Here is a 72,089-nt window from a genome sequence, read left to right as displayed (position 1 = left end):
GTAGGTGGCTGATAATCTTCGTCATTGCCATGTAAATTATGAGAATATTCTTCATTTTTTAGCAATGTAACACACCTGGAACATAACTTTTGTCCTGGTTTCCAAGCACTGATTCACATTCAATACTGATTTTATATCAATTTCTCTGAGGCTACACTTCATTGTCTTCTTATGAAGCCGAAATGGATCAAAACAACTTCTTTGTAGGAAAGAATACTTATCCAGAAACACTTTCATATGATGATAACAAACACTTAAGTTCCCTGGAACTGTACTTCTTGTGCCCACGGGGTGTATCCTGGATCTCCATAGCAACAAATCTTGGTCCGATTCATCCAGATCATACAGTACAAAGCGAATGCCACATTTTGTTCCATATGTTGTTTTATGACATTCAGAGGCTTGTGCTCTACCAATACTGCAACTTGTTTGAACAAAAGCACCACTAGTACACTCTTCTGCCTCCATACTGACTTTCCACAACAGTACTGATCAGTCTGAACTATAATCTTAAAAGCATGAGTAACCTGTAATTGTTGTTTGTTTCCTTTGTTGTTCCTGCCTAACAATGACTCATTCTGTCCCTGAAAGCTACCATTGTTTAACTTTCTGTTGCCTAATGGTTCCCAACAATTGCTGCAGCTTTATCTGAAACAAGCTGTCTGCATCATCACTATTACTTGCTGAATCGTGTTAAAAGAAATGTAACCAAATACATCTCTGTCAACTTTTATTGTACACAAATGCCTTGCAATAAGAAGTTGAAATTTTGCCACATGTTATATTATGGTCTACTTATGCAGTGTTTGAAATTTGGCTTGGATATCAATTGTCCCTTTTGTGTTACCACACTTAGAAAATCCATGTTTTTCAGGTAATTTTTCAAATTTTTGTATTTTCGGTGCATGTAACTCAGTTTGTGTGATTGATATGGGCAAGATGAGTTCTGTGTGTGTTAGGCCACATTAAGCTTACCACAAAAAAAATTTATACCCTTTTTGAGTGAATTATATTTGGCATAGAGGGCACCTACAATATGTACCTTTTAACGTATTACATTTTTTAATCACATTTTGGAATTTTTTTATTTTCCCTCAGAAATATGTTGTTGGTGTTTTGATTCATGGAGTGTGTTCTCTAAATGGATGTTACTGGGTTGTAAATATTTCACTGGACTGTGTGGAATAGTTCCAAAGTTATTAAGACCTGAAGTTGGGTCTGAAGATAGATTGCCAGATGTGGGTTGCAATTCCCGGGTCACACCACCTTCTTTCACAAGCCATAATTCTGGAACTAATTGGCAGGGGAACTTAAAATTTTGTACATGAGTGTTCCACACTGGGTAGCATTGGTGTGCTAAATTTCAGCCAAATCCGAGACTATCAGCTGGAACATTTTCTCAAATTGGTTGAATTGATATGGAATGACCCAGTTAGATTAAGTAGTGTGTGAGCCTAGGGACCGATGAAAACAGCAGTTTGGTCCTATAGTGAAAAAAAATCATAAGTTGATTTTTGAAAGTGTGCATAGTGTACGTGATGTCTGTCAGGGGAACCCTCATCGCATCTAGAAATAACCTTTCCTGCAGGCAAAAGGGGACTGGGCTATACAAGCTGAGCGGAGCAAAGATGAACGAGTGAACGCCAATTGCTGTCTGATTATGCTGTTGTTTGTGTTTGTGAATTATCTGTGTTGCTATAATTTCTAAGGAAATCCATAGATTCAGACTACCAGAGTGGAAATACAACGACTAAAAGGAATAACAGGTAAGAAAGATTACGTATTATCTTCTCGGTGTATCCCGGAAAATGAAATTTTGTCAGAAAATTTTTGGCTAGATTGGTATACTAGTAAGGGCAAGTTGTACAGTCCCCGTCTAGCAGCCGCTTAAGTTCTATTCTGGAAGTAGTGCGGAAAATGGTTTGTACGAACATAAGGCCTAACTGGAGAATAATCAGGGATAACTAAACCGGTGATTCTGGCAGGGTTAGTTAAGTTAACCAGCGACTAAGTTTTGACAAAGGCAGGAGTAGTTACAGAATTAGTCATGACAAGATTGTTTGTTAGAACGAGGAAGGAGAAGAAACAGGGACACCACACAAATTAGGGAAGAATATGACGATTCCAGATTTATATAAAAAATCTTGAACTACTACGTTTCGATCTCATGCTCGAGAAACTTGAGCGTATGAATGAAATGTGAAACTATTTTCTACATAAAGCTTTTTGCTTGTAGTAGGCCTAATACGCATTATATTCTGTCGTATTATAAAAATGGCCATTTGTGCCAAAACAGTCTTATTTGTTTGGTGTGTGTTACAATTTCTGCTGTGTTAAAAAGCCCTATTTTGTTTTATCTAGCAGACAGTGACAAAATAGACGTAATCAGATCGAGAAACCACACTAGCCTTGGGTACTATTAGTATTAACAGCTTATGCAGTATTAGACAGTGATATTTTGATTTTTCATGTAGCAAAATGTTTGATGAACTTTGATGAGGTCATAGATTCTTTTGCAGAAAGGAAAGCACGCCATGTAAAGCTGCAGCAAGATAGAGAGAAATCAATGCTAGGAGCTAAGGATTGAAGAAATGTGTACTATATTGCTTGTCTCTTGTCTTTACTCATTTTATGTATCCTGTACTTAATTTCGTCACCCAAAACAAAGTTATTAGCTAACAGGCAATATAATACTATCCAGTATTAATTGCGAGGGTTTTTTTTAAAAAAAAGAGGGAGCAGGATGTCAAACCAGGAGACTGGCAGCAGGAGAGGAACCACAGTACATCTTAATTTCCACTGTCCTGAATACAGTTTGATGGCATCCAGTACAAAATATACACGTTTCAGTTCCACAGAGCGAAATACAGTGACGTGCGATAGGATAACGCTGTGTGAAGCGGGATGGCACTGCACTCCGGCACACTTAAGACCAAATAACATGTCTTACATTTCCTCGAACATATATGTTTTATGTATGAGACTCTTCAGAAAGATGTGCTCTACAAGAGGACCATATTTTTGAAAATTCGATTTTTCAAATTTCTAATGCCGTATCTCAAACGCTTGATGGAGGGGAGCTGGGAGAGGGGGGGGGGGGGACTATCTTAGTATTGCCCGATTGGGAAATATTGTAGGTCCGGGTTTGATGAGCAGAGCAGTCTGAGTTATAGTGGGGAAGTGTGTCGTATCCACATGACCCGTGTTTACATTTAGTGATATTGCTGTTTCCTTTTCATTTACTGCTCCCACATCAAATGAAAACAAAATGGATTTCTGTGGCCGGGAGCTATCAAGTGAATTATAATACATTCACATAATTACCGAAGGCTAATATATGTTGTTAGTTTCAGATTGTATTTTATTTCCACTTTTCTGACAGCCATGCATTAATCGCCTTGTAGAACAATGAAGTTATTTTTGTCGGTTTGCTAAATAAATTTGGTTTTTATTAATCTTTTATGCTGAGGCAGTCAATGTGTTTGAAACAAAGTGTTTAGTTCCACACTATTTGCTAATTTCAACTGTAAGTTTTCATCTTCTAGCATGTATGGCATTATGCCATAATAAAGAAATAAAAAATGAGTTAATGGAGTACTGGTACTCCAAGAAAAGTTCCATCCTGAAACCCAACTGAAAAGCTTAATACCAGGTCGAGGCCTACTTGATAGGAAATCTGGACATACGAATGTGTTCTTTAAGTGTGCACTTTAAATGTGCTATTTTAGTATGCTTCACGAAATTCCGATGCTCTTGGAGTATCCTCTGGTGTCTTTTTTCTTTTATGACATAGGGTAAGAACTTCCGATGTTTTACACATACGAACCTACGGGCGTCCTGCATCATAGCCGCTGCGTAAGTGTGGTGGCGCCTGTTATCTGGCACTTTCTGACGACTACTGAAATGAGCCTATTTCTAACAGGTCGCGGGAAATATTGCGAATGGTGGTTTGAAAAGCGTTACTTTCAAAGTAATTTTCCTTTTACACAAGTTGAACTATGTGCGAGAATGTACAATGAATTTCTTAAATCACAGAACATTTGATGACGAGCCATTTAGAAGTATTTCGAGCCCAGATGAGACATTCATGTCGTCATTATGAACAAATTGATGTAGTGCTACGGGAAGCTCTCTCTCCTCTGTGGTAGCTAATTTATTTGTGGAAAACTTTGAGGACAAGTCACTGGACTCGGCTAAAAATTTTACTGGCACGTTTGTGTGATATATGTGAAAGCGTAGCTTCTGTTGCAGCTTACTGACCTTAGAGACAAATGTTGTGAAACCTTTGCTTTTCTTGTAGCAACACTATGTATATTAATTTAAAACATTAGCTTTTCCTCTTTGTTTATCTATGCTACTTAACAGTAGTGTTTCTATTAGCTGATTACATCAAGTGTCCTGTGGTCTGAATATCTACTGTCATCAGCTGGCGGGATCACGTGACATGAACTATGACTGGCTTACAAAAGCGCATCGCGATCTAGAGTACAGTGGTTTGGAAAGTAACATGCGGTGTTTGGTGGAATTCGAATTACACTTTCGTAATACGAAAATATGCAGCGTACATGTTGCTACACATCAAAAATCTTTCCAAAAGGAGTTTTCTTCCCTAGTTTCGTTTCCTAAAGTGGCGGGAAATTCTGCGCCTGTGTATAAAACCATAACCATTCGAAGGATTGATAAGTTATACAGTTCCAAGGTAAAATATACCGTCACTTAATAACCGGGAGAAAGTGTACTTTTAACTGGGAAAAATGAGGGAATTTTTTTACCTTGTCCACATACACACCCTGTTTCTGTAAATTTTTGTTTTAAATTTTGAAGATTTTGTGTACTCGTTTTTTGGACGAATATTTGTTTTGCAGTGATGTCATTCTTACTCTCATATATTTAGTTTGTCCCCACCCGAAACCATCTTCTTCATTCGGTTCTCCTGTTTTTTTCATTCTGTTGCTGCAGTTAAATATTGCACATGTTATTTGTTTGTTTGCAGGTTGTAATGAGTGATGTCATGGTCACCATATTGTATGTTCTCGAAATAGTATACACCATGTTGATGGCATTACTGGTCAAAACAGGTGGATGGAGTCATGACGTTGTTACGCCAATCTACCTTTTATAATAGTCACAGCAGTAGATCCCTGTATATAGACCGATTATGTTCTTTGGATATAATTTGTGTGTTTTTTGACAATTAAAAATAATGCTATGTTCCAAGTATTGTTGCTCTGTTTCTATCAAAATAGTGCAGATTGCATTAGTTTTACTCTCTGTCTCATCTTTGTGTTTATGGTTACATACTAGCTGCTTCAGACTTCCAGCTACCTCACTGGCTGAAAAGTAGTAGTAATGAACAGATTGGCCTCTGTCACTGCTCATGTTACTGTTAAGGAATATTCACATCTCCTAAATAGCACAAGCAGTTATTGTAGTCTTTTATGCCACAAGGTTTTTGTTAAATATCCATCTTCAGACAGAAGAAGCAATTTCAGTTCAGATTTAAAATTGTGTATGGGTTTCCAGCAGCCAGTCACATTTGGTTTTATTCCTCAGATTCCATTATCCACTACCTGTTTTAAACTGACAAGCTATTTATCATCAGATGGTACATGTTTATAGCATAGACTCTGCGGCAATAAAATAACAAAGTAAAGTGGATTACCTGTGGCATAAAAACTTCCAGTGTAAGGAAAAGGCAGCTGCACAGAGAACTAAAATGTAATAAAGATATTGATTTCATTAAATGTGTTAGACTCTATAACACCATTCTTAAGAGTTGGGAGGGCAGCAAAACTCCTGGTAAAAGGCTAATTTTAAATCATAAAAATAAGACAAAGGCTGTGTGGTCAGTCATTAAATCTGAGTTAGGAGTTAAAGCCTGTAACCAATAAATTTCAAAAATTGACTTTGAAGGAAATACTATTGTAAATCCAACACAAATACCAGAGTACTTTAATGAATTCTTTATAAATGTAGCAAAGTCCGGTGTAGATGTAACATACTATCACAACAAAGTAAATCCCTTTGGCCTAGGTGAAAATTCTGGGAACTTCACAAAATTCTTAAAAGTTTCTGCAGGGGGATGTAGAAAATGCTATTTTAACATTAAGGAAAAAAAAATCTGCAGGTTGGGATGGAATACCTGCCAAAGTTATTAATGTGGTATACAGTAGAATTGCAAACTCACTAGCTCAAATAGTAAATCAGTGTTTTGAAGAGGGCTGTTTCCCAGAGGTACTGAAATATACTGAAGTCAAACCACTCTTCAAGAAGAAATCAAAGAGATCTTAGGAAATTATCGTCCTATCTTGATTCACCCAGTCCTATCTAAAATGTTTGAAAAACGTGCTGTTGCACAAATCCAAAACTTCATTGCAAGATATTCTGTTGTTCTAAAAAATAAATTTAGTTTTCAGCAGGGGAAAAACACCATAGATGCAGTAAACAGTTTCATTGAGAAAATAAGTACATCACTAGAGAAGAGAAATAAGGTAGCAGGAATTTTCTGCGACCTCACAAAGGCGTCTTATTCTGAAAATAATGCATTGCTTGTTTGGAAAGTTGAAAAGTATGGCATTAGTGGCAGTGCCCTATATTGCATACTTTTTTTTGAATGAATTAAATTGAATACTGTTTCATACAACGATAACTGTTCCATTGTTCCTATTGTATGAAATGGTTTTGAAAGTACTCTTTTATGTTTGTTAAAAGCCACGGCTAATTTTTCTCAGGGCACTATCGCCAGAAATATCATACGTATCTCAATGTGAAGACATCCATCTTATCACGACGGATTAAAAATCTTTCTCTAATATTATGCGATAATCCATTTAAACAATGCTTAATTATTTTTTCTGTGAGGCTCGATTCTTCAGGATAGCTGCCTATGTGCAGTGATAGTGTAACCATTTATAGATATTACTATTAATAAAAAACTGTGCCTCTGGCCTAATGTGAATTGGAAAATATTACAAGATGCCGATTTCAGTTTGTTGAGATTATTCTTTTTAATACTTTTAGCTTTAAATGACTGTTAAAAACTTGAATAGTTTGTCATCAACAGTGTTGCTATAATACTGAGCCACAAGATGGCCAAGGCAACATGTAATAATTACTTACTCAACAATATACAGGATAGGTACGCACTACTGACTAAAACTCATACAACAATTATTAATTTCGTATATAGTCTACAAAATTCTAGTACTACTACAGATAATTGTATTAGTTACAGACCATGAACAATTAGCATCTGTCAGCTAGAACATCAGAATCGATTAGATAATAAAACAAAAAAAAAAATACACTTATTCTTCTTGTATAAAGGGACAAAGATGATGATAACTGCAATTCTAAGAGCGCAGATAGCGCTTCTCCATTTTGAGTACCGATGACTTATTTATATTCTTTTCTTTTTTTTTTTTTTTCTTTTTTTTTTTTTTTTTTTTTTTTTTTTTCCGGAGGCTATGCTATATCTACAATCCTGCTTGTTGTTGTTGTTGTTGTTGTTGTGGTCTTCAGTCCTGAGACTGGTTTGATGCAGCTCTCCATGCTACTCTATCCTGTGCAAGCTTCTTCATCTCCCAGTACCTACTGCAACCTACATCCTTCTGAATCTGCTTAGTGTATTCATCTCTTGGTCTCCCCCTACGATTTTTACCCTCCACGCTGCCCTCCAATACTAAATTGGTGATCTCTTGATGCCTCAGAACATGTCCTACCAACCGATCCCTTCTTCTGGTCAAGTTGTGCCACAAACTCCTCTTCTCCCCAATCCTATTCAGTACCTCCTCATTAGTTATGTGATCTACCCATCTAATCTTCAGCATTCTTCTGTAGCACCACATTTCGAAAGCTTCTATTCTCTTCTTGTCCAAACTATTTACCGTCCATGTTTCACTTCCATACATGGCTACACTCCATACAAATACTTTCAGAAATGACTTCCTGACACTTAAATCTATACTCGATGTTAACAAATTTCTCTTCTTCAGAAACGCTTTCCTTGCCATTGCCAGTCTACATTTTATATCCTCTCTACTTCGACCATCATCAGTTATTTTGCTCCCCAAATAGCAAAACTCCTTTACTACTTTGTCTCATTTCCTAATCTAATTCCCTCAGCATCACCCGACTTAATTCGACTACATTCAATTATCCTCATTTTGCTTTTGTTGATGTTCATCTTATATCCTCCCTTCAAGACACCATCCATTCCGTTCAACTGCTCTTCCAAGTCCTTTGCTGTCTCTGACAGAATTACAATGTCATCGGCGAACCTCAAAGTTTTTACTTCTTCTCCATGGATTTTAATACCTACTCCAAATTTTTCTTTTGTTTCCTTTATTGCTTGCTCAATATACAGATTGAATAACATCGGGGAGAGGCTACAACCCTGTCTTACTCCCTTCCCAACCACTGCTTCCCTTTCATGTCCCTCGACTCTTATAACTGCCATCTGGTTTCTGTACAAATTGTAAATAGCCTTTCGCTCCCTGTATTTTACCCCTGCCAACTTTAGAATTTGAAAGAGAGTATTCCAGTCAACATTGTCAAAAGCTTTCTCTAAGTCAACAAATGCTAGAAACGTAGGTTTGCCTTTCCTTAATCTTTCTTCTAAGATAAGTCATAAGGTCAGTATTGCCTCACCTGTTCCAGTATTTCAACGGAATCCAAACTGATCTTCCCTGAGGTCGGCTTCTACTAGTTTTTCCATTCGTCTGTAAAGAATTCGTGTTAGTATTTTGCAGCTGTGGCTTATTAAACTGATTGTTCGGTAATTCTCACATCTGTCAACACCTGCTTTCTTTGAGATTGGAATTATTATATTCTTCTTGAAGTCTGAGGGTATTTCGCCTGTTTCATACATCTTGCTCACCAGATGGTAGAGTTTGGTCAGGACTGGCTCTCCCAAGGCCGTCAGTAGTTCCAATGGAATGTTGTCTACTCCGGGGGCCTTGTTTCGACTCAGGTCTTTCAGTGCTCTGTCAAACTCTTCACGCAGTATCGTATCTCCCATTTCATCTTCATCTACATCCTCTTCCATTTCCATAATATTGTCCTCAAGTACATCGCCCTTGTATAGACCCTCTATATATTCCTTCCACCTTTCTGCTTTCCCTTCTTTGCTTAGAACTGGGTTTCCATCTGAGCTCTTGATGTTCATACAAGTGGTTCTCTTATCTCCAAAGGTCTCTTTAATTTTCCTGTAGGCAGTATCTATCTTACCTCTAGTGAGATAAGCCTCTACATCCTTACATTTGTCCTCTAGCCATCCCTGCTTAGCCATTTTGCACTTCCTGTCGATCTCATTTTTGAGACGTTTGTATTCCTTTTTGCCTGCTTCATTTACCGCATTTTTATATTTTCTCCTTTCATCAATTAAATTCAATATTTCTTCTGTTACCCAAGGACTTCTACCAGCCTTCGTCTTTTTACCTACTTGATCCTCTGCTGCCCTCACTGCTTCATCCCTCAAAGCCACCCATTCTTCTTCTACTGTATTTCTTTCCCCCATTTCTGTCAATTGTTCCCTTATGCTCTCCCTGAAACTCTGTACAACCTCTGGTTCTTTCAGTTTATCCAGGTCCCATCTCCTTGAATTCCCACCTTTTTGCAGTTTCTTCAGTTTTAATCTACAGGTCATAACAAATAGATTGTGGTCAGAGTCCACATCTGCCCCTGGAAATGTCTTACAATTTAAAACCTGGTTCCTAAATTTCTATCTTACCATTATATAATCTATCTGATACCTTTTAGTATCTCCATGGTTCTTCCATGTATACAACCTTCTATCATGATTCTTAAACCAAGTATTATAATCCTACTTATCCAAAAGAAAGCAAAGAGTTAGCATCTCTTCAAATGGCGCATATTATTTTTCTGCCTGGAAAAAAAAAAATATCTCAGGATGTTCCAGAAGGCCCCATATTAGGCCCAGTCCAATTTCTCTTCTATGTTGATGATTTACCATTAAATATCAGCTCCCTATCAGTTCTGCTCGCAGATGATACTTCCGTCTTAGTTGAAGATCAGGATTCGGAAAAAATTCCCAAATCTGTGATCAGTACCTTAGAAATTTGGCTCCAGCGAAATGGGTTGAATCTAAACTGAATTAAGACTCACATGTTGCAGTTCAAAACCAAACAGTCAAAATGTGAGCAGATTAAGATTGTACATGATGACCAAGATATAAAAGAAGTTGACTCTGTCAAATTCTTAGGTTTAAATGTAGATAATAATTTGAGATGGCAGGCACATATTGAATACCTGGCAAACTAACGGAGCAGCTTTGCATTTGCAATGAAAATATTGACAACTGCAGTTGACATGGACATACGGAAAGTAGCGTATACAAGCTACTTCAAATCCATTATTAGGTATGGTATCCATTATTAGCTACAATATAGCAGGTCAGCAACTGGAAGCAGTTAATTCCATAAATTATCTGGGAGTACGCATTAGGAGTGATTTAAAATGGAATGATCATATAAAGTTGATTGTCGGTAAAGCAGATGCCAGACTGAGATTCATTGGAAGAAACCTAAGGAAATGCAATCCAAAAACAAAGGAAGTAGGTTACAGTACGCTTGTTCACTCACTGCTTGAATACTGCTCAGCAGTGTGGGATCCATACCAGATAGGGTTCATAGAAGAGATACAGAAGATCCAACGGAGAGCAGCGCGCTTCGTTACCGGATCATTTAGTAATCGCAGAAGCGTTATGGAGATGATAGATAAACTCCAGTGGAAGACTGCAGGAGAGACGCTCAGTAGCTCGGTACGGCCTTTTGTTGAAGTTTCGAGAACATACCTTCACCGAGGAGTCAAGCAGTATATTGCTCCCTCCTACGTATATCTCGTGAAGAGACCATGAGGATAAAATCATAGAGATTAGAGCCCACACAGAGGCATACCAACAATCCTTCTTTCCATGAACAATACGAGCCTGGAATAGAAGGGAGAACCGATAGAGGTACTCAAGGTACCCTCTGCCACACACTGTCAGGTGGCTTGTGGAGTATGGATGTAGATGTAGATGTAGAAGGACCTATTGTCAGGAAATGATACAAGAAAACATAAAAAAGATTTTTACTTTCACAGTTACTTTTTATTTTCTGTATACCATTAAGACTAATCAAATATGTGTAGTGAGATACATGATCACAATACCATTACTTCAGACAAACTAAAATTTATGAATAGAGAAGTAGGGAAGGGAAAGGAGTGCCAGTGCACCGATGGGATAGAAGGTTGTGTAGGGCTGGAGTGGGACCAGGAAAGGTTGAGGTCAGCGGGGTGTTGTGGGTGGAAAGAATACGAACAGTGAAGCTGTCTCTTGGTGAGTTTGGTGCTGGCCATTCATGCGTACACACATCTTGTTAGTCATCAAGACCATGTAGAATGCCAGAAAGTGGTTGCAGATAATGTGGTAGAGCACATGAGTGCTTTCACATTTGTCCCTACCTTTGATGGGATGGGAGATGCCTGGGACAGGACTGGAGTGTGTTACAGTATGGGTCAGGTTTTGAATCTGTTTCAGGATAAGCCCCATGGGGCAATTGGTTCGGAATGAGGCGGACAAGGATATCGCATTAGTTGGGTAAGGAGTGGAATACCTTTGTGGGTGAGGGAGGGGTGAGATATTTTTCGTTTCAGGACACAATTATAGGTAGTCAATACCTTGCCATTCTCTGAAGTACCATTAATGAACACTGATGATGGCAGAAAAATTGTTCTGAATTATCATTAATGCAATACAATACATCCAATCTTAGCATTTTAAGGAAAGTAAATTATATGGTTGCCTTAGTCTTAAATCAGTATTTATGTATCCAAAAATATATATCCTGTCCTAAGACCATTTTGCAAAAAAGAAGTAAGTTTTCTCCAAGGACTGTGCAAATGCTTCAATATTAGTTTCTGGCATACAGTAAAAAAAAAAAAAAATAGTTAAGATTTTTAATGTGGGCTGTAACAGTGCAGCTGCTTCCATTGCATTTTCTATGCTTGTATCGCCCACACTATGGACTCTGTATTGTACAAGTACTGTAAGCCCACCAATCTGATTAATGTAAGTCTCTTCTATGGTGTTTCGTTGACAGCACATTAGTCTGAAGTCATAAAGCTGAAAATCTTAATGAGTACAGGATAGTGTTTCATGCACCACCACAATTTTGGTCTCACTTTTTCACGTATTGTCTTAAAGTTCCTATTGTTGGATGATGATCAATTTCTCAACTTCATAGGAAAAAAAATTATGCCATTCAGGATAGACTATAATTTGGTTTGTAAAAAGTTTAGTGATCTATGACTTTTGGAAAAGTATATGGAATCATATAATGTATCTGTATTGGCACTAATCCGTTTATGGGTACAAGTGCAATGTTGAACATGACGGTACAAAATTCATAACTAATGGCTCAATCAGTTAATGAAGTAAGCCACCTTACGTATAAAAATTAGAGTAACAGAAGTATAGCAGTCAAAGGTGAAATGTGATAAGCACAGAGTCAAAATCTGCAATGTAAAATGTGGCTACTTCTGAATTTTAACAATGTTAGTGAAAAGTTGGAATGCTAGTCTTTACAATGAGTGGTATCATCCTCACCAAATCTGTCAATTAGCTCAAAATATCTTCACTGCTACATAAAATTTTTAATCGGACATAACTTGTAATTAACATGGTTTTAAACAAAACTAATTGTATTTTTGCTGTCAGATTCTGAGACTGCAACTGTAACAATGAAATCTGACTTAATAACAAATGGCCAGATTTATGCCTACATCACATATGAATATTACTGAAAATCAGAACCAAAATATGCCCAGAGACAGAAAAGAGTGAAAAAGAAATATTGGTAGTAGTTGGTGTGTAATTAGAGTAGGTGGAGGATCTGCCACAGTATGCCAGGACTGATATATATCAAAGGCCCATCCTCTGTGATACATACAGTTTCAGCTTATCTTCACTGAGCCAGTGTTCATTAACACATGTTCATTAACACATAATGTAGTCTTCTTGTTTACACCTAACAGAAAACTAAGATTACCAATTTTATATTGTAGTGACCTGACATTTACATATAAGAATAATCATGAGTCATCACCACAGAGAGGTAAAAGTGGATTCTTAGGCAGCTGCACGTCATTGTCATCTGTTATAAGTAGATTGTGTACATACAACAGCAGCTAGCCACTTGATTGTATAGAATGGAGATGCTCTCAGCTAAGTGATTTGCTCAGAACCAGCCATAAAAAGTCACTGTTCCTTTCTTGTTTTGGCAGGCTTTCACACAATGACTTCTTTGTTTTCATCCAAATTCTGTGTATTTGTTTTCTGCAATTTCTTGCTAATATAACTGAACATTTGTAATACTGTCCTATGAAAGAAATGTAATTGTTGCCTTTTTCATGGATTTGTCTTTGGATTTATAGCAGTAACAGTAAATACGAAAAGATGACCAAATAATGTAATACTTAAATTTCAGTTATTGCAATGAATGTAAGCAAACAGCGGTATGAAACTTCCTGGCAGATTAAAACTATGTCGGTCCGAGACTCGAACTTGGGACCTTTGCCTTTCATGGGCAAGTGCTCTATCAACTGAGCTACGCAAGCACGACTCACGACCCATCCTCACAGCTATACTTCACCAGTATCTCGTTCCGACCTTCCAAACTTCACAGAAGCTCTCATGCACTCCTTACAAGATTAGCACCTCTGGAAGAAAGGATTTTGTGGAGACATGGCTTAGCCACAGCCTGGGGGATGTTTCCAGAATGAAATTTTCACTCTGCAGCAGAGTGTGCACTGATATGAATCGTACTTGGGTAACTCAGTTGGTAGAGCACTTGCCCACGAAAGACAAAGTTCCCGAATTTGAGTCTTGGTACTACACACAGTTTTAATCTGCCAGAAATTTCATATCAGTCCACACTCTGCTGCAGAGTGAAAATTTCATTCTGGAAACATCCCCCACGCTGTGGCTAAGCCATGTCTCTGCATATCCTTTTTTCCAGAGGTGCTAGTCTTGCAAGGTTCACAGGAGAGCTTCTGTGGAGTTTGGAAGGTAGGAGACAAGGTACTGGTGGAAGTAGAGCTGTAAGGACAGAGCGTGAGTCGTGCTTTGGTAGCTCAGTTGGTAGAGCACTTGCCTATGATAGGCAAAGGTCCCGAGTTCGAGTCTCAGTCCGGCACGTTTGTAATGTGCCAGGAATTTTCGTATCAGTGTACACTCTGCTGCAGAGTGAAAATTTCACTCTGGAAAAATCCCCCAGGTTGCGGCTAAGCCATGTCTCCACAACATCCTTTCTTCCAGTCTTGCAAGGAGAGCTTCTGTGAAGTTTGGAGGGTAGGAGATGAGGTGCTGTTGGAAGTAGAACTGTGAGGATGGGGTGCGAGTCGTGTTTGGGTAGCTAGGATGGTAGGGTACTTGCTCGCAAATGGCAAAGGTCCTGAGTTCGAGCCTTGGTCCAGCACATAGTTTTAATCTGCCAGGAAGTTTCATATCAGCGCGCACACTGCCGAAGAGTGAAAATTTCATTCTGGAAACTTTGGTCTACTGAAGTCATTTAATAATACCAGTTAGTTGTTCTCAACTATTTATCATGAAATAAACTAGAACTATTTATTGTATGTGGTTAAAAGACAGTGTGTGATTTCCCCCCACTGCATTTTTTTTGTTGTTTACGTACAATATATGTTATGCACTCATGAGGTACTTGTTTATTATCCTGTTTGTGCTTTCTGAATTTACCTTGCAGTTCGTTTTTATAATTAAAAGTGCTCTAAATATGGTGTGAACCCACACTTCATGCTACTCTACAAACCAATATGTTGCATCTAGCTCAAAATAACTTGGCACCCGCACACAGTCAGCCTTGTTCTCAGCCCCAGGTGTGTCTACCTCTTTTTTCCATAGGAGTGACTATCTTAGACTGCAGCAATCTGCTGAGGAGTGTGCTTCATCCACAATCTGCAGTTCCATTAATTGTTAATGCGGTGATTTTCTTATTATGTACTCCAGTCAATTATATTATTAGTCACACTGGGATGAGCTCTCCATATGGTCTTTTGCAAACTCGCTAACTGTAGCTTAGAACTTCTGCTTTTGAGTAGGCTTCATCTGTTCAACTGCATCCCCCCTACCAGGTAATGCTTGCACCTCCACTACTTCCACTGTACCCACCCATACAATATTATCTTTACAGGTATGGGACAATTATTATACGCTTAACACGCTGCTTCACCGTTCAGCTTGGCCACACGCAAGCGAACTGTCACCTTCCGGCCTAACCTAGTCCTCAGGCTACACTACAGATCAGTCATCACAACTAAACATCTATTCTATTTTGTTATGTCAGTGTTCATTTAGGGAGATAAAGTAGGTGTTTACACAACCTGAAAATTAATTTGTGTAACAAAATAGCTTCTGAAATGTAGTGTTAGAGAAGACTACTGAAGGTTATGTGAGTATACCGGATAACTAAATAGGTGGTACTGAATCAAGTTGGTAAGAAGAGAAATTAATGGCACAATTTTACTGAACGATGCGACTGATTGATGGACACATCTCGAGACATCAAGGAATCATCATGTCAATTTGGTACTGAATGGAAGGGAGTGGGGTAAAAATTAGAGGCGCACCTAGGTTTGACTACTGTAAGCAGGTTCAGTTGATGGAAGTTGTGCCTTATAACAATATGTAATGGAAGCTGTCCCTTATAACAAAATGTACCTAAGCTTCCTGAGTAAATTAATTGCAGTAACATCCAATGCTTTTAACAGTGGGATATCCGCATGGGCTTGTGCATCAGTACAAATTGTCAGGATTGTTTCTAAAGGGTATCAAATATATGTCCATGTCTTTATTATATTCAGTTATGTGTTCTCAGTTCCAATATTTACTATCAACAAACATTTGATATAATAGTATGTGGATGTAGAACCATTTATAACATGATTCTAGCATGTTCAAGAAAATATAAAAAAAAGCACCATCTGAACAGGGCTTGAAGGCCCAATGGTACTGACCGGCTGCCGTATCGTCCTCCAGCACACCACTCTCCCAGCCATCGTCAGCTTTTGTGACCAGTGTCGCTACTTCTCAGTCAAGCAGTCAGTTGGCTTTACATGGGCTGGGTGCAACTCGCTTGCCAACAGCACTCAGACCCAGACAGTGACCCATCCAAGTACTAGCTAAGCCCAACTGCTCTTAACTAAGGTGATCAGATGGGAACGGGTGTTACCACTGCGGCAAGGTCATTGTCCAAGAAAATATTGGTTTTATTTGTATTGTGTTCTGACCAAAGGAAACTAGGGTGCAACTGTCTTGTACATGCTCCTTGGTGTATTACATAACTTGCAGACTTCAGCATGTTTATGCAGAAAACATTAAATACAAAATCATTTTTAATCATGAAGGGCTCCTAATATTTAGGTTCTCTATGTAATATTATCACTCCTAGCAGATTTGTATGTTTGCGACATTTTTTATTTCAGTGTTACAAAATCACTGATTAAAAAACAGGTTATTTGGAAATTGCTTTCCTACAAACAAAGAGTATTAGATACATATTTCATCACATGAAGCAAGCTGTACAGGATAATCCCTCAAGCCAAAATTCACATCCTTTGGCAGAACTTTGTCAATGGTGTTACTAATGCAATACACCTTAAGCCCTTGGTCCCTGCAGACCAAGTTGAACCTGGAATATTAGACAATGAATGCCAGTGTGATAAAATCTCAGTCAACACTGTAATGTTTAATACAGTTACAATTCCACAGTTTGCTCATCTTTACTCTCGGTGCATTTCCTATGGAACAACTGAATAACAAATGTGTAAAAATGAAATTGTAAAGATTGCAGTACAGTGTGTAGATATACTGTAAATACTGTAAAAATTACAGTGAGTACTGTTACTAGCTAACAAGAATAGACACTACATTAACCATTATTGATTAATATCTTTATGACTTCAATGTAGAATAGAAGCGAATTCTTCAGAGAGTAGGGCATTAATACAAAGAAAAATCTGTATGTACACATTAAAATAAGAGTTTAAAACTGCATCACACACATGGCCAGACCTGTTCTTCACCTGTTGATAGAAAAAATACAACTATCTTAAATGCGCACATCGTAACCTATTTATTTTACAACAATAATCATCATCCCATGATTGGAATACAGTTAAGTTTTTGAGCACTGCCATAACATACTCTTCCTGTGTATGTAGTCTCAAATAAGCCAAAAATCTGTAGTCATTCTTGAAACACTTTATGATGTCTTCTGCTGCAATCTGTGCACGTTCCTCAAGCATGCATACAAATTCTCAGTATGAACTCATCACTCCAGAAAATTCTCACAGTGAAATTCACAATTACAAATGCTGGATGCAGGCCTCGCAAAAACAATCAGCAGTCCAAATTGGCTGGATAACCATATAATGTCATGAACATTAGCCAATCAGCATCAATATTTGAGAATAGTGTGACAGTGTTAAGACAATACACAGTAAAGTTTAACTGGATGTGGTAACTTCTGTGAACTATGTTACTTCCCATGTTTTGGTGCGGGAACAGTCTTGTGTAGATTTTATTAAGTTCGGTCAAATAATAATTAAAATAAGACGTGTTTTGGCTTCCCGACCAGTGTTCGGTTTATACTGCGGAGCTTTACGCTGTTCTCCAGGCTGTCCAATACATTCGTCGCCATCAGCGGATACAGTATGTTTCTGCTCCGACTCTCTCAGCTCTCTCCTCAGTCTCCAAGCTCTCTACCCTGTCCACCCTCTGGTCCACCAGATTCAGGACTGCCTCCACTTGCTCCACTTGGGGGGCGTCTCTGTGGTGTTCCTCTGGATCCCAGGACACGTTGGTATCTATGGAAATGAGGCGGCCGATACAGCGGCCAAGGCTGCAGTCTCTCTTCTTCAGCCAGCTATTCGCACGCTTCCCTTCGCTGATCTACGGAGTGTTTTATGTCATCGTGTTGCTCTTTTATGGCACGCACATTGGTCGACACTTCCCAATAATAAATTGCGGGACGTGAAAGCTCTTCCCTGTGCTTGGACCTCGTCCTTCCGAACGCGTCGTCTTCCCTGTGCTTGGACCTCTTCCTCCCGAACGCGTCGTCGAGAGGAGGTAATTTTAACTAGACTCCGGATAGGGCACTGTCTTCTTAGCCATCGACATCTTTTAAGTGGTGATCCTCCCCCACTCTGTCCCCAATGCTCTCAGCTGTGGACGGTAAGACACCTTTTACTTGAGTGCCCCTATTTTACTCCGTTACGCGCCCGTCTACAGCTGTCACTCAATATACCTTCCATTTTAGCAGATAACACTTACTCAGCCGATCACGTTCTCGAGTTTATTAGTGCCAGTGAGATCATGTCAGTCATTTGAAGCTCTTTTTGGGGACAACCAATCCCCTTCTATAGTGATTTTTTAAGCTTTCCTTCTGTTTTTAGTTTCTGCCATTTTTTTAGTTTCTCCCATTTTTTTTAGTTTCGTTCCCATTGCTGCTGGTTTCCACTTATGTTTTTTTTTTTACCTTTTCCTAAGTCACAGACCGGGCGCTAATGACCGTAGCAGTTTTGCGCCCTAAAACCATAACAAAAAAAAAAAAAAAAAAAAAAAAAAAAAGACACATCTTGAAACTACATATTTGTAGTTCATTGATGAAGTTGTTATATGTGAACATGGATTTGGCCTATTTACAATGAGAATTGTCACATTCGTTGACATACTTAATTGGGAGTGCTATATAATTTCATTGCGAGAAGCATATGGTCTGCTGAGTTGGAAGCAGCCTGTCCACTGCTGAAGAGGCCTACCACCGGCAACCACAAGTGATTTGTGGTAGATGCAGGTGAGTGCACAAATGGGTGTCATGACGGCCTCCCAAATTAAAGATCACTCTCAACAACAAGAGAGGCACAGACACCCCAGGTGGACGACCACAACGGTCACCCTGAGATGAAAAGCAAAAAAAAGGTGATGTTGGCCAACTGCACAACACAAATGACATATGGTACCTTAGAGGATAGTCAAATCAACTCGAACAGTGAAGATTGACCAAATAGTGGTAACTGATGAAGTGGAGGGATGTCGTGTGATTAGGGCCTCCAGTCGGGTAGACAGTTCACCTGGTGCAAGTCTTTCGATTTGACGCCACTTCAGCGACTTGTGCATTGATAGGGATGAAATAATGATGATTAGAACAACACAACACCAAGTCCCTGAGTGGAGAAAATCTCCAACCCAGCTGGGAATCGAACCCGGGCCCTTAGGATTGACAATCTGTCATGCTGACCACTCAGCTACCGGAGGTGGACAACTGATGAAGTAATCCACTACAAAGGGTGATTTGCACAGCAGGAAGAACTGAATCATATTATTAGCAACCTCAAAAAAGATAAGACAGCAATGACTTGAGTCGTCTGTAAGACACCATGTCAGACCATTTTGGCTACCATACTGGAAAGGAAAACATTAGTCCCAGCTAAGGCAGGAACCTGAGAAAATATATCATACATGTACCACGTATAAATTCAATGTTCTTGTCTTTTCTTTAGCTATATGTATTATGTATGCATACAATTTTGTAACAACAGTCTAAAGAAATAACTTAAAATTATGAGATTGAACTAAACAAATTACCTACTTTCTGCAAGAAAAGGGATATAAATGCAATAAAAATTAAATTTGTTAAAGCTTATGTTTGGAAAGGGTGGTTAGCTTCCTCCTCCCTCCAAATAGGATGATGATGTCCTTACCTTGAATTTTTTTTTTTTTTGTGTGTGTTGGGGGGTGGGGGGGGGTGCGCTTGGATAGCATCTGGTAATATTATTAAAAATTAGATACAATGTTAGGCCATGTTGTTAAAGACATGCCATAGCTTTCAGATATATCCCTTCACGGCAACTTAATTTGGGCAGGGTGACAGGCTGGAGGGGACAGAAATTGTGTTGAGGGTGTGGGGACAGCAGGTTGCTGTAGGTCGAGGCCAGGATGATTATAACTCTCGTCTGTGTGGTTCTGAAAGGTTAGTGGTGGAGAGGAGGATCTATATGGCATGGATGGTGAGGCAACCATTCACATTAAGCATTTTATATTCAGCTGTATGGTGTGCCACAAGTATGGTCTAATTTGCTTTTGGCCACAGTCTGGGGGTGACCATTCAGCCTTGTGGACAGTTGGTTGGTAGTCATACAATACAGGAGGCTGTGCAGTGATTGCACCAGAGCAGGTATATGACATGGCTGCTTTCACAGGTGGCCCAGCCTCTGATGGGGTAGGATAAGCCAGTGACACGAGTACTGTAGCAGGTGCAGGAGCTGTACTTCCGTCTGCCACATGTATATGCTCCAGTGGCCAGCAGTTGAGAGTGGGAGTGGCATAGAGATAGACTAGAATGGTGTAGGTTGTGTGGGGAATGAAACACCAATTTAGGAGGGGCGCGAAGGATATTGGGTAGGAGGTCCTTCTTTCAGGGCAGGAAGAGAGATAAAGTCCTGTTGAACGATATGGTTCACTTGTTCCAATCAAGATTGATATTGGCTCCTTTTAGCTGATTCTTGGGCATGGTGGGAGGAATTGGGGATATGTGAAGATACAGAATTGGAAATTTGTATGTGGACTAGATTTGGGGAATGTTGCTGTCTGCGAAAGCCTTTGTGAGCCCTTCAGCATACAGGGCAAGGGAGTTCTCCTCAGTGCAGATATGTCATCCACATGTGGCTAGGCTGTATGTGTGGGGATTTTTTCATGTGAAAGGGATGGCAGCTGTCGAAATGCAGGTAGTGTTGGTGGTTAGTGAGTTTGATGTTACTGAGGTGTGGATGGAGCCATCAGAGGGATGGAGGTCAACATCCAAGAATATGGCACATTGTGTAGAGGAGGACCAGGTGAAACAGATGGGAGAAAGGGTGTTGAGGTTCTGAAGGAAAGTGGATAGCGTGTCTTGGCCCAGAGTCCAGAACATGAAGATATATCACCAATGAACCTTAACCAGATGAAGGGTTGGGAGTTGGATCATTGAATACCTGGGGAATGACACCATAAGTGTAGTGTTCCATCAATTTGTATTCTAAGTGTCTTTATAGTCTTTGTATTTCAGTCTGGGAGTCACTCATTGAGTTTCTGCAGTAAATCATTGGGTGAAAATTGGGATTTCTCGGAAGAATCTAGAAAACTGCATACTTCTTGCAAGGCAGCATCAAACTTGGTACCAAGAGGGTGGCCTACTTTTCAAACAGAGGAGGGGTTTGGCACTAATTTAGCATAGCAGTTTTGATGATAAGTCTTCTGCAGCCACTGAACACAAAACATTGTTGATATGTTCAGCAATGTTTCTACAAAAATCATAATTACCTTTCTCTGCTTTCTCAGGCAGTGTGTGTTTCAGAGTTAATTGTATAACTGCCATCAATATCTTGGTGAAACTCTTGTGAGTGGGGTTCAGTGATCAGGAAAAGTGCCTAACACCAGCCAGATGTGTGTCAAAAAGTGTTGCTGAGGTCTGCCGTCACAGCACTGCATTGCAGGAGAAACCTCAGATAGACATTGAAACCCTGTGGCAGTATCATATTTACTGCAACAAATAAACAACAGTGGTGCTGTATTTTTGTTTGGTCATCAGCCTATTCAGTTATAGGTATGAGATGACAGTGTAAACTTTAACCTGAGGACCCTCCCCCCACACACCCCCCGCCGCCAGCCCCTCCCAGAAGTCTTAGACAAGGCACTCACAGCCATACACCATGAAGTGAACTGTCGGTAACCAACACTCAGCCATGTCATTTACATTTACAATAGCTGTAGCTTAAGCTACACACATCAAGTCAGTGCCCCCAAGTAGACATTTCCATTTCAATCATAGAAATTTTTTGTGTTGTTAAATACACCGAAGCAGTGTCTCCATTAAGAAGTTATTTTTCCCAAACATGTTTGCAGAAATAAGTAAATTATTGCCCAGATCATTCTAATATTATGGATTTATTGCATCAGAAGACCTGCAATTCTCACAACCTTTGCTCATGAAGCATAAACCAAACAAGTAACAAAGCTGTATGGTTTGTTTTTTAAACTATATTCATCCAAGAGAAAAGAAGTGACTTCATTATTGTAGGTGTATGTCCAAATCATTTGATGACCTCTGATAAATAATTTACATCATCATACTATGCACCTGATAAATAGATTCACAGTCTTAGCCCAAACCCATTTCTTCTTCTGTATCTCTCTCATTGTAACATTACTGGAAACTTATTACCTATAGTCATATTGTCACAGAAGAAACAAATACAACATAATTCAAATGGCTCTGTGCACTATGGGACTTAACATCTTAGGTCATCAGTCCCCTAGAACTTAGAACTACTTAAACCTAACTAACCTAAAGACATCATACACATCCATGCCCGAGGCAGGATTCGAACCTGCAACCGTAGCAGTCCCGCGGTTCCGGACTGCAGCGCCTAGAACCGCACGACCAGCGCGGCCGGCTAAATACAACATAATTGACTGTGTTTTTTTGTAAATGTAAAAATGTGCATAGGCACAGGTCATTGTTGTGTGGAGAGCAGTTCTTATACCAAGACTTCAGGCGACGGACTTTGGAATGATCTCTTCAGTGACAAACTGCTGCTCATTTGAAAGTGGTGCATCAACATCGAGATCTGTCTTGACAGTGATTCAAAGTGCCTGATGTTCCACCAATTGTTGATCCTCTGCAAGTCTTCCTACACTTAGCTGCAGTCTTCCAGCTTCTTAGCTTCCATTCAGGCAACAGCCTCATGTAGGTACCGAAGCTCCAGTTACACAGTATTTCAGTTACATGGAATTTCCATAATTTTTTTTTCCTTATTTGACTTGTGCAGTATTTTTTTCCACCTTCATTTGCATTATAAGGAATTGAAAATTCATTCTGACAGAAGTCGCTGTGTCAAGTATGCCAGCTGAAGAAAATCAGGAAAGGAAAGCAGATAAATGGAAACAAATAATAGCCACGAAATCAAACTTACTATACTTCAGTTGCCACTAAAATAAGTTTTTTTTGTATATGAATTTTTAGTCGGGGAAAAATTCTAAAACATACTGATTAACAGAAACTGTCATGAATTTCAGTTAAAGAAGAAAACTTGTGCTGTGAGAAAACTCTGTGTAGTGTAAGCCAACTTTTGGTCAAAGAATCTGTCAATTTAATGTCAGTTTCTGGTTTATGCCCTGAACAAATTTCTTCACTGTTTACTTTCTTTATTAATCACTCGTTCTGTTTGAGGCAACATTCAGTTGGCTGCTACTCAGCCACAGATCTGATGTGAAAAGCCTTGAGCAAGACTGTGTCCATCTCGATGGAGCTCACGTAGTAAGAAATACGCTACATTCTTGGCAAGATATTCATTGCATGTGCTGTCTGTTGGTAGAAACCTGATAGTCTGTCCTTACTACTGTGGTCAGCGGGACATTAAACACTAATGTTCACACAGTGGAAGATACACAATGTAATGACAATATTATGAAAAGGACAGTTACTACCCACCACAAAGTGGACATGCTGAATGTATGTTCTCTAATTGTTATGAAGGTCTGTTTGGCTGAAAACTTTGTTTGACAGTCTTTTTGTTGAGCCTAACTGTGAATCAGCATCTCCACTATATGGTGAGTTACTATCCTTTTCATAATATTGTCAAACATTAATCTTCCTTTTTTTATTGCTGTGAGATGGCAAAGCAATCCAGGCACTGTTACTGGTGTCACTATTCTAAACCAAGGAACTACTTTTATTGTCATCACCAGTGCTTGATTTGTGATGGCATGCCATAACAATATCTCAGATAAAAAAAAGCATTGAAATAATGTTTTCAAACAATAATTGAAAAAAAAAAGAAAACAAACACTCCCTGAGCGGTCAAAGTACTGATACCTCACCTCTCTCTCTCTCTCTCTCTCTCTCTCTCTCTCTCTCTCTCTCTCTCTCTCTCTCTCTTTTTTCTAAAGATCATGTCACATACAAAAGGTCAAACCAAACTGAACATATCTAGAAGAAACTGTTATAAATAAGTGTTCGTTTGCTTAGCCCATAATATTCTCCCACAGACAAATCAAACTGAAGTTACAAGCAGAGGAGAGGTGACATGTGGAAAGAATCCAGGATAAAGAACTGAACACATGACACATAAGAAGCTATGTAACTTTGGTTGAATGTGTTACAATTGGCTCATTATACCTTACTCTAAACATATACACAGTGAATCTTTGGTGTGGTTTCTAAGACATATGAATATTCAGTATTTCTTCATCCAATTCATGTTTGGATTGCTAGAAGTTATGCAGTCAAAAGATTGGTTCAGTAACATCTGATTGCAACCCCAAAACTTCATGGAATATTTCCTCGTAATCAGAGAGAAGTGCAGGTTCAAGTCGCAATACAGCAGAAATTTTCACATGTCGGTAATAGATACTACATATATACCTAATACAGCTGATGTCTAACAGTTCACAGTAAGTAAATAATTTTTGAATAATTGAATATATTATAACAAAACATTCAGCATTCCATACAGAGCCAAATATTTTAATTCCATGCTTTTCACAGCTTTACTTTTGAATAAATGTAAGCAAAATAGCCAAAAAATATTATCCTTGGACTTACAATCATTAGTGGATGGACCAATGAACTCTTCTCAAAAGTGCATACATCCCCCTCCCCACCCTCCCACCCATCCAAGAAACACACATGTTGTTGTTGTTGTTGTTGTTGTGGTCTTCAGTCCTGAGACTGGTTTGATGCAGCTCTCCATGCTACTCTATCCTGTGCAAGCTTCTTCATCTCCCAGTACCTACTGCAACCTACATCCTTCTGAATCTGCTTAGTGTATTCATCTCTTGGTCTCCACCTACGATTTTTACCCTCCACGCTGCCCTCCAATGCTAAATTGGTGATCCCTTGATACCTCAGAACATGTCCTACCAACCGATCCCTTCTTCTGGTCAAGTTGTGCCACAAACTCCTCCTCTCCCCAATCCTATTCAGTACCTCCTCATTAGTTATGTGATCTACCCATCTAAACTTCAACATTCTTCTGTAGCACCACATTTCGAAAGCTTCTATTCTCTTCTTGTCCAAACTATTTACCGTCCATGTTTCACTTCCATACATGGCTACACTCCATACAAATACTTTCAGAAATGACTTCCTGACACTTAAATCTATACTCGATGTTAACAAATTTCTCTTCTTCAGAAACGCTTTCCTTGCCATTGCCAGTCTACATTTTATATCCTCTCTACTTCGACCATCATCAGTTATTTTGCTCCCCAAATAGCAAAACTCCTTTACTACTTTGTCTCATTTCCTAATCTAATACCCTCAACATCACCCGACTTAATTAGACTACATTTCATTATCCTCGTTTTGCTTTTGTTGATGTTCATCTTATATCCTCCCTTCAAGACACCATCCATTCCGTTCAACTGCTCTTCCAAGTCCTTTGCTGTCTCTGACAGAATTACAATGTCATCGGCGAACCTTAAGGTTTTTATTTCTTCTCCATGGATTTTAATACCTACTCCGAATTTTTCTTTTATTTCCTTTACTGCTTGCTCAATATACAGATTGAATAACATCGGGGAGAGGCTACAGCCCTGTCTCACTCCCTTCCCAACCACTGCTTCCCTTTCATGTCCCTCGACTCTTATAACTGCCATCTGGTTTCTGTACAAATTGTAAATAGCCTTTCGCACCCTGTATTTTACCCCTGCCACCTTTAGAATTTAAAAGAGAGTATTCCAGTCAACATTGTCAAAAGCTTTCTCTAAGTCTACAAATGCTAGAAACGTGGGTTTGCCTTTCCTTAATCTTTCTTCTAAGATAAGTCGTAAGTTCAGTATTGCCTCATATGTTCCAGTATTTTAACGGAATCCAAACTGATCTTCCCCGAGGTCGGCTTCTACTAGTTTTTCCATTCGTCTGTAAAGAATTCGTGTTAGTATTTTGCAGCTGTGGCTTATTAAACTGATTGTTCGGTAATTCTTACATCTGTCAACACCTGCTTTCTTTGGGATTGGAATTATTATATTCTTCTTGAAGTCTGAGGGTATTTCGCCTGTTTCATACATCCTGCTCACCAGATGGTAGAGTTTTGTCAGGACTGGCTCTCCCAAGGCCGTCAGTAGTTCCAATGGAATGTTGTCTACTCCGGGAGCCTTGTTTAGACTCGGGTCTTTCAGTGCTCTGGCAAACTCTTCACGCAGTATCGTATCTCCCATTTCATCTTCATCTACATCCTCTTCCATTTCCATAATATTGTCCTCAAGTACATCGCCCTTGTAATAGACCCTCTATATACTCCTTCCACCTTTCTGCTTTCCCTTCTTTGCTTAGAACTGGGTTTCCATCAATGTTCTTGATATTCATGCAAGTGGTTCTCCAAAGGTCTCTTTAATTTTCCTGTAGGCAGTATCTATCTTACCCCTAGTGAGATAAGCTTCTACATCCTTACATTTGTCCTCTAGCCATCCCTGCTTAGCCACTTTGCACTTCCTGTCGATCTCATTTTTGAGACGTTTGTATTCCTTTTTGCCTGCTTCATTTACCGCATTTTTATATTTTCTCCTTTCATCAATTAAATTCAGTATTTCTTCAGTTACCCAAGGATTTCTACTAGCCCTCGTCTTTTTACCTACTTGATCCTCTGCTGCCTTCACTACTTCATCCCTCAAAGCTACCCATTCTTCTTCTACTGTATTTCTTTCCCCCATTCCTGTCAATTGTTCCCTTATGCTCTCCCTGAAACTCTGTATAACCTCTGGTTCTTTCAGTTTATCCAGGTCCCATCTCCTTAAATTCCCACCTTTTTGCAGTTTCTTCAGTTTTAATCCAGAGGTCATAACCAATAGATTGTGGTCAGAGTCCACATCTGCCCCTTGTAACATTATGCAATGATTCTCTAATTACTTTCTTCGAGTGGGGATGGGAGCAGGGATTATGAACAACACACTTATAAAATTGGACACTTTAAAATATGTAAGAGACATAACTCGTTCTGCAATAAACAAATTTATTTTACTGCAGTTGTTTTTAACATGTCACACACGAAATCACAATCATTAAAACCGTAGCTCCAAGTGTCATCCACTTCAATAAACATTTTATGAAAGTGGGTTTTCACAGTGGAATGTAAACCATTTCATTTTCTTAAAGTGTGTCTATGATACTGCTATTGAGATTAATATATTACCAGACACATTAATTTGTAACAGATGATAAAATATAAAATAATATTCTTGAGTATTAGCTATGGCCAATAAACATCCCAGAAAAAATAGGGTGGTGGCAGAGAATGTTTGTTGTGCAACACTTTTGTTCTGATGTGGTACTGGATTTGTATGTGTTTCTGAAAATAAATCAAAGGTATACTGAATGAATTATAGAATATTTTTTGACAGAAAAGTGGCAGTATTGGAATGAACAAATGTAAGTAGAATAACACCAGTACATGTCAAATTAGAAAACAATTATATACATCCTGATTAGTAACATGAATTTTGTATGCAGAGTCCACCACTCTGTCACCAATGAGGTACAAATAAATCTCAAATGAAGCACCTAAGAGTAAAAAAATCTTGGATTTGAGCAAATATTAAGCTGTCAAATGGTGAAGCATATAATCAGCTTATCTGATCACGTATTGCATTCACATTGTTAGTGGGCAGCTGGAGATAGTTATGACAGTGTTTACGAAAAGTAATTTTGTAGGTGCATCTTCAAGGCATGAAGCATTTTAACAGCACCTTCACAATATACGCATTTACTAATGAGGCTTGACAGAAATAAACGATCACAATTTCTAAAGAATACTGAGATCTTCCACTCATTGGCAATAATGACAACACTGCAAAACAAATATTCACACGAAAATAAAGCACATGAAATCCTCAAAATTAATTGGTGTTGTGAATTTCGTGTGACCCATATATCTCAAATGAAGACCACAATACCAGAACCCATACACAACTCAAAAACTCAACACAGCACCATGATTTTCTCTTGACCTACATACCTCCAACAAAGCCCTCCATACCAGGAACCAACATACAGCTCTAAAACATTGTGTTGCAAATTTCTCTTCACCCACATAGCTCAGGGAAAGCCCTAGATACCATGAACTCGCACACAACTTCAAAACCCAATGACACAAATTTCATGTGACCTACATGGCAGCAAAAAAGAAGCCCAAAGTACAAAAAACCAATGCATTCAAATTCTAAAATCCATTATCCAAACTTTCACTTACTGTCTAAAGCAAAGTCCACAGTACAAGAAACCAAACCATGCTCACATGACTAATATCTGATATGTTTTCTAACCAATGATGGTACATCAATGCCCATGATATTTACCAATAACAATCCAGCACAATTACCAAACACTAACAAGGAAATCCGAAAATTCATGAAAACTTGCATCACCACCCATGTCAATGTACCGGGTGATCAAAAAGTTGGTATACATTTGAAAACTTAATAAACCACGGAATAATGTAGATAGAGAGATAAAAATTGACACACATGCTTGGAATGACATGGGGTTTCATTAGAACAAAAAAAAGTTCACAAAATGTCCGACCGATGGCGCTGGACAGCAAAATGTCAGTGACTGCGCATGACAATGGTGTATAAAAGGAGCTGTAATGAGAGAGAGAATCAGATGCGCCAGCAGTTGCAGCATGTTGACGTTACCTGGAAAGGAGCTTTTAGTGAAGCTGTATTATCAGAATGGGGAATGTGCTAGTTCAGCATTATGATCCTATTGCCATAGGAAGGGGATTCGAATGGGTAAAGGTCCATTGACAAATGCAGCTGTGGCGAGAATGATTTCGAAGTTCGAGCCACGGGTTGTTTAGACGATTGACCCCGTAGTGGCCGACTGAGCACAATGCGTAATGCTGCTGAGACAGTTCAGGAAGAAATGGTGACTGTAGCGGTTTCGTCTATGCACGGGGAAGTCAGTGCTCTTGCAGTCGCACGTCGCACCGGCATTCCACACACCACTGTTTTGTTGGCACTTATGCGTAACCTCCGATGCTATCCATACAAAATCCATCAGCATCATGAACTGTTACCTGGCGATTTAGTGAAGCGGAGGGCATTTGCAGTGTGGGCCGTTCAAAAGACGGCAGAAGATGACGATTGGTGTAGTAACATGTTGTGGACTGACGAAGCTCATTTCACGCTCCGAGGGTCTGTCAACGCCCACAACTGCAAAATTTGGGCTACTGAAAATGCTGGAACTGTCGTGGAAACTCCATTGCATGACGAGGAAGTCACGGTATGGGTTGGATTTACCACATCTACTGTTATCGGGCCTTTTTTCTTCAAGGAAATGCGTGATTTTGGTTTTGTAACTGCTACCGTGACGGGTGAGAGGTACGCCTATATGTTACAGAATCGCATCATCCCCAGCCTGGTTGATAAACACCTGTTGGAATGTACGATGTTTTTGCAGGTTGGCACTCCACCCCATATTGCTAGACGCGTGAAAGATGTTTTGTGCACGTCGTTAGGTGATGATTGTGTGCTCAGCCGCCACTTTCATCGTACTTGGCCTCCCAGGTCCCCAGACCTCAGTCCGTGCGATTATTGGCTTTGGTGTTACCTGAAGTCACAAGTGTATCGTGATCGACCGACATCTCTAGGGATGCTGAAAGACAACATCCGACGCCAATGCCTCACCATAACCCCGGACATGCTTTACAGTGCTGATCACAACGTTATTCCTTGACTACAGCTATTGCTGAGGAATGATGGTGGACATATTGAGCATTTCCTGTAAAGAACATCATCTATGCTTTGTCTTACTTTGTTATGCTAATTATTGCTATTCTGATCAGACGAAGCACCATCTGTCGGCCATTTTTTGAACTTTTGTATTTTTTGGTTCTAATAAAACCCCATGTCATTCCAAGCATGTGTGTCAATTTGTACCTCTCTATCTACATTATTCAGTGATTTATTCAGTTTTCAAATTTATACTGACTTTTTGATCACCTGGTACATAAACAAATTATAATCAAAAAACTCATGCCATAAATATAATATGAAACAAAAATCACAGAAGTACTTAACACCCTCCTCCCAAAACACACACACACACACACACACACACACACACACACACCATCTATCCAGGTAACTTTACCAACTTTATCACAGCAATTATATCATCTCGCACTACAACAAGCAATGACCTACTCATATATATATATATATATATATATATATATATATATATATATATATATATATATATATATAAATCAATATCTTATTCACAACTGAAGAACAAAGAAAAATTAATATTAAATCTCCAGCCATAAGAAACACATGGCACTGATATTGCCAAACATAAAAATGAATCCATCAGCCACAATATGCAAATTCAAAGAATCTCACCAGAAAACCAGCACAGATGCTTCCAATAACAACCTGAAACATTCAGTTCATGTCAAACAACTCACTAACAAACATCCAGTACAATAGAGCACCACAAAATACTACAACACACTATCTGCAAACACAGAGAGACTCAAAAACAGTCGGCCGAAGTGGCCGTGCGGTTAAAGGCGCTGCAGTCTGGAACCGCAAGACCGCTACGGTCGCAGGTTCGAATCCTGCCTCGGGCATGGATGTTTGTGATGTCCTTAGGTTAGTTAGGTTTAACTAGTTCTAAGTTCTAGGGGACTAATGACCTCAGCAGTTGAGTCCCATAGTGCTCAGAGCCATTTGAACTCAAAAACATCAAACCTCATCTTTGCCAAATGGCAATAAAACAGGACAGAATGATCTACAATGAAGTGTAATTACTGTTGGAACATTTGTTCAGGGAGTGCTTCTTTTTGGCACAACCCAAAAAGGTCAGTAATGCCTGCAACAGGACTGACAGGATAATTTTATTCAATATGTCCTATAGCATTTTATTTTTAAGCTGCGCAGCTAAGATCTAGAAATTGTCCATCCTAACACTGAAATTCTTATACTTACATCTAAACCATTTACTCCCTAATGGTACCTATGATTAATAATAAAGAGTGAATTTAGTACTCTGGTTTCATTTACGAATTATAAATGTCAGCTGAGAATTTGTATAAACCATTACTTTCTATTTCAGCATATCGTTTTGCAAATGCAAATTTCCCACAGTAGCTCCAGTTCTGCTGCTGGTCTCCTCCCACTTTTAGTGAGTTTCATCTTTATCTACTTCAATGACTAAAAATAAAGTTCAAGAACTCCATTATTTAACAACTCAAAATATTTAAACCAGAGTTAACTTTGAAGAAGCCTTCCAACAGCCATTTTGCATTCCGATTTTCGTCTCTCAGAAATCAGAATAGCTGAGTTACTACTACAGTTCAGTGCTGCATCTAGAATTTTGACAAAAACAATAACACACACAGACCTTACTGACCGCAAAAAATTTCATGTTCGAAGACTATACTCTCAACTTCCCGTGTTTTGCTGTCGCTAAAGTCTTGTGTATCGTTTGCGCGGCCCTATGGCCATGATCCTGGAAGCCACTTTGTTCCACGTCAGTGTGACTTGAAAAAAATACAGTTTCATGTTGAATATGACAAGACCCACCAAGGTAGCCAAGAGTGCTGACGCGCTGCTTCCTGGACTCGGGTAGGCGCGCCAGCCCCAGATCGAATCCGCCCGGCGGATTAACGACGAGGGCTGATGTGCTGGCCAGCCTGGATATGGTTTTTAGGTAGTTTTCCACATCCTGCTAGGTGAATACCAGGCTGGTCCCCATGTTCCGCCTCAGTGCCACGGCTTGCAAACATCTGAACACTTCGCACTATTCCATGGATTACACTCAATGCAGACATTTGGGGTACACTAATTCCGTCCTAGGGGGGACGGCGTGGTGGCAGAAAGGGCATCCGGCCACCCCTTAAACATTAACATGCCAAATCCGATTAACAATGGCTGACCCTGTGTAGCTGCGGGACAAGGCTCAAGCGATAGATAGAATTGAATATGACAACAGTCATAGGTACAGTGTATATTTTAATGTAATTTGTAGTAAATAAATATGTAAATGTCATATTTATTCATTCCCTCCCTATTTTTCTTTTTGAAGAATATTTAACTAGGAAGTTTGAAAAATCTTGTGAACAAAAAAGAAAATTCCAGTGTGTGAATGAGTGGTATAGACTTTGGATATATTCATTCAAATGTTCTCTCTCTCTCTCTCTCTCTCTCTCTGTGTGTGTGTGTGTGTGTGTGTGTGTGTGTGTGTGTGTGTGTGTGTGTGTGTGTGTGTGTGTGTGTGTCAGCCATAGAACTACTATGGTTATGTCATAAATGTCCTTAAACGTCTTTGTCAGGGTCAGAGCATTGTAAATAGTTAGAAGAGGTCTGTTCCAAGAGAATATGTATGCAGGTTTTAAAAATAACAGGTCTTATTATTACAAATGTGATTACTAGTTCTACTAACCGAAACACTATTTATATATATATTTGAAGCTCCAAAGGGCTTTATAACTTGTCTAAAATTTCTGCTTCTAGTTAGGTATCCTGAGAAATAATTTCTGAAAGTAATGCAACAAAGCATTGTAATGTCGTATATAATCAAAATACCTCTGAAAAACTGTACAAATACCTTATCTTTGGGGGTCACTATGAATTGTGGCTAAATGATAAAAGAAATGCTTGTTTTGTAAATAAATCTGCCTTTTCTTGCTGTGAAAAGAATTTTTTATGTATTGTAGTGTTAGAAGTTTATTATAGTGATGGTTCAGCCAGTCAGTCTAAGCAGTGTTTCCCCTTTGCCGACCTGACATTTTTTCAGAGAATGCTTTGGAATAAATAGTTCCTGGCACTTCACTGCCACATCACACGGCATATATGTTATGGTCTGGACTGGTCGAACTGTAAAGCGTGCAGTCTGGAGTTTTTGCAAAGCTGGCACACACATACTATCTGGTGCTAAGGATTTTGCAAAAATTATATATGAAAGATGTCATAATATAAACAATTTTTGCTCTGCAAACTGTAAATCAGAAGAATAATTTATCACTTTTCCCACTCAATACCAATGCAGAATGATACTGGTAATTTTCAAGTGAAATTGTGATTCCGTTACTGGAGTTTCTAAATTTCATTAGATAATTATTTTTGAAATTCATTTATCACCTACACCATCTCATTCCTCATTTATTAATAGTTAGCCATGAAAGTATTTTTGTGAACGGATGAGCTGAATTATTGTTTTAGGCTATTATAAATGGGAATATACATGTCTAATTTTGTAATTCTGTTCCCAGAAAGGTTTTTACAGAATCTCATTATATGAATAAAACAAAATTTTACAGTAAGAAAATTATATTCCTTTGCTTAAGTAGAAAACACAGTAAAAATGTTTGTCTTTTGTAATGTTCCTCTGCTTTAAGGATAAAGAAGTGCAAAAATAAGCCTCTGTCTGTCATTCCATTACTCATGAAACTTCTCAAGACCTAACAGGACTCAGTGGAGTGCTGTTTATAACTGAAGTACACTGAAGAGCCAAAGAAATTGGTACACCTTCCTAATATCGTGTAGCGTGCCCGGGAGCACACAGAAGTGCCGCAGCACAATATGGCATGGACTCAATTAATGTCTGAAGTAGTGCTGGAGGGAATTGACACCATGTATCCTATAGGGCTGTCCATAAGTCTGTAAGAACATGAGGGGGGTGGAGATCTCTTCTGAACAGCACGTTGCAAGGCATCCCAGATATGCTCAATAATGTTCATGTCTGGGGAGCTTGGTAGCCAGCGGAAATGTTTAAATTCAGAAGTTTGTTCCTGAAGCCACTCTGTAGCAATTCTGGTTGTCTAGGATGTTGCATTGTCCTGCTAGAATTGCCCACATCCGTTGGAATGCACAATGGACATGAATGGATGCAGGTGATCAGACAGGATGCTTACCGCTACATACGTGTCACCTGTCAAGTTGTATCTAGACTTATCAGGGATCCCATATCACTCCAACTGCACACACCCCACACCTTTACAGGGCCTCTACCAACTTCAACTGTCTCCTGCTGACATGCAGGGTCCATGGATTCATGAGGTTGTCTCCATACCCATACAAGTTCGTCCTCTCGACACAATTTGAAATGTGACTCGTCTGACCAGGCAACAAGTTTTCAGTCATCAACAGTCAAATGCCTGTATTGAATTGGTGCAGGCGAGGTGTAAAGCTTTGTTTCATGCAGTCATCAAGGTTACCTGAATGTGCTTTTGGCTCCAAAAGCCCATATCGATTATATTTCATTGAATGGTTCACTTGCTGACTCTTGTTGATGGTCCAGAATTCAAATCTGCAGCAATTTGTGGAAGGGTTGCACTTCTGTCACATTGAATGATTCTCTTGTCACCATTGGTACTGATCTTGTAGGAACTTTTTCCGGCCGTAGCGATGTTGATGATTTAATGTTTTACCAGATCCCTGATAGTCACGTTACACTCATGAAATGGTCGTACAGGAAAATCCCCATTTCATTACTACCTTGGAGATGCTGAGTCCCATTGCTCGTCGCACAAGTCGACTATTACAGCATGTTCAAACTCTTTTTAATCCTGATAACCTGCCATTGTAGCAGTAGTAACTGAGTGAACAACTGCGCCAGTTACCTGTTGTCTTATAAAGGCGTTGCTCACCGCAGCGCCGTATTCTGCCTGTTATACATCTCTGTATTTGAATACGCATGCCAATACCAGTATCTTTGGTGCTTCAGAAACCAGGTTTGAGTGTTGTAGGAAAGTTAGTATTGAATCTAAATACTTTGAGATTAAGGGAAACCACTTACCAAAAGGCACAAGCATTGAGTCATTGATAGGCAAACACAAAACAAGGAAAACTTGCTAGTTTTTGGAGTTATACTTTGACGAGCTAGAGTAAAATACTCAAATCCACACACACACACACACACACACACACACACACACACACACACACACGCCTCTACATGGTGCTGGTTAGACTAACATTGCCAGTGTTATGTTGTGGCAGGTGGATTGGTTGTGGTGGGGTCATGTCAGGTGGGGTGTGTAGAGGGAGAGGGACTGGGAGGGTTGGGGGGGGGGGGGGTTAGTGACAAGCAGCTCAAAGGGAGGTAGCCAGTTTGCTGACTACAAATGCAGGAGGGAAGGGTGGCAGGTATATGGTCTGCACGATTGTAGCAGCTGGTGGGAAGCGGCACAAGCTGAAGACAGTGTGAATTAGGAGGGGGTTACAGGATGGAGGTTAGAGAAACTGTTGGGTGGAGGATGCAGGGATAGTGGGTTAGCTGAGATTGAGGTTAGGATGACAATGAGAGTGGAGGGTGTGTTGTAAAGATAACTCCCATCAACACAGTTCAGATCACCTGCTGGTAGAGGGGAGTATCCGCGTGGCCTGGGTTGTGAAGGAGCCATTGAAATCAAGAATGTTATGTTTAGCTGCATGTTGCATCACAGTGCGATCCACTTTGCTCTTGGCGGAAGTCATTCATTCTGCTGGATAGCGGGTTGATAGCCATACCAATATAAAAATCTGTGCATTGATTACAGCAGAACTGGTGTGCGTAAGAGTCCTTTTGTTGTGCCTGTCTGCAGCTCAACATGTCATTTCTACAATGATTAGCACCCTGTCCTTTTCGTAATATTGTTAAATGTAGTTTTTTTTCATTTGCAGTTTTATTATTCAAATAATGAGCATTAATGAAAAAACTATTGAAAGCAGCTGTTATGGCACAAACTTCATAAGGATTATTTCTCCTAGTCTTTGTTCTACCCATTTCATTCAGCTTTACATTGTTTTGAGAGCTATTGGTGGACTCATCGTTCACCTTGCATTTGATGAATCTGATCTCTGTTCTGTATTTATTTTTTAGCCCTACGTAGTTTACTTTCTTTACATCATTGTTTTTATATTTTTCATGAGAAATTATGACTAGAATTCTAAACCTTTGTAGATTAGGTGTGAAACATTCATGCACAGATGTGAAATCGTGCTTCCTGGATGCTAGTTTATTCTTTTTTACTTGCTTAGGGCAACAGGTTTTTAACGTTTCTTAGTGCACTGATAAAAAATGTAAATGTATTAAGATAAAAATTTCCAACCTTAACTGTGCCCTGTAATTCTCAATGTTACCATCATTCAGAACCTTACATTTCACTGTGGTGCCGGCATTTGAACTTATAATTTTAACCATGTATCTCTAAGGATAAAAAGCTATGTAGTGGAGCCCCCGTGCACTCACTTCCAACCAAACCTAGACCGAGGGATATACTGTATGTCCATCTGTCAATAAAACCTGTATATCCGGCAGTGGGCCACAATCACCCTCTAGTTGCTTTTATATGGAGGATAGAAAAACAGAAGGCCTCCTACAAAATTCAGTGATACAAACAAACCCAAAAACAAGGAGAGCAAAAAGATGGCTCGATGCTGAATGCTATAGCTAAAGGAACAATGTTCTAAGAACGCTCCATAGATTAAGAAACCAGCACAATGAGCAAACATGCAAACTAGTCACAGAAGAGAGGTAAATTACAAAAACTAATAGAAGAGAAGAAAAAAGAATATATAGAATGGGAGGCAAAAAGAGAAGTGGATGAAGCAGCGAAAGACCCATACATAGCAGCAAGACCTAGAAGACTGGCTCATGCACCAAATATAGACATGAAGGAATGGGAAGACCACTTCAGTAAGATACTGAACAAGCAAGAAATCCAAACACCCCCAAAGAAAGAGAAACAACATCAAACAAAGGAAAAAGACAATGTATGGGAACCTCTAAATGAAGAAGATGTAAAAGAAGTAATAAAAACACTGAAGAACAAGAAAGCAGCAGGACCCGATAATACATATAATGAACATATACAAGATGCGAAAGAGACTCTCCAACACGTATGGATCAAACTAGTCAACAAATGCCTGGAACTTGGAAAAATTCCAACCCAATGGAGACACTCAGTAATAAAAGTTCTGTACAAAGGTAGAGGAGACCCAACGGACACAAACAAATACAAAGGCACAGCCTTAGAAAGTACTCAGTTCAAGATGTTTTAAAAGATAATTACACAAAAAATCAAAGCCTGTGTGGACAGTCACCTCCCAGAACCACAAATGGGCTTCAGATCTGGAAGATAAACACTTACGCAATCAGGCTTCTTCTGAACAAGATCGATGAAGCGCTACAAAAGAAACAAATGTTCTGCACAGTGTTCATAGACTTAACCAAAGACTTTGATCTATTGGAAAGAGATCTCATAGTCTGGGAACTGGAAAACACAATGGGAGAAGATAGTGTATGGGCAAGAATAATCAAGACAATCCTCAAATACAACTTAATCACAATATCAGACAACATCTCTTTTTCGAACCTCATTTTGAAATCGAACGGAGTCTTACAGGGTGACCCAATGCAGCCTTTGCTGTACATTCTTGTGACTGAAGAAGTACTGCGAATTGGAGAAAGCAAAGAAGATGTATACATATATGCATACACTGATGACATAGCCGTAGGATCAACAGATATACAGAAGCTACAGAAAATCATTTAGAAAATAGATAAATGGTGCAGTGAACACAAACTACACATAAATATAACAAAGACTGAAATGGTGATTTTCAGAAAGGGACGCAAAACACCCGAGAATGTGGAAATCAACATCAGAGGACAAAAAATAAAAATCTCGTTGGAGTTTAAATACCTAGCGGTGACATTGCAACCAACAGCGAAATGCTTCACAAAACATACAACAGAATGTGCAGCCCAAGCAATAGTAGCAATACAGGACATCAAAAACATCCGCTACTCAGTCTAGAAATGGCCATGAAATTATTCAATGCAAAAATCTTGCCAATTCTGGCCTATGGGGTGTAGGTTATATGGTACCATCGGACAGGAAAAAAAACTGGAAACAGTGGAAAAGGTAAAATCGACTTATCTAAAAAGAGCACTAGGTCTCTCAAAGACAACAAGATCTAGACTAGCGTACCTGCTAGCAAGAGAGAGATTTCTGATTGAAGACATCAAACTTCGATTTATGTTGCCACACACCAGGGCTTCCAGAAATCATCTGAAGGTCATGGAGGATAAACAAGATAAAGTATGGCCGGAGATCTACGGCACCGAAGCAGTGACGAACCACTCATGGACAGGACCAAACTTTGAGCTGCGACACGTCATAACTAGATTATCTATTCATGGCTTTCATCATCTAATTTGCGAAAACAAAAATTATCACAACCCAACCACATGTGTGTATGAATTGTGTAATGAAGCCTGTGAATGATATCACATAGAACTGTGCAGTAAAAGAGTGAAATCTATAAATGAATCTGCAAAAATGTAAAATGTTTAGCAGAGTAACTGTATATGGCTATTTGGCTGCAATTTTATTAAATAAAATAAATAAAAATACATATTGAACAACACAAGTTCCTACTGATTTTTCTTAACTTCTCTGATTACATTATTAAGAGAGGAAAATTGTCTCTTAATGCAATATAGATTACATGATCTTCGAATATTAAGAAAATTAAATTGTTGGGTGTCTTGAGTCTCCAAAAATTAATATTTAGACTATTAAAAAAAAAGTAAGATCATGTTCTCCAAAAACTGCTCAGATGTTTCAACATTAAGTCTGTTATACGGTCCAGACATTGTACTGCACATCCATGTCACAACTAATATATATCAGAAGCCATCCCTATATCTGTTTCATTGTTTAATTACAAGATATGTACATTCAGCAAACTCCCATGTATGATGCCTGTACACGCACTGAAACACTTGGCAGACATTTGTCTGTTATCCAGTATCAGATTCTTCAACTGACCTTGCAGTTTCACTTTTTTTATAACATAAAGTACATTAGATATGGCATGAACATAGACATCAAAATATGTTACATATCACTGTTGTTGGTTGATTTGGGGGAGAGAACCAAACAGCGAGGTCATCGGTCCTATTGTATTAAGGAAGAATGGGGAAGGAAGTTGGCCATGCCCTTTCAAAGGAACTATCCCAGTGTTTGCCTGAAGTGATTTAGGGAAATCGTGGAAAATCTAAATCAGGATGACTGGATGCGGATTTGTTTTGTTTTGCTTTAGGGCGCAAAAGAAACTGGGGTCATACATGCCCAAGTCAAAACTATAGAACAAAGACAGAAGTGTTAAAAAAAGGACTAAAAAAGACACCATACAGAAATGGAGGTCCAAAACTAAAAATAAAATGACCATCATATTGCTTTTGTGGATAAAAAGCAAAACGTGGTCAACAGCCCGCACATCGTTTGCTAAAATGGCCGATAATTCAGACAGCAAACCCAAGCAGGAACGTAGACAGTTAAGAAATGGCCATTCTGTCAGGAAGTGGTGAACAGTTAAAACTTGGGCTCGGTGTGTACAAAGCTGTTGGGTAGCACCACTTATCAAATGACGATGGCTAAAAAGAATGTGCCCAATACACAGCCTTGTTAAAATGACCTCCTCCTGGTGGGAGGGCCGAGAAGAGGTCGTCCAAGCAGCTGGGAGAGGCTTAATAAGCCGGAGCTTATTCCCATGAAGGGAGGACCATTGGCGATGCCAAAGGGAGAACACCCCCCTGACAGATGGCAGCACAGAGATCATCGGAGGGAATGTAGGGCCTAGTGGGCTGAGGTACAAGAACTCGGCTATAAGTACTGAATAGTGTGCTGGAAGGTGATATTGAAAGACATGGGTGCCAATGACGAAGGCGCACCCAACACCACATTCAGTCTGAGAGCCATCAGTGTACACAAAGGTACTATCGCGAAGTTCCACGTGAAGGTCGTGAGACGGAAGGTGATAGAGTGAGGCTAGAGTAGCGTCCTAAGGAAGCGAATGAAGGCCAAGGTCAACATGGACCACTTCACGAAGCCAAGGTGGTGAAGTGTTCACACCCACTGGGAAATTTGCAGGTAGTGTGAAGTTAAGCCACCATAGGAAATGCCGAAAGTGGATCCAGGAGGTAACAAAGAAGAGAGATGCACCCCATAATGGTTATCAAAGGAATCATCACAGAAGGGTGGCCACACCTAGCAGACAAACGGCATGCAGATCTGCTGAGGAGAAAGTCGAGGTGGTAGGAAAGTGCTATTTCAGCAGCTTCAGCATATAGTCTCTCAACTAGGCTAGTGTAAAAGGTGCCAGTGGCCAAACGGATGCCACGACGATGGATAGTGTTGAGATGGCATAAGACATAAACAAAGCACCCATAGTCGAGTTTAAAACGGACAAGGGACAGGTACAAACGTAGGAAGGTTGTTTGATCAGCACCCCAGGAAGCACCATTTAAGGACACACAGGACCATGAGGGACCGCATACAGCAGGCTGCCAGGTAAGACACATGGGAGGACCAAGAGGGTTTCCTATTGAAAATGAGCCCCAGGAATTTCATAGTTTCAATGAAAGGAAGGGCAGCAAGCCCAAGATGTAAGAATGATGGGAGAAACTATTTGTGCCACCAGAAATTCATACGAACAGTTTTGTCAGTGGAAAAACGATAGCCATTGTCGATTCTCCAGGAATAAAGATGATCAAGACAGCGCTGAAGATGCCACTCAGTGAGACAGGTCTGTGAAGAACTGCAATAAGTGGCAAAATCGTCAACAAAAAGGGAGCCAGAAATGCCAGCGGGAGACAGGCCACTATAGGTTTAATGGCGATTGCAAAGAGGACGACACTCGGGGTGGAACCCTGAGGCATACCGTTTACCTGGATAAAGGTGTCAACAAGGCAGAACCCACACACACCATGAAAACTCGGTCTTTTAAAAATTCCTGAAGGAAACAGTGCAGGCGACCATGGAAGCCCCACATGTAAAGAGTATGGATGATACCAGTTCTCCAGCAGTTGTCGTAGGCCTTCTCCAAATCGAAGAACATGGCCACAGTCTGGGATTTCCACAGAAAACCATTCATGACATGAGTGGACAAAGTAACGAGATGGTCAACTGGAGAACGCTGTGCTCGAAATCCACACTGTGCAGTCTTTAGTAAATTGTAAGACTCAAGGGGGGGGCTTGAATCATACAATCCATCACCTTACAAACGCAGCTGGTGAGAGAGATAGGACGGTAGGTAGTAGGAAGGTTTTTGTCCTTACCAGGCTTTGGTATGGGAGTATCGGTAGCTTCCTGCCAATGTCCGGGGAATGTGCCCTCTCCACAAATGCGGTTGTATGTGGTAAGCAGAAAGTGCTTGCTTTCAAGAGAAAGGTGCTGCAACATCTGAATGTGGATAACGTCTGGCCATGGGGCAGAGGATCGGGATGAACTGAGAGCATGATCTAGCTCACTCATAGTAAAGGTGGCATTGTAGCATTCACAATTCTGGGAAGAGAAGGGTATTGCCTCACCCTCCTCCACCCGTTTCTGATAGAGGAATGCAGGACGACAGTGGTAAGAGATCGAAATTTCCGCAAAATGGCGGCCCAAGGTGTTGGAGAAAGCAATAGGGTCCACAATAACATCGTCTTCTACTCTCAGGCCGGAAATTGGCGAATGGTCCCAGAAAGCTGTCAGAAGTTGGCCCACATGACAGAGGAAGGGGTGGAACTGTTAAAAGTGAATGAAATCCAGCTAGTTTTTCGCTATCCCGAAGAATGCAATGACACTGTGTATACATCTGTTTATAATGAACGCAGTTTTCCATCGTAGGATGACGGTTAAAAACGTGGAGAGCACGTTTCCGTGCGCGAATTATGCCTGAGTCTACCAAGAGACTGGGACATTGTGTGGTAAAGAGTAAGCATGAGGAATGGAACATTCTGCAGCAGTAAGGATATTATTTGTGAGGTATTCCACCTGGTTATCACAAGTGGGGAAATCTTGTTCTTCGAAGGTCGCCAGGGAGGAGTAAAGCCGCCAGTCAGCCTTAGTAAGCCGCCATTTGGGATAGGAGTCAGCAAACAGATAGCACATGGAAAATGGTCACTCGAGTAGGTGTCAGAAAGAACAAACCACTCAAGATGATGAGGAAACTGGGCAGTGCGGGAGGGTAGGTCCAATTGGGAATAGGTGTGTGGGAGTTGGAAAGGAATGTGGGTGCTCCAGTGTTAAGGCAGAAGAGGTTGAGTTTATTAAGATCAACAAAGAGGGCACCTATCTGACATGTCCTGGGAGAATCCCAAAGGGGATGATGACTGTTAAAGTCACCGAGTAACAGAAATGGGGGAGGTAGCTGCACAGTAAGCTGAAGGAAGTCTGCCCTGGTGACATCAAATGACGGAGGGACATAAATGGTACAGAGGGAAAAGTCAGGTGGGGAAGAAAAAGGTGGACTGTAACACCTTGAAGTGGGTAGTCAGGGAGATGGGTTGGCTATGAACATCATCCTGTATGAGCAGCATGACACTCTCATGAGATGGAATGCCAACCTCAGGGGGAAGGTCAAAACGAACCAGGAAGACATGTGAAAGCTCAAAGCGGTTATGGGGGCACAATTTCTTTTCCTAAAGACAGAATACAAGGGGATATTGTGATCTAAAAGCAGCCGTAAATCCTCTTTGTGGGACTGAAGGACGCAAACGTTTCATTGGAGGAGAGTCATGATGAGGAAGAGATGAAGGGTGTCACCTCAGGCAACTGCTGAGTGACAGCCTGTGAAGAGTCGCTGCTACAGGGCACAGAAGCAGGAGGATCCTGCTCGATGGGGTCTACAGAAGCATTGGCTTGTTTGTGGTGTCGGTTGGTGGAATCCAACACTGAAAAACGGTGGTAGACTTCAAGTCTTTCCAGTTATCAGCGGAAGACTCAGGTATTGTTTGGCTGGAGGGACGTAAAGAAGTCTTTGCAGGAGTACTCCTGTCCTTTCCAGTCTACTGGTTGTTTAGCTGGTGGCTTCGCCCCTTGAGGCGAGAGTTTGATGGCTTGTTGCACAGCTGGACGGGGAGATGGTGATGCTACCTTGACACTAGGAACTTGCGAGCGACTGGGTAAGACACTTTTCCCTTTACTCTGATCGCTTGGACAGCCCGCTCATCAAGGTACACGGGACAATCCCGAGAGGAGGCGGCATGGCTGCCATTGCATTTGATACAGCAGGAGGAGGAGGCGTACAATCATCCTCGCGCACATCCCTACCACAGGTTACACATCTGACTGGGTGTCGACAAGATGTTCTAGTGTGGTTGAAACGATGACAGTGGTAGCAGTGCATCGAATTCAGACTGTAGGGTCGGATTGTGATAATTTCATAGCTTGTTTTGATTTTGGATGGAAGCACAACCCTGTCAAAGGTGAGAAAAAGAATGCAGGTGGGCACTAAGGAGGAATCTACCTTTTTCATCACTCAGTGGATGGCAGTGACACCCTGATCAGAGAGGTAAGATTGGATTTCAGCCTTGGTTAGACCATCAAGCAGCCTAGTGTAAATAATACCATGAGGAGAATTCAGAGTTCTATGGGCCTCAACACCAACAGGGTAGACACGGAGAAGCGAGGTAGCAAGCAGTTGTGTTTGAGAATCCGAAGTAGTCTCCAAAAGCAAAGCGCCGTTCCGTAAATGAGAGGAGAATTTCACAGGGCCGGCAATTGCATCAACACCTTCCTGAATAATAAACGGATTTACTGTGGTGAAAGACTGACCATCTTCAGTACATGAGACCACGAGGTACTGTGGTGCAGCCGAAATGGTCTTTGAAGCATTAGCCTCATTACATTTACATAGATGTTGATTGGAAAGATGATTGGCTCATTGCGAGAAAATCGCCCATGATTACCCCAGTGTCTCTGCTGGTGTGCACCTTCCAACTGGGGGCCCCCTTCACAAGAGGGCGCACCCGCCTTAGGTGATTGGAAAAGGGAACTAAAAACAGTGGTGACAGCGACAGACAATGCGGAACATTCTCAATACCAACACAGATTTGTTCCCCAAGGGAGGGGACAAAAATAGCAAGAGGATAGAAATGCAGCAAGGAAGGGAAAAGATGCTGCAAAGGCTGGAGCCCCATGGTAGCCAAGCACATATCCACCAAAGAGTGGAAAGCCCCCAGGGTGGGGTGGGTGCAGATTTGAACCGTTGTTGTCCTGAAAGTGAGTCCAGGGTGGTAACCACTGTGCCCCCTCACTTGGTACAGATCAGTTCGTTACAGTTATTTATTTTACTTCCACATTTGTATCTGTGCAAACTTGCAACAAGATTGTCACTTTTCAAACTAACTTCAAACTCAAGCAATACTACAGTTTGGACTTATCAATCTTGTTACGCCACTGTTCATTTACCCAGATAAAGTAAGTGGAGTACAGAAATTTATGGCACAACTTGACTAAAAGGTGGGATTTATTAAGAGACACCTTGAAGAATAAGGAAATCGTGAGTTCAGTATGGGTGGCTGGAGAAAACGGAATTTTTAGAGGTGCACCAAGGCTTGACTACAGTAGGCGGGGATGTATGTCGCAGTTGATATGTAGAGACGATGAGGCTGGCACAGTATAGACTAGAATGGAGAGCTGCAATATACGGTGTGCATCAAAATGAATCATCCGATTTAAAAAAAAAAATCACAACTATTTTGTTATTTGAGATATGTTTGTGAGCAATGTACTGTTGGAAAGAACAAACTCTCGAATTTTACATGGTTTCCAGTGGGTGGCAGTGGTGTGCGCCCATTTCAGTTCTAGTAAAAATGGTGTCAGCACAACAGAAAGCATTTCATGTTCTATGTTTTGCGCAGTGTGGGTCTCTAATAACTGTTCAGCGTGACTTTTGTACTAGGTATGGTGTGGAGCATTAGACGATGGCATGAACAATTCCGAGAAACAGGTTGATTGTGTAAAGGCAAATCACAAAGCTGTCCCGAAGTACTGGACAGAGAAGTCGAACGAATCCGCTGTAGTTTCTCAAGTAGTCGATAGAAATCCGTTCGCCATGCAGCTCGACAGCTCTAGATACCCTGATGTCCACCTGGTACTTGCTGTGTTGACGTTTACACATGAAACCATACAAAATTTAGCAACTGCAAAACTTCGTGAAGGTGACCCACAAAAATATATGGAGTTCTGTAATTTCGTTCTTGGCAAGTTGAGGATGACAGTTTCGTTCCACACTTAGTGTTTAGTGACAAGGTAACATTCCATTTAAATGGAAAGGTGAATTGTCAATGTGAGAATATGGGGTACGGAACAACCACATGAAGTTGAATAAAATTAGAGGGACTCCCCAAAATTTAATGTGTTTTGTGCAATTTCATGGGCAAAATTGTATGATCCATTTTTGTTTGCTGACAACACTGTTACAGGAAGCACATACCCTGAATTACTTGAAAACTTTCTTTTCCCACGGTTGGAGACTGATTTGAACAACTTCATTTACCGACAGAATGGGGCACCGCCACACTGGCATCTGCAAGTGCAGGAATTTTTATCAAAAATTCATGAACAATGGATCGGTTTCACTGGACTGAATGATTCAGGCCTACATTACTGGCCTCCAAGGTCAGCAGACTTGACTGTATGTGATTATTTCATGTGGGGTTTATAAAAGACTGTTTATGCGCCTCCGTTACCAACAACAATGAATGAACTGAGACATTGCTAACAGCAGCTGTGGAAGCTGTAACTCAAGACATTCTCGCCGCAGTGTGGGAACAATCTGAATACCGCATTGGCATATGCTCTGTATCTCAAGGGGGGTGGCACAATAAACACCTATGAAGGGGTTTGCAAAAAAACTTTTCGAGTTTCCCATTCATCAAAAAACAAAATTCATTGTATATGTTTGTTACTTTCAGAAATATAGACATGCCAGATTGGACGATTCTTTTTGATACACCCTGTACAGTGAATTATCCACAAACATTCTACATAATGCTGGGTGTATCTACAGCCATCTATAACTTGGATCCAGCATGCTCAAGAACATATTGTATTTTAATTTAGTTGTGGCCAAAGGAAACTAGGATTCATCTGTCTTGTACTGCTTCATTTGTGTACTCTGCAACACAGAATTCAGCATTCTTACTAAAAAAAATTAAATACAAAATAAATTTTAATCATACTAGGCTCCTAATATTTAAGTTTTCCTATCTAATAGTCCTTGCTCCTGGGAGATTTTTGGGTCTGAAATATTGTTTGTAATGTTGCAGAATAACTGATTGAGAAAACAAGATGTACAGGGCAATCCTTCATAGCAAAATTAGCATTCTGTGGTAGTACTTTCAGTGGTGTTACAAATGGATATTTCTTAAACTCAGAGTCCTCAAAAACCTAGTCAAATCTCAGGAAGTACTGTAATTGAGAAACAATTGCAATTCAACATTTTGCTAATTTTTGCTTAGTGAGTTTTTGGCCATAACTGATACATATTCAAAAATGCCATTGTAAAGATTGCAGCATAGTGCATAGATCTACAGAAGATTAACACTGTAGTCCAGTGTTAACAAGTTCACTTTTACACAAGACTTTAGTGGATACCAAAAGTAGCATAGCCAAAAAAATTCGCAAAATGCACATATTCCATTTAATACTGGATATTTCAGTTGTTTTTTAGTGTAATGTACTAGGACAAATGTATAGAGAGAAAAAAGGCACACAAATCATTTTCTTTCTTTATTGAAAACTCTTGATTTTCACAACAGTATAAAAAACTTATGCATTACTCATATTTATGTGGCAAGCTGCCCAACTGTGCTGTAAATCATGATGTGAAGCAAGAGCTGATCATGTAAATTCTTACAGTATGAGACAACTTCAGTGTCAGGTTCCGATTATCACTGATGCCGAAATCCCTCACGGTTTAGAGATCCCACCAAGTAATAAGATGAATTCTTCAGTATGGATGGAATCTCTCACATGTACCAAAATCCTTTGTGAAGTCATACCTTCCACAATTTCACCTGTAAGATTTCAATAATTAACCAAATTATAAACATATCTACATATACTACTAGCTATGCATGAAATTCTACATTTTATACCATTCTGTCAGGATGAATTCTGAGTGACAGCAAATGGCCTGAACTTAGCAGTTGGCACAATGTGTAATTGCTGTAAGTTATAAAGCTTACTGCAGCCAGCTCAGCAAGGACCACAAAAAGAGACTAACTATAATTTAGGTAGGCTATACAGAAATTAAGTCTTTACAGAATGAAGTAGTTCTTAAAATCTTTATTTTTGATCCAGGGAAGATAGGCAACGCTAATATGATTAGGTGTGTATAATGTGCCACATGAAATTGGAGGATGTATGACAACAAAATACAGTCCACTGAGCTACTCTTCATAAGAGCATCGAGTAATACACTTAGTTTGCAGCAGGGAAACACTACTTTGAAGAAAATTAAAAATCATGAACACAGTATACTATAACCAAACTAAAACTGCCCTGAGATGGACATTTTGTGGTAACCTTCTGACAACATTTCACATCAACAGCTCTGGCATGTTCTCTTCACCTGCATTTCACTTCCACCACATTTTCCAGTCCAGTTTAATTTGACTACCCTGTATCACACCACACATTACGTAACATTAACACTTGTTCCTTAGATCATAAATATGACATTTTCTAATTATATTTAAAGCTCACTTAAAAAAGATAACTATTTTTTTCACAATTAATACTGCATATCTAAAAATTTGTTCATCGAGTAGAAGGATTTTCCATTCACAAATGTTTTTAATTTGTTTTTAAGTACTGGTTAGCTATCTGTCAGGCTTTTAAAACTATTTAGTACATGACCAAAGACTTTTGTGGCAGCATAATTCACTCATTTCTGTGCTAGAGTCAGATTTAACCCAGAAAGTGAAGATCAGCTTTTTTATTTTTGAATTGGGATGGGTTATTAATAACAAATTTCATAACAGAATATATTTGTTGTGAAGGCACAGTGAATATCCATAGGCCCTTAAATAAATATCTGGTAAATGATCTTGGATTGACTCCACCTATTATTCTGATTACATACTTTTGTGCAACGAATACTTTTTCTCTTAGTGATGAATTATACCAAAATATGATGCCATATGAAAGGAGTCAGTAAAAATAGGTATATTACTTATATGTTTATTATCAAAATTTGCAATAATCCTAATTGCATAAGTAGCTGAAAAATGGTTCAGCAGGTCATTAATGTGTTTCTTTCAACTCAGTTTCTCACCAATGCACAACCCAGAAATTGTGAATACTCTGCCTTAGCATCAGATTTCTGATCAAAGACACTCTCTCTTTCTCTCTCATTTACTGTACAGAACTGTATATACTGTGTTTTCTCAAAACTGAGTGAGAGACCATTGGCAGAAAACTACTTAATAATTTTCTTAAAGACATTATTTACAATTTCCTCAGCTAATTGTTGTTTGTTGTGTGTGATTACTACACATGCATCATTAGCAAAAAGAACTAGCTTTGCATCTTCACGAATACAGAGAGGCAAGCCATAATTGTATATTAAGAGCAGTAAGGAGCTGAAGACTGAACCCTGTAGAACACCGTCCTTGGTACCTTCCCAGTTAGAGGACCCTGCTGATTTTTGCAAGTTATCTGTAACGTTAATTTCAGCCTTCTGCATCCTAACAGTTCAATATAAATTTAACCATTCATGAACCGTCCCATTCATACCACAATACTTAAGTTTAATTTAGAAGAATTTCATGTTTCACACAGTCAAAAGCCTTTGAGAGATTGCAAAAAAAAAAAAAAAAAAAAAAACTGTGGGTGATGTTTGGTTACTCAGAGCATTTAATATTTGATGACTGAAATCATATTTAGCATTTTCTGTTGAAAGGCCTTTCTGAAAACTAATCTGACATTTTGTTAGTACTTCATTTTACAAATATGTGAGGCTACTCTTGACTACATTACTTTTTCAAGAATTTTGGATAAAACTGTGAGAAGTGACTGAGCCGTGGTAAAATTTGCTTATCTGCAGAGCGTGCCGCAGTGCGTTGTGTAGAGCAGTCGACCTCCGTTTCTGGCGGTGGCGCCACTGTGGCAATCGCATCTTTGGCGTCTCCCTCTGATGGAAAAGGTGAAAGGTTGCCTGTCCACGTGCATTTAAGGGGCGCGATAAGCTCGCCAGTAGGTCAGGTGGTCAGCCGGGTCAGTGTGGGGCAGTTAGCGTCTGTCTGTCGTCCGGGGTGCTAGTATATGTTAGGCCGCCAGTCTACTCGAGTTTGTTCAGGCAATGGTCATTGGCGGTTGGATGGATCGGTTGGTCGGTCGCATACTGAGACACAAGATGACTTGTCCGTCTTGAGCATGGGCGCATGTGAGGTCGCCACGTCAGTCCAGTGGGCCGCGCCGTATAGTGAGGGGTAGTGGCTTCGCGGCCGACACGAGAGCAACAGGAGTCAACCCACGACATTGGTCTGGCCGGTCCGAGCTGCGACGCCGTGAGACGGGAGATCGGCGCGCCTTCATGCGTCCGTTGAAGCGGCTGGCAGCGGACGGTTCGGGAGAGCATTTTGGGGGTGCTGCGCCAGGTCTTCGCCAGACATCGCAGTTTTTTTTAGAAGTTAAGGGTTTTAAATTGTAAGACATTTCCAGGGGCAGATGTGGACTCTGACCACAATCTATTGGTTATGACCTGTAGATTAAAACTGAAGAAACTGCAAAAAGGTGGGAACTTAAGGAGATGGGACCTGGATAAACTGAAAGAACCAGAGGTTGTACAGAGTTTCAGGGAGAGCATAATGGAACAATTGACAGGAATGGGGGAAATAAATACAGTAGAAGAAGAATGGATAGCTTTGCGGGATGAAGTAGTGAAGGCAGCAGAGGATCAAGTAGGTAAAAAGACGAGGGCTAGTAGAAATCCTTGGGTAACAGAAGATATATCGAATTTAATTGATGAAAGGAGAAAATATAAAAATGCAGTAAATGAAGCAGGCAAAAAGGAATACAAACGTCTCAAAAATGAGATCGACAGGAAGTGCAAAATGGTTAAGCAGGGATGGCTAGAGGACAAATGTAAAGATGTAGAGGCTTATCTCACTAGGGGTAAGATAGATACTGCCTACAGGAAAATTAAAGACACCTTTGGAGATAAGAGAACCACTTGTATGAACACCAAGAGCTCAGATGGAAACCCAGTTGTAAGCAAAGAAGGGAAAGCAGAAAGGTGGAAGGAGTATATAGAGGGTCTATACAACGGCGATGTACTTGAGGTCAATATTATGGAAATGGAAGAGGATGTAGATGAAGATGAAATGGGAGATACGATACTGCGTGAAGAGTTTGACAGAGCACTGAAAGACCTGAGTCGAAACAAGGCCCCCGGAGTAGACAACATTACATTGGAACTACTGACGGCCTTGGGAGAGCCAGTCCTGACAAAACTCTACCATCTGTTGAGTAAGAAGTATGAAACAGGCGAAATACCCTCAGACTTCAAGAAGAATAGAATAATTCCAATCCCAAAGAAAGCAGGTGTTGACAGATGTGAAAATTACCGAACAATCAGTTTAATAAGCCACAGATGCAAAATACTAACACGAATTCTTTACAGACGAATGGAGAAACTGGTAGAAGCCGACCTCGAGGAAGATCAGTTTGGATTCCGTAGAAATACTGGAACACGTGAGGCAATACTGACCTTACGACTTATCTTAGAAGAAAGATTAAGGAAAGGCAAACCTACGTTTCTAGCATTTGTAGACTTAGAGAAAGCTTTTGACAATGTTGACTGGAATACTCTCTTTCAAATTCTAAAGGTGGCAGGGGTAAAATACAGGGAGCGAAAGGCTATTTACAATTTGTACAAAAACCAGATGGCAGTTATAAGAGTCGAGGGACATGAAAGGGAAGCAGTTGTTGGGAAGGGAGTAAGACAGGGTTGTAGCCTCTCCCCGATGTTATTCAATCTGTATATTGAGCAAGCAGTAAAGGAAACAAAAGAAAAATTCGGAGTAGGTATTAAAATCCATGGAGAAGAAATAAAAACTTTGAGGTTCGCCGATGACATTGTAATTCTGTCAGAGACAGCAAAGTACTTGGAAGAGCAGTTGAATGGAATGGATAGCGTCTTGAAAGGAGGATATAAGATGAACATCAACAAAAGCAAAACGAGGAATAATGGAATGTAGTCGAATTAAGTCGGGTGATGCTGAGGGAATTAGATCAGGAAATGAGACACTTAAAGTAGTAAAGGGGTTTTGCTATTTGGGGAGCAAAATAACTGATGATGGTCGAAGTAGAGAAGATATAAAATGTAGACTGGCAATGGCAAGGAAAGCGTTTCTGAAGAAGAGAAATTTGTTAACATCGAGTACAGATTTAAGTGTCAGGAAGTCATTTCTGAAAGTATTTGTATGGAGTGTAGCCATGTATGGAAGTGAAACATGGACGATAAATAGTTTGGACAAGAAGAGAATAGAAGCTTTCGAAATGTGGTGCTACAAAGAATGCTGAAGATTAGATGGGTAGATCACATAACTAATGAGGAGGTATTGACTAGAATTGGGGAGAAGAGGAGTTTGTGGCACAACTTGACAAGAAGAAGGGACTGGTTGGTAGGACATGTTCTGAGGCATCGAGGGATCACAAATTTAGTATTGGAGGGCAGCGTGGAGGGTAAAAATCCTAGAGGGAGACCAAGAGATGAATACACTAAGCAGATTCAGAAGGATGTAGATTGCAGTAAGTACTGGGAGATGAAGAAGCTTGCACAGGATAGAGTAGCATGGAGAGCTGCATCAAACCAGTCTCAGGACTGAAGACCACAACAACAACAACAACAACAACAACAAGTGATTCGTGATATGTTGTTCCATTTACTTGTTGAATTCGACTTGTTTTCTTGGTCAGTGTCTCGTCCCCAGCTTGCTCGTCTGTCTCTCGTCCGCATTTGTTAGGCAGTTAGTGTCTGTCTGTCGGTCTGCCGCACGTTATAGCTGCCTCTGTCAGGTTTGTCGGATTTAGTGTTAACGAATTTATTGCTTGAAGTGTAACGGCCGAATTCCTGAAATATGTTTTTATCTTGCCTATCATCCTGAGAGGCGGTATATGTGTAATGTAGAGCATGTTTGGCCAACTTTGTATATTTTATGTAAGACTGCATTTCATGGGTTTTTATTTAAATGGTCATTTTAGTATATAAAATTGCCACCCTTCCACCGTAAGAGATTTTTTTTTTAAAATCATGTTGCACCTTCAGTGGCAAGTTAATCTTTTAATGTTAGTGTTTCATACCATTTCCATCCCTCTTAGGGGGTGCATAGTTTACATGCTTGTATGAGTTGTTAAAATTTTTAGTTTAAAGTAATCTGGTGTGTTGCATATTTGCACCAGTGTAGTCTTTCAGAGGTTGTTGTGAGCAGTCATGACTACAGCCATGTGAGAAGGGAGCAGCAAGGTTCTCAGCCCGAAAGCTCATACAGTCAAAAATTTGTTCTTTCTGCCTCTGAATAAATTGTAACTTGATATTTAGAGGGTGCTTTCTGATTATAATTTTAAATCTGTTTTTAAAAAAATGCCTTTAGGAATAAAATTTCCATTTGTTGAAAGAAATTTGATTTGTTTTCATCAGTTACCCACTGGCAACTACTTCCACGGTCACACAGTGTGATTAAATGTGTTAATTTTCTTGATCAATCGCCAGTAAATAAAGCAAATTCTTTAAAAAAAAGGTTTTGAAAGTAAAATCACAGTTCAGTGACATTGGGCAGTAATTGTTAGCATTGGACCTATCACACCTTTTATATTGCATGCGTGCAGGCATCTATCACATGTGACAATACTTTTAAATATACAGGTATTGATCAACTTCACGGACCAGTTCAAAGTTCCATCACCTGTACTCTAGGAGGATGATCATATCCTGCGGACTATACTGCAAGTCGCAAGAGACACCCCCTGTGGCCCTGTCTCGTTGTTTGAAACATTATTTTTAAGATGCTTCTTACACTACCAAACATTTTATTTTTATGCCATGACTTTGAGGTCTGTGTCAGGATCTAAACTGACATTAAGATGTTCTGATCCATGGCCTCTTGCAAACAACAAGGACATCACCCCAACGTACAGTTATCCAAGACATTGCACTGTGATGCAATTGACATCATTCAAGATGGCTGCTGTGACATCAGCTGATGATGCAAGTACCATTACCCAAGATGGCGGGAAAGGGCCACACCCCCTGCCAAGCCCTCCTGGCGGGAAGTCTGAATTTTGGAGGGAAGATAGGTCAACTGGGCTACCTCTACATTTAAACTCATTTGTCACAGTGACGGAATAACTGATGCCTCTGCGTTCCATTTCGACTGATTCCTCATATTGCACTCATGTATGCGATCATTGTTTCGGTGCTAGCAACCCCTAGAAAGTGGCACCCATCCACAAAACTTTTTCCCCAAGTCAAACAAGCGTTGTCAGTCAATCATTATGTGGTAACCAACAGCCTGTCAGTGGATGGACAGGATGGAAAAGTCCCTGTCGATGTACTGTAATGACAAACATCACAGTTGATAGTATGAACAATTTTAACAATTTTACAGTAATTTCAATACTGGCCAATGATGTGACAGCATGTTTCCCCAATTTTAGTATCGTAGCTAAACCGCTCCTTCTCTACTCTGTATCATTGTGAATGTAGATAGATGACTGTGCAGTATGTCCATTCATTGTTAATTCTCAAACATATACATCATCAAAGTATACCAGACAGTACTCTACACATTTCTAACACCTCGAGCATAGTGCATAATTTACAATCCATCTCTATGCAGATGGGAGTCATAGAGCATTCTCGCAGTCTTAGGATAAAATTAGAGACTAAAATGCATCCCCACACTGGCTTTGACCAGCGCGCCCTGCAGCATCGTTACCGATTTAATCTGCAGCTGACCAGAAATAGACCACTAGATTCCATGTCTCTTGAATGAATTGAGTTTGCCGAGTCCTCACCCATCCAAGTGCACATTTCCCCAGATGCACCCATGTCGAGAAGGTTAGCACCTCTTATTGGTGTATAGTAATAGATTTCAAAGTGTTGTGACGAAATAGCACAGGGTTAAGAAAAACAAGAAACAGGTGACTTTTATGCATGATGGACTCCAGATGGGTGGAGTCTGAAGCATTTTACGTAAATCAGCTACGCTATCAACTCTAAAGAATGGTTCTAGAGTCGAGGATCAGTTCCTGGAAGGTACTGGCAAAAGAAAACAAACACCTGCATTCCTAAGGCTACAACGTTCCGCACTAAAAACAGGCTATAATGTTAGATCGCCTGAATTTCCGACCTATCACTCATGTGGAATGCAGTGCTGTTAATATTCTAACGTAAGAAAAATATTTCCAGCATATGAAATACATCCTTCCTGCAGGTTTCTCTGCGACAAACTATGGTAACAAACTGTAAAACACTGGCTCTGTTTGATACAAGAACAGTATAGCTTTCCAGAGATGTATACCGTCCACGGTTCACATCTGATCACGGTTCAGAAATTATACTATGCCCACATCAGTTCTATATAAAATGATCGTTAATAACTGAGAATACCTCTTACAAGGAAACAGATACACGCATAGCAGCAGTGTCTGACATGTGAAATTACAAGTCTTGCCGCCACTAATTCTGTAAACAGCACATCTGTCAAGCATATGTATACATGGGGGTTGCAGCATCTCACAAACACCTATCACTAACTTATTTATGAAACTGAAGTATCGATGTTACACTTAACATGCGACAGGGGATGGAGTATATCGCATAAATCTTTGTTCGTTTAGCGGAGTGTGTTACGGTTCATCATATGTGAGATGGAAGTCCTCTGATGACCAAGAGGTTTACTGTTAACGATCGCTAGTAGACAGTGCTCTAAGACTCACACAGAACATGCGATTGTATACGAGTTGAATGCCAGCTACGTCATGCGACTGATGCATCCTGACAGATCAGTGGAAAAAATGGTCAATTGACCTGCGCCAACACATCCATCCCTCTCTAGAATGCATCATCAGTCTGCCATTAAATCATACCTCGTTACAGCTCAATCTTAATCGACCACCCCGTCCATTTGCTGTTACCCTTTAACGCAGATGCAAGTAAGTTTAGAGGAAGATGGCACTCTGTCTTCCTGAAAAGCGTCAAATACAGTAGTCAACTCGCGTCTATCACTGTTACCTCAATAGACATACAGTTGAATGCCGCCTCAACAAAAGAAAAAGTGACTGTTTCCCTGCTTTAGATCGCTTCTATGTTGACGTTTTCCCGGATTTCTCTTGCTGTCGTATACTTATCACCATGTACGAATTGTTCTGCGCCAACCAGAAGACACGCAAGTACTTCCTCAATTTCCCTGCATTTCAGCGTATTTTCCCTCAATATATATACTTATTTTCCGCAATTCTGTCGATTTTTATGTCACTTCTACCCACGCTATCTTGACATAACCTCTCGCTCCGTGTTCGAAAAATGCTTGTAAATGTAGTACAGCTGCCAGTACCTAGCGCAAATTCACTATTTTTTCTGATTGGGAGATGTAGTGTAACACTGTTCTCGATTGTATCCAGTCACCTCCACAGTTTCAGAGCGTATGCTGTGTTTTCTATATGTCTGTGTATGTGTGTGTGTGTCCCAGGACCTGCAGTAGACTTGAGTTGGCACTTGAGTGTGGATCCATTGTGCATTTTATCCAGAGCGATGCTGGGATGCAGATCCACAATATGCCAATTTTGGGATAATGTTTGTGTACTAGGTCCATACCTCATGACAACCACACTGTTTCCCACCATTTCCCCCCAACCATCTAGGGTTTATCACAGAATGGATGACATCGCTCTCTGGTGGCAGTACTGTGTACTAGGTCCAGACCTTGTGGTGAACACACTGGATGGTTGTTCTGTATCTAATTGTTTAAATAAAGACTTATGTCCAGCATGGGTTGAGTCCTCTCCCAGCCATTTCCTAGGAGGAGTTGGAGGTCGGGTGACTTAGGTTAGTGGAGGTGGCCCAACTGCCCTTTCTTTCCCGCCATTTTCTTAGGTCAGTAGAGATACCCCAATTGACCTATTTTCCCGCCAAAATTCAAACTTCCCGCCAGTTCCTAGGATGTGGTGGTGGTCAGATGACTTAGGTTAGTGGAGGTAGCCCAACTGACCTATATTCCCGCCAATTTCGTGGTGTATTGGATTATCCTGATGGAATTTGAATTTACCTCCGTGAAATTTAGGTTAGTGGAGGTACCCCAATAGCCCTTTTTCCTGCCAAAATCCACCATCTTGAATGACTTCATGGCCACCATCTAGGATGATGCAAATTTTTGGGCACCCTGTGAGGCAGCACTCTCCTGGGGTGGGGGTGACGTCATCGTCGCCATCTTGGATGACGTAATCAGCTGATGGCAGTTGATGACATCATCGCCACCATCCTCTACAATGGTTCCTTTGGGGCACGGTGTGGAGGAAAACTCTCCTGGTGTGGGGGTGACGGCATGATCGCCATGTTGGATGATGTCATCGTGGCAGAACTTTTGGGAGACCGTGTGGGGCACAACTCTCCTGGTGTGGGGGTGATGTCACCACCGCCATCTTGGCTGAGGTCATCGTGACAGAAATTTCGGGGCACCCTGTGGGACAGAATCTCTTTGCCCCAATACTTTCACATGATTTTGTAAGACACGAATAACTGCACTTAATCTAACCGCTTCATCGTCAAATGAATCTGGCACTGATATATGGAGAGCTGACCCGGAAGCCTCTGTGCCAAGTAACGGTTTTACATCTTTAGACGAATTGTCGAATCTTTGTGGCAATTTCGTTTTCTCGTCAGTTGAGGTGGCTTATTTGAAATGTTAAACAGAGTAGGTACTGCATTTCACACGAGGTTATTATTGTTTGCATTCATGAACTGGTTTTGAAGATCTTCTCGTCTGCCTTTTACTGGCCATTTTCTGTTCCTAAAACGAAACATAAATCATTAACACATATGTAGCTCGTAATCGAATCCTGACAATACATTGTATCAACGTGATACTATGTACCTCACAGGGTCCCTGGGAAACCTAAAAAAAAAAAAACAAAAAAAATCTGATATGGTGTATTCTTCTTCTTGTTGCTGCGATTTAGTGCTATATAGACGGTTCCATTTGTAAAGACTATTCTACAAACCAAATCGAAGAACTATTATTCGCTTGCACTCTCAAGACCGCGCCGATCTCAACAGTTTTACTTACTGGCCGCTTGGTGCGCTGCTGGCGCAGTAGGAAAAAAAAGTCAAGGCAAAGTGTCGTGACTCTTATGTTAGACCGTGGGTTACACTTACATATGGGAGGCAACCCTACCATATAACGACTTCATCATGTTGATGTTCATGAGACATATTGAGCCTCACCTTCACCTAAGATAATGATTTATGTTGAAGAAATGAATCAAAATTTGTACCAGTTCTAGGATTCGAATCTGGGTCTCCTTATACATCATTACTGTAGATAACAGTGAGACTCAATATGTCCCAGGAACACCAATTGTATATGATTAAAGCACCACCTACACTTGAGGTACAGCGGCATTAACCCCACTTCGCTTATTGCTAAGGTAATATTACATTATCGGAAAGCCTCGGCAATACTGATGGGAATTTAGAAAAGAAATGACAATGGGTTGAGGCGAGAATTGTAAGACTGAATCGCAGAGAGAGACGTATTAATGTCATAGTAGTAGCTCCAGCTTGCCAGTGCCGTTGTGCAGTAACAGCTTAGTCTCTGTAACATCCACGATATATATACACTCCTGGAAATTGAAATAATAACACCGTGAATTCATTGTCCCAGGAAGGGGAAACTTTATTGACACATTCCTGGGGTCAGATACATCACATGATCACACTGACAGAACCACAGGCACATAGACACAGGCAACAGAGCATGCACAATGTCGGCACTAGTACAGTGTATATCCACCTTTCGCAGCAATGCAGGCTGCTATTCTCCCATGGAGACGATCGTAGAGATGCTGGATGTAGTCCTGTGGAACGGCTTGCCATGCCATTTCCACCTGGCGCCTCAGTTGGACCAGCGTTCGTGCTGGACGTGCAGACCGCGTGAGACGACGCTTCATCCAGTCCCAAACATGCTCAATGGGGGACAGATCCGGAGATCTTGCTGGCCAGGGTAGTTGACTTACAGCTTCTAGAGCACGTTGGGTGGCACGGGATACATGCGGACGTGCATTGTCCTGTTGGAACAGCAAGTTCCCTTGCCGGTCTGGGAATGGTAGAACGATGGGTTCGATGTCGGTTTGGATGTACCGTGCACTATTCAGTGTCCACTCGACGATCACCAGTGGTATACGGCCAGTGTAGGAGATCGCTCCCCACACCATGATGCCGGGTGTTGGCCCTGTGTGCCTCGGTCGTATGCAGTCCTGATTGTGGCGCTCACCTGCACGGCGCCAAACACGCATACGACCATCATTGGCACCAAGGCAGAAGCGACTCTCATCGCTGAAGACGACACGTCTCCATTCGTCCCTCCATTCACGCCTGTCGCGACACCACTGGAGGCGGGCTGCACGATGTTGGGGCGTGAGCGGAAGACGGCCTAACGGTGTGCGGGACCGTAGCCCAGCTTCATGGAGACAGTTGCGAATGGTCCTCGCCGATACCCCAGGAGCAACAGTGTCCCTAATTTGTTGGGAAGTGGCGGTGCGGTCCCCTACGGCACTGCGTAGGATCCTACGGTCTTGGCGTGCATCCGTGCGTCGCTGCGGTCCGGTCCCAGGTCGACGGGCACGTGCACCTTCCGCCGACCACTGGCGACAACATCGATGTACTGTGGAGACCTCACGCCCCACGTGTTGAGCAATTCGGCGGTACGTCCACCCGGCCTCCCGCATGCCCACTATACGCCCTCGCTCAAAGTCCGTCAACTGCACACACGGTTCACGTCCACGCTGTCGCGGCATGCTACCAGTGTTAAAGACTGCGATGGAGCTCCGTATGCCACGGCAAACTGGCTGACACTGACGGCGGCGGTGCACAAATGCTGCGCAGCTAGCGCCATTCGACGGCCAACACCGCGGTTCCTGGTGTGTCCGCTGTGCCGTGCGTGTGATCATTGCTTGTACAGCCCTCTCGCAGTGTCCGGAGCAAGTATGGTGGGTCTGACACACCGGTGTCAATGTGTTCTTTTTTCCATTTCCAGGAGTGTATATTTTTTATTACGAGTGGAATATGAACGTGTGGATAATATTCATTCAATTATGTAATTATTTCTTGAAAAGATGATAATTATGTAAAACAGAGACAATATTTCTCTCACATTCTTTGTTAATCTATGTCATTCTTTTCTTTTGTTTTGTACCCTTTTGTCGTCTTCTTCTGATGTACATCGCCGACGCAAGACGCGAATGGATTTGAGGTCTGTTAAATGAAAAACATTTAATGTAAAATTATTGAACTTTTATGTTCATTTGCTGGTAAAACAAATAGAGCCAAATGCTTTAAAACTATTTATGAATAATTATTGAAAATTCACTTCCTGTTTTAATTATAATTTTTTATTAATTGTTTTATCATACCTGCAAGAAGTGCAGCCATTGTTAGTCGCGATTGTATAGCGATTTCGTCTGTACTTCTAGTTGAAAATAGCATGGGTTTGTGTTAAACTAATTTGCAAAAAAAAATTAATAATTTTTTTTATTGGTGGTATCAATTTAAATGATTTATTGGGAAAAGGAAAATCTTAATTAAAAAAGAAATCCTCTATCTTTTGTTGGCCGCCATCTTAACTTTTATCACAGTGGCAAATTTAAATTACTTGAAACTGCAAACTTTCAACATTCCGATGTGTAAGAAATTAATGTGCACCGGTGGTACTGAACTCTATTTATAAAAGAAAAAAATTAATCGAATCAGACTGCATTTTCGAAGAACAGAGCTGATGGTATTTATTGTTGCTGATGTATGTAGCCAAAATGAAATTACGCACGAATAACGGAGAAAAATATTTCTGGTAGCATATGTCAGTGTTGTGTGCGGGTGGTATTCTGTGGTTCCTTTTCATGATCAATTTGCTAAGAATAATTAAATCCATCGAAGACAAAAAAATTTATAAAAGCTCTGATGTACGACCTGTAATTTTAGTGATATGAACACAGCTTACAGTCAACATTATTACATTACGTCGGGTGGAATTCTTGTGCAATTTGAACAAAATAATTATCCTGGACAAGTTGTAGTTCGAATAATGCATTATACATGTGTATAATATTGTCAGTATCATTTACAAAGCCAAATCAATGCAACTGCTAAATAACAGAGTGAATTCAAACCGCAGAATACCATAGAGTATCGTATCATCCATATTCATTGCACTTGTCGATGTTGATGATACACAAAAACCGCCACATCTCCCGAGCACGAGACCTCGGTTCGAAACTCAGCAGGAACCACGATCGATTGGTGGACACCCAAAACTAAACCATTGATCAGGAGAACAATAATAAAATTTAACGCAGAGAAGAACGTTCGTAGGAAATGCATTGCGGATTTCTACACCCAGTACATGAGAGACATAATCAAATCTCCAACAGCCACTGAAACCGACTACCTACCGAAACTAAGAAGAATAAAAACAAAACTCCTAAATATGCAAAAAGAGGACACTCAAGAGGCAGTAAGAAGAAACCAACCAAAGGGGACGATCGAAGAAGAGCCCGCTACAATCCACGACATCTGCAGAATCGTCCGAAAGAAGAAACAGAGGCTGATAAAAGAACTGCAGAAAGAAGACGGCAACAAGATAACAGAGACGCCACAAATTCTCGAAGAGATCCACAATCACTTCTGCCAATTATACAGAAGTGAACCGACTAGTGAAGCCGAAGCAGACGTCCTCCTCCACAATCTGTAAAATGTTGTGACAGACGAAGACAGAGTAAAACTGACAGAGAGAGTGGAGAACGACGACGTCTACGACATCGTAAAATCCAGTGCAATGGGAAAGTTGTCAGGAGCGGTTGGCATTCCGACGGAATTTTACCGTGCCCTCTGGGTTATAATCGGAGACACCATCACGGATGTCGTCAACGACGTGATAGGTGGGACAGAGCTCCCACAAGAGTTCACTAAAGGAAGCATAATCCTTATCCTGAAAAAACGAATACCACGCAAGATAGACCAAAACAGACCAATCACGCTATTAAACGCCGACTACAAGATAGTCGCGCGCTGCATTGGGGGCAAAATGAAACCAGTACATTTACATCTACATTTATACTCCGCAAGCCACCCAACGGTGTGTAGCGGAGGGGACTTTACGTGCCACGGTGTGTAGCGGAGGGCACTTTACGTGCCACTGACATTACCTCCTTTTCCTGTTCCAGTGGCGTATGGTGCGCGGGAAGAACGACTGCCGGAAAGCCTCCGTGTGCGCTCGAATCTCTCTAATTTTACATTCGTGATCTCCTCGGGAGGTATAAGTAGGGGGAAGCAATATATTCGATATCTCATCCAGAAACGCACCCTCTCAAAACCTGGACAGCAAGCTACACCGTGATGCAGAGCCCCTCTCTTGCAGAGTCTGCCAATTGAGTTTGCTAAACATCTCCCTAACGCTATCACGCTTACCAAATAACCCTGTGATGAAACGCGCCACTCTTCTTTGGATCTTCTCTATCTCCTCTGTCAATCCAACCTGGTACGGATCCCACGCTGATGAGCAATACTCAAGTATAGGTCGAACGAGTGTTTTGTAAGCCACCTTCTTTGTTGATGGACTACATTTTCTAAGGACTCTCCCAATGAATCTCAACCTGGCACCCGTCTTACCAACAATTAATTTTATATGATCATCCCACTTCAGATCGTTCCGTACGCATACTCCCAGATATTTTACAGAAGTAACTGCTACCAGGGTTTGTTCTGCTATCATATAATCATACAATAAAGTATCCTTCTTTCTATGTATTCGCAATACATTACATTTGTCTATGTTAAGGGTCAGTTGCCACTCCCTGCACCAAGTGCCTATCCGCTGCAGATCTTCCTGTATTTCGCTGCAATTTTCTAATGCTGCAATGGCGAATATCGTAAGCCCACATGTAACATGCGCGATACCAAGACGGACTATATTCGAAGCAATTACAGAATACAGACTATCAGCCTGTCGGCCGTAAACAGGACTGAAGCAGTGATCGTGTCGAGTGAGCCATGACTTCCTGTTCAAAGCCATGGAAAAATTCGGACTCGGGGATCGCTTCCTGCTAGTCGTAAAGAACATCCTAAAAAGTGCTATATCAACGGCACTGATAAAGGGCCACTCCACAATACGGATACCCATACAAAAATCCGTAAGACAAGGATGCCTACTGTCTGTCTGTTCGCAATCGCACTGGACCCGATGTTGAGGCAAGTCCAAAACGACATCAAAGGACTCACACTCCACGGAGTGACGTTAAAATGCAAGGTCTATTTGGACGACGTAGGTTTCTTCGTCAGGGATAAAGCAGACCTAGGCAAAATATGATAACCTACGAAGATTCGAGGAAGCGGAAGGAGCGAAAATAAATCCACAGAAGACGGTTCTGCTACTTATCGGAAGAAAAAGACTGATAGAAAGAAGAGTTTGGTATAAAATGGTAGGTACAGACAAGTGTCTCGGGCTCCAATTCTATGCATGTCCGCTAAAAATGGCTAGCGAGGACAAATGCCACCAGAGAAGATATGAACCAGAAAGCCAAAATGATAAACGAACAGCTGCTATCGAAAGTATCGTGTCTCGCCCAAATTTGCAGTCGACTAAAAGAAATAGCACGTGCCATAGAAGGGGCAATCCAGTACCTTCTCTGGCTACACGAAATATTCAAAGTGCAAAGGACAACTTGCACTATAGGTGTGGTCGAAGGTGGACTAGGCCTCGTCGATCTCCAACGTAAAAGTGCGGCGCTGCTGATACATCGCACGAGTGTTATTGCAGAGAACTGCCCAGACGGCGTCACAGCTCTCACGGTAAATGCGTACAGGCCTGGATCTCAGGAAGCGCCAGTTAACGTCACAGATATCCCGTACAAGCTAAAATATGTAAAGGATTTTTACTTACAAAGAGGCTATGTACTAGAAACGGCCGTCAACCGTTGTACGAGGACAAAAAAGAAGTTATACATAGGACTACGAGGGGAAGCACAGAGAAACAGGATAGAAGCCAAAAAAAAACAGACATTAAGTTCAAGTGTGGACAAACTTGAACAAAGCGCACACAGACTGGCTGCAATGAAGTTAAGGTCGTCGGAGAAATGCCACACCTGCGATCAAAGGGACACACTAGAGCACCGTTTCCAATGCGGCAACGCAGCAACGATATGGGATACCTGTAAAGAAGTGGTAGCGCTAATAAACAGAAAAGTACCAGCAAACATAACTCGCGAGTTGCTGACCTCACCAGACATAAAACCCTTTCCGAGACAAAAGAAACCAACTTCATGGATCCTAGGCCAAACAGTCCATTCAATTATAGACCTCAAACACAAAGACAAAATTCAATATTTCACATACCTATGGGAAGAAAACAGAAAAGCCATGGTGTCCAAAAGCTACCGAACAGAATTCATAAATTTTCTATGGATAGCCCTGGAGGCGGCCTTCAGAAAAGCCATCCCGCCCGCTGTGTATCTGACACTACTGTTACTGTAGTTACTACCACGTCTGAAAATTAACAAAATTGACATTGATAGTAGCGAACTGTGCACCTAAACCAGAATACAAGCAAATAATTCTGAAGATCAATGCGATGAACTCTTGACATGATGCCAAAAAACAAAAGGGAAATGTAAAAGGAAAATTTAATACTAGGAAAAATTGAAACAGCAGACGAAATTCATAAATTTTATACCTCATTGTTATCTTTGTACTTCGTTACAAGAAATAAAGTTTTGTGATATTGTTTAAAAAAAAAAAAAAAAGGTTCGAAACTCACCAGAGGTACAGATTTTAATTCAATGTTCCAACCTCCATAATAATTGTAGATATCGGTGAGACTCAGTATGTCTCACGGACATCAACGGTATATGATTAAGACGTTGTTTGATAGCGTAAAATTTTCTGAATAGGGAACTAGCCTCTGGAAAGTCAGATGTCAACTCCCCAACGTATGTAAGAGCGAATTATTCTAAAAACGTGATCATTATTAACGACTAAAAGAAAACGTCTATCCCAGAGAAACAAAACAACTAATATAACATTTAAAATCAAATAAAATATGAAAGATTACTTCTGCAATTCTATATAGTAGGACGGTGTGTGTACTTCTTATAAGAGGAGAGTGATAAAATATTTCAGTCCGAGATAATGAAGATGTATCACAATTATAGTGGCAAACGGCTTTTGACAGTTCTTGATGAACAAAATAATGTATGGCATAAAAGAAAGGATGTTGCGGAAATAGTACGTTATAAAAGACCTGCACAAGCAGTTACAAAGAATGTTAACGGAAATGATAAAAGGGCATTAAAAACCCTCAATATTTCTAAGCATATGAAGGAATTAATAAATCGACAAAATTCGTCAATAAAAGGGGACTGATATCTTTATTACTGAAACATAGAACAGTATCATCAGAGAAAGTTGTACATCAGATTAGAAATGATTTCCAGTTAAATATGGATTTGCCGGAAAGAACTAAAGAACAAAAATGCATTGGCATTGAACGTTTTCGAATCGAAAATCTTGAACTACAGTTTCCTGTTGGATCATACAGGATCGACTTGTATTAAAAAAAAAAAATGGAATTGCTGTTGAATGTGATGAAAACGGCCACAAAGATCGGAATGAAGAAACAGAAATGGAAATACAAACATTCATAGAAACCAAGTTAAAATGTGTGTATATTCGCTTTAATCCAGACGAGGAAACCTTCGACATTAATGTTGTTACATGTCTTGTAGAAACAGTTATACAACAAAAAATTCTTGACTGAAAGGAGAAACGGGGAAAGCAACAGTCGTTCACAATTTACTCTCCACCTCACATTATATACTGCCTTGTGGAGCACAGCTACACAATTGGTAGTTTTACGAGTATTACAGAGTTATTATTTTTAATACATCACCTATACCTGGGGTACAGTAGGATTAAGCCCATTTCGTTCATTGCTAAGGTGCTATTTCAGAATCGGAAAGCGTCGGCAATGCTGATGAGATTTTGGAGGGGGAATTGCAGTTGCGCTTGAGACACCAAGCTGTTCCGACTTGCTGAGAGCTCCGTTATGCCGCGTGTTTACGAGTGATGGTAGTTGTGATTGCTCTACTTTCTTTCGGAAGTGCAGTGATTATTTACAGTTAATTGTGGTAGAGTTTATAACCGTGTTTTGTTTTTATTACTTAGCGGTCTCGACCGTTGGTTAGCTTCTGATATGGCCACGTTATTTCCAAAGAAGTGTACCCTCCGATTTGAATTTGAAAAGTCTACCCGTCACGTACAACTGACGTCGCTGGAAATTCATGATTGGATCGGGGACATCATTGGCATCAATTCTGATCAGGTGCACACTGCATATTACGATATGGAGCAGTATTACCAGGTGATCAAAAAGTGCCGGCCGGAGTGGCCGTGCGGTTATAGGCGCTACAGTCTGGAACCGCGTGACCGCTACGGTCGCAGGTTCGAATCCTGCCTCGGGCATGGATGTGTGTGATGTCCTTAGGTTAGTTAGGTTTAAGTAGTTCTAAGTTCTAGGGGACTGATGACCACAGTAGTTAAGTCCCGTAGTGCTCAGAGCCATTTGAACCATTTTTGATCAAAAAGTCAGTATAAATTTGAAAACTTAATAAACCACGGAATAATGTGGATAGAGAGGTAAAAATTGACACACATGTTTGGAATGGCATGGGGTTTTATTAGAATCACCCCATATTGCTAGACGCGTGAAAGATGTCTTGCGCGCGTTGTTTGGTGATGATCGTGTGCTCAGCCGCCACTTTCGTCATGCTTGGCCTCCCAGGTCCCCAGACCTCAGTCCGTGCGATTATTGGCTTTGGGGTTACATGAAGTCGCAAGGTATCGTGATCGACCGACATCTCTAGGGATGCTGAAAGACTACATCCGACGCTAATGCCTCACCATAACCCCGGACATGCTTTACAGTGCTGTTCACAACATTATTCCTCGACTACAGCTATTGTTGAGGAATGATGGTGGACATATTGAGCATTTCCTGTAAAGAACATCATCTTTGCTTTGTCTTACTTTGTTATGCTAATTATTGCTATTCTGATCAGATGAAGCGCCATCTGTCGAACATTTTTTTAACTTTTGTATTTTTTTTTTTGTTTCTAATAAAATCCCATGTCATTCCAAGCATGTGTGTCAATTTGTACCTCTTAATCTACGTTATTCCGTGATTTATTCAGTTTTCAAATTTATACTGACTTTTTGATCACCCGGTATTTTTTGTCAAATTACTGAACCCTGTGTTTCTGGATAAGATACTCACGAAGCACGGCGGGAGAGCTGAATTCCGCTTTCGGGATAACTCTGTAAGTACTGTCACACTTAACTAATGCTGACGTAGAGTATTTTTAATCTGCCCCCGGAAGTTGACAATTGCTATTTTAAATATGTGTTATCCAAGTATGGGGATGTAAAACAGATTCTTAATGAGCGCTGGTCTAGCCAACATAGGTTTCAGTGGTACGGTGGTGTTAGAGCCGCATAAGTGCATGTTAAAGTCAATATTCCTTCCCATATTATGGTCTGCGACTACAGGGTTCAAGTTATGTACAGTGGTCAAACTTTGACGTGTCATATCTGCAGTGAGAGTGGCCACATGCGCCAAGATTGTCCCAGAGGGTTTTTTGTCTTAAAAAATACGTTACAGCAACGGAAACGCCTGACGCTCGCGGAGATCATTGCCGATAATCAGGCGGTATAAAGTACTACGCCCGATAGTGCACCTGAGGGTTGAGTTGCACGAACGCCAAGTAGTACGCATAGAGGAATTTTCAACCCTGGCTAGGGAAACTACGTACGGAAAGACGCCTGCGACAAGCGACACTGCCACCAAAAAAAAGAGGTAGAAATTGTGACGGTGTTAGCTCTGAGGAAGATGTACACAGCACACCAGAATCAACGAGAAAGGAATCGCAGGAACGTGGACCTGATGCTAAGTTCATAAAAGGTTCCATTCTAGTAGACGATTTTTCGTCATGCACGTCAAACAGCGACACTTAAGCTGCTGTTATGGCGTCACAGGTGGCGGATGGTCGGCTGTCGAACCGTCCGCAGCAACACATTCCGGTGGAGCAGAGCAACCAACATGTGAACCACAGGTTGCTGCAGGGACAGCTGTGATAGTAAACAAACCACGCCCTTAGCAAACAGCAAGAGCTCGCGAAGCGGAAACACAACAGAAATGTTATCATAACAATAACAAGGAAAACGAACACACACGGCAGTCGGAGGCGGAAGGTGTCAACAAACAACTTCAGGCAGAGGTTGATGACAAGCAAGTTGTTAGTGGAAGTACTTTCTCAGCTGGGCTGCAGCCGGAAGACAAGTCGAGAGCGATTCCGGCTGTAGTGTTGAGACCGCCGTTGGCCGTTGACATTCCTAAAGACCAACTCATGCCGCCCTCTGCAGAGATGGCGCCGCAGGAACAGAATCCAACCAAATGTGAATGCTGTAGGCAAGAAAAATAAGAATAAAGGTACCGGGAGGGGTGGGGGGGGAAGGGGGGGGGGAACACAACCAGCAAGACATGAATTTCCAAACGGAAACACAAATGGAATGGTATGAAGATCCGACTGTTAGCGACGATTATTTCCTCCCCCTTCCTGCATAGGTATCAGTATGTCACAGGAATATAAAATAATGAAGTTAAGTATTAACAAAATCAGATCTGAAGTCAAGGTGCGTGCTCTACAACAATACAGGGTGGTCCATTGATAGTGACTGAGCCAAGAGTCTCACAAAATAAGCGTTAAACGAAAAAACTACAAAGAACGAAACTTGTGTAGCTTGAAGGGGGAAACCAGATGGCGCTATGGTTGGCCCGCTAGATGGCGCTGCCATAGGTCAAACGGATATCAACTGCGTTTTTTTAAATAGGAACCCCCATTTTTATTACAAATTCTTGTAATACGTAAAGAAATATGAATGTTTTAGTTGGACCCACTTTTTCGCTTTGTGATAGATGGCGCTGTAATAGTCACAAACGTGTAAGTACGTGGTATCAAGTAGCATTCCGCCAGTGCGGACGGTATTTGCTTCGTGATACATTACCCGTGTTAAAATGGACCGTTTACCAATTGCGGAAAAGGTCGATATCGTGTTGATGTATGGCTATTGTGATCAAAATGCCCAACGGGCGTGTGCTATGTATGCTGCTCGGTACCCTGGACGACATCATCCAAGTGTCCGGACCGTTCGCCGGATAGTTACGTTATTTAAGGAAACAGGAAGTGCTCAGCCACATGTGAAACATCAACCACGACCTGCAACAAATGATGATGCCCAAGTAGGTGTTTTAGCTGCTGTTGCGGCTAATCTGCACATCAGTAGCAGACAAATTGCGCGAGAATCGGGAATCTCAAAAACGTCGGTGTTGAGAATGCTACATCAACATCGATTGCACCCGTACCATATTTCTATGCACCAGCAATTGCATGGCGACGACTTTGAACATCAGCGACCTTGGCGGGTTAATGTATGGTGCGGCATTATGGGAGGAAGGATAATTGGCCCCCATTTTATCGATGGCAATCTAAATGGTGCAATGTATACTGATTTACTACGTAATGTTCTACCGATGTTACTACAAGATTTTCACTGCATGACAGAATGGCGATGTACTTCCAGCATGATGGATGTCCGGCACATAGCTCGCGTGCGGTTGAAGCGGTATTGAATAGCATATTTCATGACAGGTGGATTGGTCGTCGAAGCACCATACCATGGCCCGCACTTTCACCGAATCTGACGTCCCCAGATTTCTTTCTGTGGGGAAAGTTGAAGGATATTTGCTATCGTGATCCACCGACAACGCCTTACAACATGCGCCAGCGCATTGTCAATGCATGTACGAGCATTTCGGAGGGCGGACTACTTGCTGTTGAGAGGAATGTCGTTACACGTATTGCCAAATGCATTGAGGTTGACGGACAGCATTTTGCGCATTTCTTGCATTAATGTGGTATTTACAGGTAATCACGCTGTAACAGCATGCGTTCTCAGAAGTGATAAGTTCACAAAGGTACGTGTATCACATTGGAACAAAGTACCTACGTTCTGTAATTTAATTTAAAAAACCAACCTGTTACCAAGTGTTCGTCTAAAATTGTGAGTCACATGTTTGTGACTATTACAGCGCCATCAAGCTAGACAAGTTTCGTTCTTTGTAGTTTTTTCGTTTGACGCTTATCTCGCGAGACATTTGGCCCGGTCTCGATCAATGGACCACCCTGTACATTTACGAGTCGGAAACAGACATAGCCCTTTTGCGAGAGGTGGCGTTGTAGCAAATAACCCTTCCCGGTTTTGTAGCAATAACAAATTCTTACCCAGAAATGAACTTGGGCACCGCCGTCTTAATTGGGGAAGGCATTCCAGTCACCCACATCGAAAGGCTAGAATAGGGCCGAGGATTGAGCGTCAATATTTTTGGCGTTACTGTCATTAATTTGTACGCACCTTCCGGAAGTAGTCGTCAAGCTGACAAAGCAGGGTTTTATAAGGAACATATCATTTATTTACTGCGGAAAAGTCCTCAGATGCTTGTCATTGGAGGTGACTGTGATTGTGTATTATTCCGGAAAGATCAGACCTTAAGTTTTAATTATTCACCTGAGTTAAACCGTCTTGTTTATGATTTTAAACTCAAAGACGCTTGGGAAGTTCGGTAACCAACATTAGTGAGGTTCACACACATGGTTGGGAATTCCTGTAGCAGATTAGACAGGATTTATGTGTCTGAAAATTTAGAAAATAGCTTATTAAATGTAGAAACGATTCCTACCAGCTTCTCAGACCACAGTGGCGTCGTCGCGTGTATAAATTTAAAACAACTCACGCGCTGGTTTAAAAATCAGTGGCATATTAACATTTCATTATAAGGAGAATCGTTCGCATCTCGTGGTCGTGCGGTATCGGGGATTTTCTCTGCCTCGTGATGACTGGGTGTTGTGTGCTGTCCTTAGGTTAGTTAGGTTTAAGTAGTTCTAAGTTCTAGGGGAGGGATGACCTAAGATGTTAAGTCCCATAGTGCTCAGAGCCATTTGAACCATTTTTTTATAAGGAGAATCAGATCTGGAGGAGGCAGTTAGGCGTGCATGGGGCCAGCGCCTACGTAATGACTTCCCTAGCATCATAGAGTGGTGGACCTGTAAAGTGAAACCAAAACTGCGCAGAGTTCTTATATCCTTTGGTTTTGAACGAGCTACTGGAACTAAAAGGACAATGGAATTTTATTACTGCGTATTACGAGATCTGTATGACCGAGCGGATGCCACGGCTACTGGAATAGAGGATATTCGGAAAATCAAAGCCAAATTAATCAGTCTTAAACGGGAGCAGTTAGAAGGCCTTAAGGTACGATCCAAAGTTAAATCAGTAGGCGAAGACAAAACGGTGGCATTGTATCACCTTGTAAAACACTCGAAGAATAGAAGGAGGGCTTTCGTTGATGAACTTAAACTCGACGACGGCACGACGATCACCAATCAAAGAGATATCGTCAGAGAACTTTACAGCTACTATGTCAGGACGTATACGTGAAGCATTCCCCATACAGACAGTGCTTCTCAAGTTCTTGATGTTACTACCTCGAGTATAACGACAGACGAAAGTGACAGTATTTCTTTGGGCTTCAGTAACGAAGATGTTTTAGAAATAATCTGCAGTTCCCCCACCAACAAGTCCCCTGGACCTGACGGTCTTCCCCATTGAATTTTATAAAAAGTACTGCCACGTAATTGGAGAGAAGGTCACATACATGGTGAATGAGGTCCTTCAGGGCAGTATGTTCCAGTAGACTTTAAGGAATGTAAAATTGCTCTCATCCCCAAGAACAGAAGTGGAAAATATTTAACCAGTCTTCGACCGATATCACTACTGAATTCCGATTACACGTTTGTGGCTCGTGCAGTTAAAGATGAGTCTCTACCGCTCACTTCCAAAATAATTTGCAAACAGGAGACGTGTGCTTTACTGTCAGGCATCTGGAGCACAAATAAATGGACGGAAAAACAAATTTTTAAATCTGCGAGGACTTCATCATTATCAAATTTCATGTGCCACACACGTACATGAATACGAAGCTCTAGGAATAGTGTTGACAGCATCCACGTTAAACATGACGGCAGCGAAATGGCGGGATGTGGCTCACAAAATCAATGGTGCGTTAATTGATAACTACCACAGAAGTCTGAACCTATTTGACAGAATTAAGTTGATTAATGTGTGTGTTTTATCTAAAGCCTTCTTCCTACTTCTGTGGGAGAGCCTAAAAATAACATGTCAAAGGTTACGAATTTTCTATGGAAAGACGAGATCTTTCGTGTATCTGTAAGAACGGCAGCACTACATCCTGCAAATGGGAGGATGGGATTAGTTGAAATACAGAGCAAAATACTGACTCTGTACGTGAAAAGAACAGCGGCAATCAATCAGAATGAATCTCATGGCGTTACGGCATAGTTACTTAATGCTGTCAGGCCACAAAGTCTTGAACATTCGCTGAATGTTCAATCTATTTGTTACCGAGTTAAACATATCAGAGAGTATTATCTTGGGCATAGCCACCTTAGTCACAAGTTACGGGTCCCGCAATCTTTAATGCCAAAAGTCATTATGGTGGAAAGGAGGGAACACACAGGCCAGAATCCGATAGTTAACAAATACAGTGAGTATTGGGGCAAGGCGGATTCTGGCGCACTCTGCATTGTTGCCAGATGCATCCAAGATGGCGGCATGTATACTTGGCAGTAGTGCATGATGTCATCCAAGATGGCAGCTGTGACGTCATCCAAGATATTTTGGCAGGAAGATAGGTCAATTGGGCAGCCTCCACTAACCTAACCCCCTCACCCCCCCACCCCCAGAAAAATGGCGGGAAGTTCAAATTCCAGCAGGATAATGCATCACACCGTGATTATCT

The sequence above is a fragment of the Schistocerca nitens genome, chromosome 5, assembly GCF_023898315.1.
Source record: "Schistocerca nitens isolate TAMUIC-IGC-003100 chromosome 5, iqSchNite1.1, whole genome shotgun sequence".
In the NCBI taxonomy this organism is placed as follows: domain Eukaryota; kingdom Metazoa; phylum Arthropoda; class Insecta; order Orthoptera; family Acrididae; genus Schistocerca; species Schistocerca nitens.
This window is presented reverse-complemented; position numbering follows the sequence as displayed.